General features: G+C 43.3%; 1 protein-coding gene across 2 annotated transcripts; it reads right to left on the bottom strand.

Moving 5' to 3' along the window:
- Positions 1-211: 211 nt before the first annotated feature.
- On the bottom strand, positions 212-43,078 carry CCDC83 (coiled-coil domain containing 83). Of its 2 annotated transcripts, XM_084759843.1 has the most exons (11): positions 42,745-43,076; positions 35,695-35,816; positions 30,015-30,099; positions 28,083-28,245; positions 23,721-23,888; positions 19,706-19,797; positions 16,878-16,946; positions 6,531-6,652; positions 4,893-4,972; positions 3,266-3,438; positions 215-621 (listed from the first exon to the last, which is right to left on the bottom strand). In XM_084759843.1, exons 2-11 carry the CDS (start codon positions 35,787-35,789, stop codon positions 460-462), a joined length of 1,209 nt encoding a protein of 402 aa, XP_084615969.1. In that variant the 5' UTR covers positions 35,790-35,816; positions 42,745-43,076; the 3' UTR covers positions 215-459. The 2 variants fall into 2 exon arrangements, with proteins under 2 accessions (XP_084615970.1, XP_084615969.1); XM_084759844.1 differs by lacking the exon at positions 16,878-16,946 and having other exon boundaries at positions 212-621; positions 42,745-43,078.
- Positions 43,079-72,089: the final 29,011 nt, after the last annotated feature.

Here is a 72,089-nt window from a genome sequence, read left to right on the forward strand (position 1 = left end):
TGCCAAACCTCTCCTCTTGAAAATCACTTTTGTCAGGGTATTTTATCTCAACAACAGATAAAGTAATTCACATTATAAATAGGATTAAAGAATAGCTTTAAATTACAGTCATCAATTCAGCACCTAGAGGCAGAAGTAGACAGTAATATATACACTCTAACATTTTCTTAAAAGCATTTCTAGCAACTACTCTATGTTGGGACCATCAATGAATGCATGAATTTTCAAATGAGAAGGATTTGAAACTATGATCTTCTAAAGCAGTACATTTTCTGTCACTTATACCAGGCAAGTAAATCAATAGCTCAATACCCGGATCAGGATTTTAAAGGTGTTTACAACCATTAGAAACACCAGCATTGATAATGGACTGCTGTGTGAGCAATGTGAGCAACTTGAACACTTTAATTGACAAAGAATTTATCAAGAAAGTTGGTTTTCACATCGCGGCTCCCAGGGCTAGAGAAACGTCTTCATCATCTTATGTGTGATATGGTTTTCAGGATTCTGGATGTCTTCATAAAACTTGACTGGACTTTCCTTCTCTTGAAAATGAATGGGCATTTTCTTGCCCTCCACACTCATGAGCTTCAATGCCAGTGGCCCCAAGTCTACGTAATCCTGTGGTGAAGACATAAGAGGATGGGTAGTTGGCAAGTGGGCTTGAAAGATGAGGCACTCCTTCCCTGGACTGACCTTCACCTGCCCGAGCTCCTTGCACTGCTGATTGTGTGAATACTGTATTTGCATGGAATATGGAAGCCACTGCAAAAATTTCACAATGTACTTTTAAAGTTTATATTCCCTGTGGACTGGAGTAGGAAAGATGTCCCAGTGAACAGGAGGGAAAGCTGGTGGTCTCAAAGAGAGTCAGTTGGCTAGGGCACTGGCTAGTGGAAATGTGTCCCCTGTGGACTGCTTTGTTGGAGAAGGACATTGGATGCGTATACGCCTTCACTCACCAGGTCAAAGCTACAGCAGACTTCTCTGTATTATTGAAAACTAGCAGTGGACTAGATAATGTAATACTTGAGCCACTTGTCCAGGACTTTGATTCTTTTCACAGGCTCTTTGGCTGGTGATTAGTGAAAACTTAGCCCATGGTGCCAAAGGATAGTCAGTCAACAAAAGGAACAGGGTAGTTACTGTCTATAAAATCATCTAGCCAGCCCCAAATGCTCAGGCCCTTTCTGGGAAGACTCTTAAGCCATAATTCACGTGTTCTGTTCCTTCAACACACACTTCAGCAAGTCTTTCTGGAATATTCCCTGTGCCAATGGAGGGCTGGGTGCAATGATACACACAAGGGCTGGTGAGGGACATCATAAATAGGGTAGTTCCTCTTTATGTGGTAATTGTTGATGGATGTGTATCTGAACTCCCATCTTTGAGACTTTAACTGCCCCCCCCCCATTCTCTTGAAATTCCCAACCATAACAGGCACCTGGCATGTTGCTAGGTGCTCTCAGTGTTTACGTGAAGTTAAAAGAGTGAAAAGAGGAGGCATGCCTTGTCTTTCAAAACACTTGCCATTGTCTGCAGTTTTCAAGCTAAAACGAAGTTGATGGACATCTACACGTTCTATGCCATGGCCACTACAGCTCCTCCATCAAAGCTTACAAGAATACCTCTCAAAAACTCAGTGCCATTCAGCTTGCAGTCTGTTGTCCACAGTTGCCAAGTAACAGCATGACGTACTAGGAGCCAGGATTCCAGAATACAAGTGGTGGTGTTTGGGCATTTAAATGGCAAAAACACTAGAACGTCCATCTTTTATTTTTCCAATGCTGGAAACCAAGCCAAACCTTCTACACACTTAGCAAGCATATTACCTCTGGGCCATATTGCTATCCCCCAAATTTTAGTCTTTAATATAGTCAAGAGATATAGATCAGTGGGTGTCTAGTATGTGAGAGGCCTTGGGTCCAGTCCCCAATACTGTAAAAAAGGATGGATACAACTGGAGTTGTTCTTAACCCATATTTGATGGACTCTTTTTCTGCCCCCTTTGGTTTTTTGAGATGGGTTTCTCTGTGTAATAGCCCTAGCTGTCCTGGACTCACTTTGGAGACCAGGTTGGCCTTGAACTCACAGTGATCCTCCTGCCTCTGCCTCCCAAGTACTGGGACTAAACGCATGCGCCACCATGCCTGGCTCTTGATGACTCTTAAACCTACCAGAATTAGAAATTCAGTGAAGCTTAAAAAAAGAAATTCTGGAACTTCCTGGCACTCAGAAGGCAGAGGCAGGTAGATAGCTATGAAGCTGAGGCCAGCTTGGCAGGAATCTCTCAAATTTGAGGCTAGCCTGGGCTACATAGGGCAACTCTATTTTAGTAAAGAAATATGAGTTTAATGGTAATTAAAGCAAGTTATTAGTTAACATGGTGACTTATTCTACTTCTTCTACCTTTTTTACACCTTTCATTCTCCTACCAGACTTTTAGAACCTTTAAGGCTTGGGCAGTGCCAGAAAAGGAAAGAGTAGAAATGTACAAAACAGAGTTTTAAAAATTATAGGTTTGATACTCTGGGCATCCACTGGCAGTATATATTTTACAAAGATGGTCTGACATATATCTGCCCCCACAGATTGGAGTCTTTTGTTTTTGCTTTTATATATTCTTCCATCAAGATGGAGGAGCTATATTCTTCCCTCTTTGTTAGCTCAACCAATAGAGTATGGTGGATGTGACAGCACATGGACTCCAAGCATTAGAGCTGTTGTCCTTTGTCACTGAGGTTGCTTGCCCTGAAAGAAGTTGGACACTGTTCTTTACAGGGACACTCGAGGCACCCTCTGAAGAGGCTCACATGAAGAGAAACTGAGGCCCAGGCATAGTCATCATCATCTTGCTTGACACAGGAGTATCCCCCACTTTGAGTTGGGCCATTTGCCCCAATCCAGGCATCAGATGAGGGTGGTCCTAGCTAGCATATGGTTGTGACTGCCCAAGTGAGAACCTGGTGAAGCCATTGCTCAAATCCCAGCTAATGGAGGCCTATAAGCAAATAAAAAGTATTATTTTAAACCACTAGGCTTAGGGGGTAGTTTATTATGTAGCATAAGGTAACTTGGCCTTTCTTTTGGTAAATGACCCTTGTAGGTAACTAAATGAGAGTGGGAGTAAAAAAATAGTATTCCTGGAGAGACCAATTTTACCAGGAATTACAAATCAAAATATCAGTATTTGCATTTTAGGTCTCTTTCTGCCAGCATTGTAGTAACTGACATTCTAGTCAGACTGTGTTCTTGTGACTCTCACCTTGAAATCCTGCTCATCCTCATGCAGTAAGTAGTGGATGACAGAGCTCTCCTTCTCTGCAGCAGCACTGCCTTCTCTTTCTATCTTTGTGAGCTGGGAATCTGGGCTGCTCCCCAGCAAGAGGTTCAATATGTCTCCACTCTCTGTTTCACAGGGCAATTTCAAATTCTCCTCTGGAATTAAAGCAAAGAAATAATTTCTTGAGAGACAGTTTTGTGCACTGTGTAGTCAGAAGCTGATTTATGGACCAGAGATCTGGTTGTATTCTGGACGTGGCCATTGTCATTACAATTGAAGATTCTCTTGTCTCAGTAGAGTGTAAAAATTGTTCCCCATCATCTCTGATTGGCTAATAACTGAACAGCCAATAGCTGAGCAGGAGAGGAGAGGAGTGTTGAGGTGGGGCTTTTAATCCCAGTTAGGGTGTACCAGGTGAAGGGAGAGGAAAGAAGAAGGAAATGTCAGGAAGACACTGAATGCAGCAGGAACAGCCAGGGAGAGACTAGATGGCAGGTAACATGGCACATGGCTGGGAAGTAGGCCAAGTCAGCATAGCTGGGTTAGAAGAGATGAGAATCTGCCCATCTATAGTACTTAAAGCTTATTAATAAATTTAATAGGTCTTGGTGTCATTATTGGAGAGCTAGAGCAGGTGTAGAAAAACCTTATTTTTACAATAATTAATGTTGTGAGCAGAATGACAAAATGCAATGCCATCATTAGTCACTTTTTTTTTTTTAAATTTGAAAGAACTCTGAACTTAGAAATGTAAAAGTTTGGGCTAAAGGAATGACTTAGTCAATACCATGATGGTGAAGCCTCTCTGGAGCCCTTGGTTCAGTCCGTAGTGCTGCCACCACCAAACCCAAAATGTTTTTAGAGAAAAGAGTAAGGAATTTATGGAAAAAAATAATAAAAAAATAATAATTAAAAAGGCAGAGGCAGGTGGATCTCTGTGAGTTTAAGGCCCTCCTGGTCTACAGAGTAAGCTCCAGGACATCCAGAGAAACCTTGTTTCAAACAACAAAAAGAAAAGAAAGAAAGGAGGAGGAGGAGGAGAAGGAAGAGGAGGAGAAGAAGAAATATAAATATATAAAAGTAAGAGGTGGGTCAATTTTAGGAAACTGTTCTATGTCCTTCTTATAGCTAAGACACTAATGAGACACTAGGGGAACTAAGGGGTACACTGGCATTTGGGCTGGCTAAGCGGTTCCCATATTATCCTTCTCCACAAACATCTACTTAATTCATTATGAAACATGATGAATTTGATAGTAAATGGGATTAAAACTTAGGCACAGCACTGTGTGTCTGCAATGGCAGTACTCGGCAGGCTGAAGCAGGAGGAACATGATTGCAAGGCTAGCCTGTGTTATCTGGAGAAACCTTAGAAAGGAGAAAGAGTCTGAGAGAAAACGGAAGGACAAAGGGAGGAAAAGAACAGAGAAATGAAAGGGATGAGTTGACAGACAGGGAACTAGAGCAGGACAAGTGTGGGAGGAGGGATGGAGAAGAGCCGAGCTGGATCAACTCCTTGCAGAGCTCCTGCAGGTGCGGTGCCCGCCTGTAGAAGATGCTCAGGCTACTGTGTTTTAAGGTGAGGAAATGCCATGCGAGGAAATCGCACCTGTGTCTAACTCTGGCAACTTGAAAAGGGTGTCTTCGGGCACCAATTGCTGCCCAGTGGCTTGAGTAAGGAACAGTTTCCTAGAAGAACAAATAACAGCCTGTCAGCCAATAAATACCATGCCACGTGCTCACCATCACCAGCACCTATTCCTTCCCAGACTATGGAGACAGAAGGGAAAGGGAGACCTGCTTTCCATGCTCCAGGAGCATAAAGCTTGTTAAAATGATAAACCACTATAGTATTCTAAAGTGATAACTCCTAATGAGACGATCAGTGTGAGAATTCTAGGAGTCAGAAAGAAGCACCCCTTGAGTGAGCCTTGGGGACAAGGAAGGTTTCCTGAGAAGATGAAATCTGAATGGAGTCTTGTATCCAGAAGTTCACTGGGGAAGAGTACAGGGGGCAGGGAAAGTCCCAGAAAGAAGAGTGAGAATGAGACCAGTTAGGTCACTGTGGATTTTCAGTAAGAAAATCAGTAAGAAATGTTGAGGATATTATGTGAAATGTTCAGTGTTAGAGCTCTTGCCTGGCATGTATAAAGCCCTGGGTTCACTGTGAGGAGGAGGATGGTGGGGAAGGGGAAGAGGAAGAGAAATAATACACATAAACTATTTAAAACACATGCACAAAACCGGGCGTGGTGGCACACGCCTTTAATCCCAGCGCTTGGGAGGCAGAGGCAGGTGGATCACTGTGAGTTTGAGGCCGGCCTGTCTATAAAGTGAGTCCAGGACAGCCAAGGCTACACAGAGAAACCCTGTCTCGAAAAACCGGGGGAAAACAAAAAAACAAAAAGCAAAAAGCAAAAAACAAAACAAAAGCAAGCAAGCAAACAAACAAACAAACACATGCACACAGTGTTTCTATACATTTCGAGTTGGCTCATATGCTACTGTTTGTTAATGTTTTTGAATTATTTATTTTTATTTTACATGTAAGAGTGTTTTGCCTGCATGTATGTGCACCATGTGTGTGCAATACCTTAAAAGGCCAGAAGAGGGCACTGGATCCTCTGGCACTGGAGTTACATATGGTAACCACGTGGATGATGGTACGTGAACCTAGGTCCTTTGGGAAAGCAGCCAGTGCTCTTAATCATTGGGCCATCTCTCTAGCCATGGGGTTCCCTTCTTTTTGATGGGAACTTTCACTGCCATCTAGTGAAAGCATTGAAGAATGAAATCTTTCTTTACTCTGTTACTTTGTAGCCCAGGCTGCTTAGTACTATGTAGCCTATGCAGGATGGCAATCTTTTCTTGTGTTAGCCTCCTGAGTACTGGAATTACAAGTGACACCTACCCAAAGCATTGTTTTAAAAAATCAAACAAAAAAGCCACCACCTTTCATAGGTATAATGTCTACAAAACACTTTCTGGAAATGAAATGACTTTAACCAGGGTGCTTTTTTATTTGTTTGTTTGTTTGTTTGAGACTGGGTTTCTCTGTGTAGCCTTGGTTGGTCTGGACTCTCTTTGTGGACCAAGCTGGCCTCAAACTCACAGAGATCAGCCTACCTCTGCCTCCAGAGTGCTGGGATTACAGGCGTGTGCCACCACACCTGACTGTCCTTGCCCTCAGACCAGGGTTATTCTTAAAGCAACAAATGCCAACTGTCATGGCCAGAGAGTGTCTCACCTGGGTATTTTGAGATCCACAAGTCTACAGTTAAAGAGCTGGTCAATCAGCACCAAATTTTCCTCTTCTAGTTGATGAATAGACTTTTCCAGTTCTTCGACTTCATTCCTGTGAATTGCAATCTGTTTGCAGAGGAGGGGTGTCAGTATGGACTGGCTTCATTCAGTCATGTCTTCTACGGTAAACTCAATTCCTGAAGGGACATTTGCCTGAGGGGAGATCTATCGTGTATTATTTATTCCTGGCTTTGCCATGGTTACGAAGGAATAGTGGGGCTGTTTTCTAGGTCACTGACAGGCATGAGAGACAGTTACTACAGAGTAGACGTTGTCCTTTTCTACCTCCCAAAGAAGCGTGAACTTAGATATGAGCTAGAGCAGAGACAGGAATGCAAAATTCATTTGGCAATATGGCACACTGGCCAGCGAGTGGAGATCTCTCTCTAAAGGCGACAATAAATAAGACAATGAAAACACAATGGAATAAATGGTATATACGGTGGTACTTTTTTTTTTTAATGCCTAAAATCCCTTTCTACTTGCCTCTATCTTAAGCTTATGTTCTTTTGAGCCTGGTGTCAGTTCTGAGAAATACCATCTTATGAGATGTTTGCTAACTCATTTATTCTGTTGTACCAGACCCTTACTACGTGCCAGAAAATATGTTATAAATGATCAAGATTACAAAATTAGCTTAGCAGTAGGATCTCTTAGCTTCCTGGGCAATGATGCTGACAGCAGAAGACGAGGTGCTAAAAACCCCAGAACGGAAGCTGGATGGGGCCACCTATTGTACAATGAGGAAGACACAGATGTCAGGATAATGAGAAACTGACAGGAGAGAGGACAGCTAGCCCAGATCTTGAGAGCGGAGTGGGGATTTTTAATGCAGATACAGGTAGTGTCTCCTGGGCAAAAGGAACCAAGTGTGGAAAGGCACAATTATTAAAGGGAGTGGAGGAGTGGGGGACCAACTGGATAACTAAGGAAGAGGCAAGTACTGCCCAAGAACCTGGCTTTTGTCCTCAAGGTGATGGCAAGTAACTGCCAGACTGGGGCATACTTAAAGTTTAATCTTTAGAAATTGAGTCAAATATGAACAGAATTTGCCAGTTTGGTTAATGGAGTTCCCGTCAGTCTTTAAAAGTGTGTTTGGGATCTTTTGTCTAAAGAAAGTTGTCAGCCATGAACATGCTTGGCCCTTAGAGCAGGCTTCCCTTTGGCACCCTCTACTGTGGCGGAAGGATCTGGCCCAACGCTGGTGAGATCAATGAAATCACCAATAACACTACCATTTGGGAGAGCCAGAAGCTGGCGAAAGATGGGCTGATCATCTGTAAGCCTCTCAATTGTCCTTTTCTGGGCTTGGTGGCCGAAGAGCACCAGGACATATGGGGTGGGCAGGCAAGCTGGCATAGGTAAGCCGACTTGCTGCTTAGGAGGTACTGTGGCTTTAAGAAGACTGACCCTTCCTGTGTCACAGCCTGACCTGAAGACGTAGAGGAATATGTTCAAAATCAGGAGCACTCTGCTGGAACACATCCATAAACCAAAGGCAGGCCAGGGCCACAGCAAGTTCCTGCAGACCGAGCAGCAGGTCTGAGACTGAGGAATTGCTTTCAGGCCAAGAAGAGGGGTCACTAAGACCCTCCCAGGAGCAAAAGACCAAGCCCTGAAGGCCTTCTCTCCTGTCGGCACAGTGCCTTGGGGCTGCCTGCAGGTTGCCCAAGTCGTTAACATAAAACAACCCTTCATCATTAAAGAGAAAAATAGGAGAAAAGGCGGCTCATCAGAGGAAAGAACACGAGGAAGTTTCCTTGTTGAGCACCCATGTGACTTCCCTGCCACCCACAGTTACATTGTACAGGTGTCAACAGCAGCAGATATCCATGGAAGCAACAGAGACACTAGAATTAGAACTAAGTATGTATAAAATCCAGAGTGGCAGGCTGGTGAGAAAAACGGAAAAATGGGGAGGAAGTAGGAGAGCTTTTCAGGGAGTGAGAACAAACAAAAATCCACTCCTCTGGCCCGGAGAAGAAGCTAATGGCTTCTGCTTTGCTCCTTGAGAGTTGGTGATAGTTGGGAATCTTGAAGCATCCATATTAGTCATTTATTAAATATGTGGCAAGCTCCTGAGCTAGATATATGTCCTGGCTGGTTTTATGTCAACTTGACACAAGCTAGAGTCATTAGAGAGGAGGGAGCTTTAACTGAGAAAACGCCTCTGTAAGATCAGGCAGCAGGCAAGCCTGTATGGCATTTTCTTAATTACTGATTGATGCGGGAGGGTCCAGCCCATTGTGGGTGGTCCCCATCCCTGCGGTGGTGGTCCTGCATCCTATAAGAAAGCAAGTTGGGCAAGCCATGGGGAGCAAGCCAGTAAGCAGCACCCTTCCATGGTCTCTGCATCAGCTCCTGCCTCCAAGTTTCTGGCCTGTTTGAGTTCCTGTCCTGGCTTCCTTCAGTGATGGACAGTGATATGGAAGTGCTGGTCGAATAAGCCCTCTCCTCCCCAACTTACTTTGGCCATGGTGTTTCACCAAGGCAATGCTAGCCCTAACCAGGATTTTGATACTAGAGTATTGTTGTGACAGACACGTTTTGGGGAAGATTGTGGAAGAGCTTTGGAACTTGGAGCTAAAAAAAAAAAACCAGTGAGTGGTCATAGCTTGGTGATCTGTTCTATGGGAGCTTGGAAGGTAAGAATGATAGCAGTGTGGAGGACGAGGCCTGGCTGGTGAAATTCCAGAGGGAAGTTTGGGAGCCACGTCAAGACTCCATCACAGCTGTTGCTTATTTTGGGTTAATACTCTGTGCTCTGGGTGGAGCGTCAGGCGAGAGGCCACATGGTAGCTCGCAGCTGCAGTGGGCTCCAGTTCCAGGGGATCTGACACCCTCACACCCTCACACACACACACACACACACACACACACACACACACGTACATGCAGGCAATGTATATAAAATAAGGATAAAACTCTAATTAAAAAAAGATTCTGTGTTCTCGTTAGCTGGGGTTGAAGAATCAGCTGTGACTAACAAGACCAGAAGCACAGAAGTGAAACCTTTGCTTTGCTGGGACAACTGATGCTGGTCAGCTGGGGCTGAGAAATTAGCAGGGATTAAGAAGAGAAGCGGCACAAAATAGGACACACAGGTGAGCAATACTCAGCCCCTCCCCCCAAAACCTCATCTAAGCCCATTGACAAAGCCACAGGTAATTAGAGACCTTTGTGGTGTCATGGCTCAGAATGCCAGTGGCGGCTTAGAGCTGGGAAGAAAGACAAATGGTACTTACCTGTCTCAAACATTTAGGTCTATAATAAGCCAGATGCTGGCATTTAGGCTCTTAGATCTTCAGAGACGATTATGTTGATTACAAGTTTGAATGCCTTAAGGAAAGGTTTGCTTTTCAAAGCATGAGAAAGACATCATAGAGGCTGTGCCCAGAGAACAATATTTGGAAGATGTCTGGCTGTGGGCTGGGGCATATGGGGGGGGGGGCAGCTCATAGTTTTCTAGCGCTTTCCAAAGTTAGCACCACGATACCTTTACAACATCAACTCCCTCTTCAGAGTGGCTTTGGACACAGTAGGGAGATAAAACTAGTTCGTTTTCATGGTCATGTAGATACTCTTAGACCTCTGGAGTAAGGAACATGAGAGGGAGGAAAAGTGGAAATCCAGGTCTTTCTAAATACCCAAGAAGCCTAGAGATCAGGACAGACAATGCTAACTATCCCAGCCAGGGACCTAGGGGCCTGACTGAAAGTACGCACTTGACCTCATCTGCAAGTCCCCTTGAGCCCTGTGCCTCTTGGAGATTATGGGTCTCCCCGTGTCTTGTAGCTCTGTATTAAAGTAGTGAAAGTCATTTGGAAATATCAGTTGTCTTCATTTTCCTAATAAATGTGCTGAGTGAAAACATACAACAAAACAACGCACCATGATGTCCCGCACCCTTCACGGGTATCTAAGCTCTGGGTTTTTGCTGAGGGAGAAAGAATGGAGAATTGTCAGAGGTGCCGTCCTTACCGACGCTTTTCAAGCCATTGTATGCCTTCCTCAAAGAAATGAATCTACTTAATTCTGTTTCTGAGCAACATTTGAATGTAGTGGTAGAACTTATAATAACAAGTAGATTTCATTAATTTTTGAGTAAATTTAATTATGCCAAAATGAATATTTAGTGTAATAGGGAAATTAAACCCAGTGAATTTCCTTAAAATGCTTTGCCCTTTATTTCTGAGCTCTGTGATTCAATTAAACTTGACATTTTCCCTTTTATTTCCAGTGAATTGTAAGAAATAAAAAAATTTTAAATGAAATGAAACAGAATTTGAGGCTTCAAAAGAAAGAGTCAAAGCACCAAAACAACCTTTCTTATCAGTCAAATATATTTTCCATAAAGTCACTTTTTTTTAAAGATCTGTGACATCTTATACATTAATAATAGTTGAATAGTTATTATAAGATCATACCAGCTGGTCGTGGTAGTGCACACCCTTAATCCCAGCACTAGGGAGACAGAAGTAGGAAGGTCTCTGAGTTCAAGGCCAGCCTGGTCTACAAAACTTGTTCCAGGACAGCAGAGCTATTATACAGAGAAACCCTGTCTCGAAAAACAAACAACAAACAAACAAACAACAACAACAACAACAAAATCATACCGATGTATTTAATAAAATTATAATAAAGAAATAACCCTAACATTCTATCATCAACCCACCTTGAGTTTTAAATTATTGATAGCTTGATTAATTAATTAATTAGTTTATTTTTGTTTTTTTGAGACAGATTTCTCTGTATAGCCACCCTGACTGTCTTGGAACTCGACTTATAGATCAGGCTATCCTTTAACTTACAGAGATCTGCCTGTCTCTGCTTCCCAATTGCTACCTTGTTTTGTTTTTTAATTTACTTAAAAAAATTTTTTTATAAAGTCTCATGAAGACTAAGCCTACCTTGAACTTACTATATTATAGCCAAGGATGACCTTTACCTTCTGATCCTTCTACCTCTATCTCAAAGTCTTGTTTAAAATAGGAAATTCATTCTGATTATTTGGGAGTAATAGTATGAACTCTTATTAATATGACTTGATAACTGTCATCAGGCTGGCCCTGGTGGCTCGGGCAAGGCTGAGACAGGGTTGAGGTGAGTGTGGACTATAGAGCAAGTTCAAGGGTAGCCTGGACAATGTAGGGAAGCCTCATCTCCAAACATAAAAAGGGCTGGGCCTACAGTGCAGCAGTAGTGCTTGCCTAGTGTGCACAAGGCTCTGGGCTCAATCTTAATACTGGGGAAAAACAAAATCTAGTTTTAGGAAAAGGGCTGAGGTGCAGCTAAGTGGTCAAAGCCTTGCAAAGTGCGTGCATGGCCTGTAGCTCAATCCCTTAGTGCCCCTCTCACAAACAATAAAGCTAGTTGACAATATCACAGAAATGGTATACAATTTGTCACCTAGTTTTCTAGACACATTCTACTTAGTCACATAGGGAACAGGGAAGAGAAGGGAGAAGCTAAACAGTAACTTGTCTATTAGTGTTTCCTGAACAGACAGTGAGGAACAAGGAGAGAAATGAATGAGGAATTTAGCATCCCACAGTAGCCATGCTGACCTTTAGGATATCCATGAACACAACCCAAAATGGAGGCCTAGATAGAACTAAGGACCCACGTGAGGTGATGCAGAAGATGTGTGCTAGAGCAGTTCAGTGACTACCGTGCTAGCGAGGCCTTCACAGGGCTTGAAGCCTCTTAAGTAGCAGTGAGTTTGGGAGGGGCAGGAGAGAGAGATGGCTTAGCAGTTAAGAGCAGTTGCTCTTCCTGAGGGCCCGAGCTCAGTTCCCAGCACCTATACGGAGGCATATAACCCCTTGTAACTCCAATCCCAGGGGTCTGCTGCCTTCTGGCTTCTCTATAAACATTAGGCACACACACACTGACATATATACATGCAGGTAAAACACTTACATAAAAAAGTGAAAATGATACATCCCTTTTGTGAAAATAGTGAGCTTTGTTTCATATATAGCATTTAAACACAGGATGAATGGCTATTTGTCTTAATAAAAGGGATTTTTTTTTAAAAGAATGGGAGTGATTGAACTAGAGACGCTTAAACTATTACTCAGAACTCAGAAACACCCAGGAGTGTTAATAAGATGTTCAGTGCTGTTTTAAAACAAAATCCCAATCATTTGATTTTTACGATTGAAGACATAGGAGCCAGATGCTGGGGTGAAAACTAGCTAGCTCAGAGAGGCAGAGAAAGCACCCAGCTGATCTTGCTACTCAGCTGCTACACCAGGAGGAAAAAGCCCTTTCTCCTTCTCCACAGTGTTTAAAATATCCTTCAACTCAATGTCCCTCCTTTCTACTTCCTGTGCATCTCTCTGTCCATCCTCCAGACTTCCTATCACTCTCTGTTGCTTGCTCCATCCCTTGACTTAGGGTTAATTTAATTTAACCCTGTTTACAGAAAGCTCTTGAAGGTGTGTGCTAGGGTTGAGCCTCACCGCAACCATCTGTTTACAACAAACAAAAAGTTCTTGGATAAAAGGTGTGTGCTAGGCCTGAGCCCGTACCACAGCTAGAAACAAGGTTTTCCCCAGTTCATAATCTTGGGGTTCACAATGGGATCAAATACCCTGCAAGAGGTTAGTGACTCTAGTGCCACTAGGTAGAGCCCATGTGGTTGCTGTGGTGCTGTTGCTGCGAGACCTGACAAAAGCAACTCAAAAAAGGGAGGGGCTATTTTGGCTCATGGTTTGAAGATACGGTGGCTGGAAGGGATCATGGCCAGGAAGGCGTGCTAGCAGGTGCATGAAGCAGCTGGTCGCACTGTATCTATAGTCAGAAAGGAGAGAGCAATGGATACTGCTGTGATTGGCTTGCTTACTCTTTTTTATTCGGTCTAGGACCCCAGGCCATGAAATGGTGCCCGCATTTAGGGTGGGTCTTCCCACCTCATTTAACCCAATCTAGAAATTACCTCACAGATGCCTAGGGTTATGCCTCCTAGATGACTCTACGTCCTGTCTAGGTGACAGTATTAACCATGACAACTCTAAACCTGTCAACATGGTACATGATACGTGTCCAGCCTATGAAGACCATCATTTATGTCCCTGTACACGTCTGAACTCACTGCAGAATACTACTGTCTGGTTTACATTTTAGAGTGGTGTCTCTGAGTCGGTGTGAAGGAGAAAGGGAAGAATCTGGCTTACAGGAAGTAGAACCAGGTTAAGGCATTACTTACAGATAGGACACAGGACGTGGTTAATGAGGGTCTGGAGTAGGGCAGTGGCAGAGTAGCAAAGAAGTGGTTGAAGACAGGATTTCTGGTACTTAGAGAGGACTTCTGGATTTGGATACTGGAAAAAAAAACATTTGTTTGGGACCTCCAAAGTCCCAAGTTGGGTGACTACATAACTGTGGAGTCCTTAAATGGGACAGACACAGCCTGGGACCAGAAGCAGTTTCAGGGGAAGAGGCAGATGTTGTCAATTCAGGGGTCTGAGATGCCTGTGGTGAGCTTACCCAGGCTTGCAGCTGGCTGATGTGTGCGTGGGTTTGGAGCCTGGAAATGACATCATTTCTAATCTGGATGCCTTTTAAGCCTGCAACACAATTATCCTGGAGCATTTCCTCCCTGGAGTTTTGGGGGAAGCCAGCACTTCCTGTTTCTCTCTTTCTCAGTATACTAGCTTGTGTTGTTAAGTAATTCCTGAGGATGATTGAGAAGTAAATATCACAGCCCTTGAAATTCTAGGAATAGTTTTGTTGTTTTGTTGTTTTCCTTTAATCTAGTTGAGAGGAGTATAGAATTCCAAGGTCAAAAACGTTCTCCGCCTGAACTTCATTACTGACACCAGAGCTGGCTTGCTGCTCATACGTTCTGCCTTCTTTTGTTTGCCGGGTCATAAACCAGGGGGCTTTTCTTCCACTGCTTCGCTGATAATTTTTTCTTCTTTATCTTTTCAGAATTAGTCTTTCCCAGATATTGTGCCTCTCGCATTGGTGATGTGTCTCTCCCTGTCCCGGGAAGAGTGCACTCTGCATCCTATTTTATATTTGGTTATTTTGGTCTTGGAGGATCCTGATTTTTAAATCATCTGGCTCTCATAGTTTTTATATATTATTATAAGTCCTTTTTCAATTTTCTGAATTTTCCTTCAGCATCATTTGGGGCAGAATTTATTAGTGCTTGCTTCTACTCTCTTTAGTTCACCTAGCTTTTCTCTTCAATTTGTCAAATTGTTCTTAGGAATCCGTTATCTACTCGTATTAGTAAGGCTCTAAGGATGTGGTATTTTTTTCAATCACTGTGTAAATAGAACTGTTTTCATTCCAAGTTTCTCCTTTGAATGAAAGAGTAGACTGAAGTCTGTAAATATGGCATGCCAGGGCAGGAGTGAGAAAGCAGAGGGCAGGATATTTAGATTGGGGCCTCATGAATGCCACAATTGGAAACATGTACTTTTTTGCATATAAATGTCTCACATCTATGTTAGACACTGAATATCAGATGGTTTCAGTGCTCTTGTGGAAGAGCTTACTCCAAGGCGGAGGATAGCTGCTTTGCTCTGTGTTGGAAATGGCACCGAGTCCCAGGGATGCTTACTGGTACAGACAGTGGCAAGTGCTTCTTCTCTGCTCCTCTTCCATTCCTACCACCTACAGCTCGCACAGACTCGGAGCTGAGCCTCCCTGAGGCTTCCCAAACAGACTGAGTTTCTGCACTTCCCACGGAACACACAACGTCTGGACCAAATGTTATCTGCTAGTTTCACTCAACAGCTTGCTTTCACACCTGTTTATTTTGTCTGTCAGAAAATAATTGAAACCTCACCTGCTAATCTACTACATCTGTTATCTTTGTAGATGGGCTCTTTGTTGTATTTCTATAATTTTGTTTTAGAGGCCTCTTAGGAGAAACAAGATGCAGTCTGCCATCTTGAGCTACAATATAATTCACAGTTTAATATAACTGTTTCTAAACCACAATATGTGTGTGTGTGTATGTGTGTGTGTGTGTGTGTGTGTGTGTGTGTGAGAGAGAGAGAGAGAGAGAGAGAGAGAGAGAGAGAGAGAGAGAGAGACAGAGACAGAGACAGAGACAGAGACAGAGAGTGACTCATCACCTCAATGAGAAAGCATATCAATATTCATAGATATTCCTTAACATTCATTCATTTAATAGCTCCTTTTGATAAGCAGGTACTATAGATATATAATTAAAAGAATATATCCTGTTGTGGGTATTAAGGATACAGATTACGAACAGTTTCTGTGTATTTTAGCAAGAATGCAGCAATGTGAGAAAACATTGGGAAAGGAGTAGTCAGGACGCCCTGGGAGGGTTATGAGATGATCCACAAGGAAACTGGTCATCAAAATTTGCACCTAAAGGCAGAGTTAGGGTTTTCCAGGCTGAGTCGGGATGGAGTAGACATCAAGACAGTGACTTGTGTGTACAATGTGATGAAGGCAGGACAGTTGCAAATAACAAACATTATTCAGATCAAGACAATGGTAGTGTTGTGGATAAAAGGTCATACTGTAGACCTGTAGCAGTCCTTACGTGACCATACCCAGCAAGCTCCATCTGGCCCTGGCTCAGGGAGCAGGTCCTGGCTTGGCAGCTCCTGTGAGGTCTTGTATAGATGTGAGAGATCAGGGTGGAGAGAGGCACAGATGTTGCAAGGCCATCTTGATCACAGGCCAATGGCTGTGGGTTTGTTGTGGCCCACAGCACAATACCATGCAGATTAGATCAGGAGTCACCAGTGTAAGGAGAAGAGCAGAGAGCCTCCTCCAGAGCTGGAGGGTGGAGGGAGCCAGGATCCAGAGGGAACCCCATGGGGTCTAAGTACACACTGGCCATGTGCTTGCATAAGGTAATGCAAACCGTTCTGTCCTGTACATCAGGGCAGGGGGGAGGGAAAGACGTCTAAAGGGCTGAACATGTTTCCACAGGATGATGTATTTCCCCCAGTGAGTAGTTTAAATTAGGAGTTGAAATGGTCCTTTAGCTTTGCCAAGCACCCAGCAGGAGGCAGGCGCTAGCTTGGTTTTAGGATACAAAGAAACTTGGCACATTTGACTATACAGCGTGTCTTAAGCCCCCAAGTTATTTATGGCTATTATTGAGATTATTTATGGCATTTGTTGAATAACAATAGTAAGATTAGGTCTTTACTTGGATATTTCTTTTATGTCAGTTAAAAATTCCATGCTTGTCCTATGACTCCAGTGGAACAATTAAAGATCATTGCCAGTTCAAAAAAATAAGAATAAAAAAATAAGGAGAATGATTTTGATACATTCTACTTACTTCTTTTTTGAGCCAGTCGTTTTCCCATATCTCCCGATAGTTGGTGCTGTCAATGAACCTTACAGCATTCTGAAAGAAAAGTTCCACGTGAAGGAAGAACTGTCGCAAAGTGACACACAATGATAGCACTGACAGGACAGAACTTATCGACACCTTCCTTTTAGTTCTACTTTGAACTGTATCCTCGTCCATCCTGGTATTTACAGTCTTACCCACAAGACTTTTATGGTGGATCACACAGTGTTTCTTAGTGAGATGATTTCATATGAATATCATGTTTCAAATCCAATATTCCCAAACCTAATATTACTAAAAGGCAAAATTCTCTTTTTAAAATAAATTTTTAAGATTTTTAAGTTCGATCCCAGCGCTCAAGTGAAAAAGCCAGACACCTGTGTGCGATGGCCTGGTGGATAAAAGCTGGACGTAGTAGTGTGCTGCCATCCCAGTGCTGTGAGACAGAGACAAGGGAAGGATCCTGGGGAATCACTGGCCACACAGGCCAACTTAATCCGTGAGCTTCGGGCCAGTGAGAGCTTAGCGGATAACTCCTGAGGAGCAATACCCGAGATTGGGCTCTGACTTCCACCTGTGTATGTGCACACACATCTGTGCACACACAAGAACTTGTACATACATAAATAAGCAAAAATATTCTACATTGTAAACATGGACAGAAATAATTTAAAAGTATGTTAAAGATAAATTGTTTTACAATTAGCCAGGTGCTGTAGTGCACACCTGTAATCCCAGCACTCAGGAAGGCCCAGGCGGGCATGTTCACTGTGAGTTTGAGGCCAGCCTTGTCTACAAAGTGAATCTAGGACACCCGAGGCTACATAGAGAGACCCTGTCTTGGGGAAAAAATGATTTAAGATTTAAGACTTAAATTGATTTAAGTCTTTTAAAGTAGATTTTTCAACGAAAAAATTTTAGATCATGTTTCTTAAAGAGAAGACATGCCTTTCCTAGAAAAGTTTATATTCCATCTTTAAGCAATAACTAGCATTTCCACCACCATAAAATATCAATAATTTTTATATTATTTATTTTATGTGCATGTTTTGTCTACATGTATGTATGTGCACCACATGTGTGTCTGGTGCCTAAGGAGGGTTGGAAATGGGCATGGAATCCCCTGAAATTGGAGTTATGAATGATTTTGAATTACCATGTAGGTGCTGGGAATCATAAGAGCAACAAGTGCTTTTAGCAGCTTAACCATCTCTCTAGCCCCTGCTGTTATTTTCCTTCATAAAATATCATCTGAACAAAATCCGAACAAAACAACTGAGATTAGCTGGCTTGTTGCTTAATTCACTAACACTAGGGCAGTAATCTACTTTAGTTAAATATCAGAACCTAATGAAAAGTGGAAAATCCATGAGCCAGGACACTATCCCAGACGCCAGTTCCACTAGCGTCTCTGTGGGTGGAACCCAGGCACCACGGGAGTGATACACGAGCTGTGTGTGGAGTTTAGGTTGCAGAGCACAGAACCCAGGAAGCCACAAAAGCCAGCTAATAGGCTCCTTGCGGGGTGGGCTTTATGGAGTGATACTGAGCCACCTTTGAACGAGGTCTGAACCGAATCTGGAGAGAGCTTTGAATAGTCCTGGGGATGCGAACACAACGTGATAAGTTAAGTTTGCTTTGTTTTACTTTGCCATGGGATTTCCACGTAAACATTTTAGGTCATTTAAACTGTGGTCAGATCACTTCATGATGGATGTCACCAGGTAGTCAGACTTGGTCACCAAGTGACCCAACAGCACGAACAGAGAAACCAGTGATCGGTTTCCATATAACCCGTGTCTTTGTCCACCTGCGGATGTCAGGCAGATATAAGAGTGACACTGAAAAGCAATGGAACCAATGGGGATCTAATGAGCATTGAAGCTGAGCCACTGACAGGACTTTTGAAAATATCAGAAGCTTAAGGTTCTGAAGAAAGAGTGTGCTTTAAGTAGGAACTCCCTTTACTGAATTAGGAAATAGTTGGAATACAAGAGAAGCAATGTGTGTGTGTGTATGTGTGTGTGTATTTCAGTTAGACATTCTGTGTAAAACAAGGTAATGAGAAAACTGAGTGACTGGGAATTTTATCTTGAAACATGATCTATATCCCCCACTCCTTTTTTTTTTCTTTTATGAGACATGATTATGTCTTTGTAGCCTTAGTTGTCTTGGAACTTAATATGTAGACCAGGCTGGCCTTGAGCTCACAGAAATTCATCTGCTTTTGCCTCTCAAGTGCTAGAATGTGACCACCATATCTGGCTTTATGGTCCAAAATTTAAAAACACAGAGATGTAGAGTGTATTCTTGAAGGTTTAGATATGTAAGAAATATCTTTTAGACAAATTATATTTTACTCAAAACACTCATTCTTAATATTTCATTATAGCCATAGGATACTTTTAAAATAGCCAAATAGGAATTTACCTTGTTCCTTGTGAGATATTACTTAAATAATATCATTTAATTTTTACACTATATTTTTAAGGGAAATATAAATGGCCTCTGCTATTTACAGGAGAAAACAGAAGTGCAGAAAAATGAAGTAATGATTCTAGTTGGTGGTGTTGATGGTGTTTTCTGTTTGCAGTGCTACGAATCAATCCCAGGCTGTGCATCCACTAGCTAAGTGCCTATGGCCCAGCTCACCCTGACCTCCCTGTTTTCTTCCTGAGACAAGCCCTGGCTATTCAGATCATAATCCTCCTGCCTCAGCCTTCGGAGTGCTAGGCACATACCGCCATGCCCGCCAGGGATAAACTACATGAACGAAGAAGGGAAAGTTTTGCTTTCAGAAAATCGCCACCTACCTGCGTGGCCCATTCCTTCCTTTGGTCCAGTTGTGCCAAAGTTTCTTTGAATAGTCTCTTCCTAGATTCTTCCAGCATCTCTTTATATTGTTCTTTAAGAAGAAATGACAGCCTTAGTGGGGCTGATCTGAGGTAAAACTATGGTGCTTATAATTTTTTCTTCTTATGACTCTCTTTCCCCCTTTCTACATACTCCTCCCCCGCCCTCGAATTCTCAAGAACATATTCTTCTGAAACACCCAGTTCCTCTAATCAGAAGAAGTGCGCCAGTAATTTGCTAACCCCTTAGTCTGAGTTAGCCTAAGGCCTCCGAGAATGTCTGTGTTTTCAGAGGTTTCTCTCTCCAGAGGAAGAGTTTGAAACGATGCTTGTAGAGCATCTTTTGCATCACCCAGGTTATGATTTCACAGCATCATTGTGTACACCTGTCGCCACCTAAGTAGATTGCTAATGTTCCTGGCATGTGGGTCCCTGTGCAAGGAAGACAGAGTGAGGGGAGGGAGAAGTGGTTGGAGGCACCGACAAGGCAGAGGGACGAGTGTACATCAGAACGTATTCTTCCTGGATTTTCTTTGCTTTAAGAAAAGATTTTTTTTTTTTTTAGACTAAGTATATATGTCAAAGCACATGCGTGGAGCTCAGTAACTCTCAGAGGTGTCGGTATCCTTCCATTTTGTGTTGGAAGCAGCTCTCTTGTTTCTGCCACTATACGCATAGAAGGCAATCCTCCTGTCTCAGCTTCTCTTCCAGTAAGAATGCAAGGATTACAAATGCACGGCCACAGCACCAGGTTTTTAGTGAGTTTCGGGGATCAAACTCAGGTCCCAGGTTTGTGTGGCAAGTACTTTTACCCACTGGGCCATTTCTCCAGTCCCCTTTTCACGCTTTCTTATGCCTATAGATATCATTAGTGAAAGAGCAAAGATGAAACATTTTAAGCATCAAAAGGTGCTTAAAGGATCATGTAACCAATGCTCCTTTGAAAGGAAAGAGGAAGCATAAGTCTGCTTCTGAGAGTGAAGAGAAACAAAGCTGTGAAAGGAGGCGGGTTTGCTCCACGCTCTCAACTGTTAGCAAGCTCTTTAATGAAGATGCCGTGGAAGACACTGAGAATGTTGCCGATTAAACCCGAAAGCGATGTCTGCCCTTAGCCCCACGCATTCTCCGAAGAAAGCCAGACGTCAATTAAGAAAATTATTTCAGGTAGTGATATCCATGATAAAGTCAAACCCTCTCTTTCAGATAAGAGGAAATGTTTGAGCAGAGTCTAGCTGGGGTGATACAGTCAGCAATGAGGGGCCTGCACTTCTCCAAAGTTTAATGTGACAATAGTCAAAGTTAGATGTTAATCATAGCATCTGTGACATATACCCCTGTCAGCTGTGTTTTCAATATGTCATATACAAGATCATCATTTGAAAGTCAAGGTGTAGGGGCTGGAGAGATGGCTCAGTGGTTAAGAGCACTGACTACTCTTCCAGAAGTCCTGAGTTCAATTCCCAGCAACCACACGGTGCCTCACAACCATCTATAATGTGACCTGATGCATGCTGTATATATAATAAATAAATCTTTGGGAAAAAAGTCAAGGTGTATTTTCTCATACAGACAACGTTGAAAGTCATGTTTGCTAGATGTTTGGAAAGGTCCATAGGGCCTTATTTAACGTATTCTATAACTAATCAAAAATACCACACTAAGACTGCTCTAGACCCTAACTGCCATTCAGGGCTCCATTTCACAGGAGGAATTATATATATATATATATTTGGCATATGAAGTATTTATCTCTGGAAAAAAGTTTTCCAGCAAAATATAACAAACCTGAATCTTTGAAACCTAGACAATCTTTTTACCCTCATACACTTTAAAAAAAAATGTTTTTAATGTTTTAACTTGAAAAAGATTACATCACTTCCCCCTTCCCTTTTCTTCCACAAGCCCCTCCCACTCCTCCTCAAAGCCTCTCATACCCTGACTCTCAAGTCGATAGCCTTTTTCTCCTTGGTTGTATTTGTTTTACACACACACACACACACACACACACACACACACACACACACACAAATATATATATATATATAAATAGAAACTGCTGAGTACATTTTTGTTGGTGGCGTGTATATGGTTTCAAGGCTGACCACCCTGCACTGAGCAACCAGTAAAGGGTTTCGTCCCTGAGATTTCCTAATTCTGCTTCTCCCAGCAGCAATAGTTGCCTAAAGTTCTTTGTCTCGGGGTGGGACCCTGTAAAATTGGGGAAATTTTCTTCACAGACCAAGGCAGCTACAGCAGAACTCTGGGATCTTAGTCTGAGAGGAAGGAAATGGTGGGTCTACTCCTCCAGCAGCCAAACCCAGGCAGCTAGGGAGCTAAGCGAGTTACTCCACCTGCATCTGTACCTTGTATTTGTTTGTTTGTTTGTTTTGTTTTGTACCTTGTATTTGTACAGCACTTTTCCCTATTGGAGGAAGAGAGCTGAAAGTGAAAAGGCACTTAGGTATTTTTGTGTTACTGTTTCCCTGAACACAATACAGTTTGAAAAAAAAATATTTTGCAGACAACTGAATGTGGCAAACTGCTAGTCATTGGTGGGCAGTGTCTGAAGCTTCAGAACCTGGGTTAGGGCAGTAAATAATGGCTCTTCATGGCAACTAAGGTAGAGAGGGGAGTGGAAGCTGTAAGAGGGGAGCACTCGGCCCAGGGGTGGACAGGCTCAGGAAAGATGGGGCTGAGTAAGATTTTGTGAGGCATACTGAAGAGAGTTATGCAGGTTGGAACTAGTCTAGCTTGACATCTGGAAAGTGAGACACAGGTCTGTGTTGTCCTAGACAACATATGCTTATCCACACAGCCTGGCCTTTTCTCACTTTCGTACGGAGGATCGTGAGTAGTCAACCCTCCAGTCCAGCTGATGAAGGTTCCTTCTTTGATTCAGGCCCTGGCCCCAAAGGTTAATGCTAATTATATAATCTTTAAATACGGTCATCAACAAAGTTGCTGTGAGTCAGAACTTCAGCTGCAATCCATTTTCCATTCTTAGCATCTGGAAAAGATCATAAAACCTGGAGTTGGATGACATGGTAATTTTTTTGGCTATAAATTACCCCAAGTGGATGACAGATCATATCTTGAAGGTCCAGCTCCATTGCTGTGTTAATACTGAAAAAGCGATATTAACCTTTTACTTTGTTGTAAACTCCATATGGCATCCTATGGATTCCTTTTTCTTTAAACACACACACACACACACACACACACACACACACACACACACACACACAGTGCACAGCACAAGGGCTATTGTAAAAATTTCATGGCCACCCTTTGTAATTCAGTCAGTGCTTTCAGTAGCCACGGGCACTCACTAATCATTTGTGTGTTGAAGGCAACCGAGGAAAGTAGGGGTGTGCAGAAATCTCATCGGAGAATTTTGAGGCGCTACAAGGAGGTGCTTGGGAGGTTCTAAGTTTGTTCTGTCAAGCTGTTCAATCTATGGTGGTCGCTTCAGAGACGTTAACCTCGCACACCAATGCTTGTGGGCACCATTTTATCTTCAGGTTGTTTATGGCTCTGCTTTGGTTTTCTCACCCACTGCCTATGGGAGTCCGTGCTTTGGTCCTTTACTCATTTGACTGATCCTGTCTCAAGCTCACGGCCAAGGCCTCCTCCTCATTAGCATTCAAGGCTGACTCTCCTGTCATGGGAGTGTCTGTATACATTCTTTAGAGGATTCCTTCCCCATTTCCTGTGGCACTGCATCTGCAGGGCTTTGAGTCAGGGAACACACTGCCCATTGAGAGATAACAACTTTTCCTTTGGCCCTTGGTCCTCAATGCCCTCCCTCCCCGCTTCCGCACCCAGCTCAAGCACAGTCTCTAGTTTCTGAGGGATCACAGCTGGCTGTCTTGTTTAGCTAACAAGTGATTCGAGGAGCACCCTGGCTTTTCATCTACTAAATTCAAAACTTGCTGCTCGTCCTTTTGTTGAATTTGAGCTACCTGTGGCAACTGACCTGACATTTTCTCTGAGTTATCCTTAACGGAATCGATCTCTTCTTGTAAGGAGGCAATAAGCTGAGCATGCTGTGCGCTCCCTACATTCTTGTACTCTTCCCAATATTCCTTTTCACTGAGTTTTTCAAGAAATAGCTTCTCGGCGTCACTTATTTGTATGCGCATCTCTGTTGGAAAGAAAAACAAGACATGTGTCATTTCCGCCATCCTTGGAACCCTAATGTAGTCCAGGCCAGTTTTCCCAGAGTTGAGGTCTGGTGCTAAAATGCAAGGAACTCATAAGTACTGTATGGGAAAATTGGGGAAATCTAAACTATAAAAATTATTAAATATCCGTCATGATAAATTTAAGTACAAAATTAAGCTTTCAACCCTAAAGTAGATACATGAGTTAGGACTATGTAATTGAAAGATTATATACGTTTAGGATCCTACAAACTTAAACCTAGGATTGTTTCATAAGGGCTCCTATTTGCTCAAATCTTTATATCTTATGATGTCCTTGTAAAAATTACTTTATTTTAATTTTGTGTACAGGTATACACACCATATATGCCTTAGTTAGGGTTTTATTTTTGCTGTGTAAGATACCGTGACCACTGCACCTCTTATAAAGGCAAACATTTAATTGGGTCTGGCTCACAGCTTCAGAGGTTTAGTCTATTATTGTCATGGTGGGAAGCATGGCGGCGTGCAGGAAGACGTGGTGCTAGGGGAGCCTAGAGTTCTACATCTTGATCTGCAGGCAGCCAGGAGGAGACTGGAATTCCACACTGGGCAGAGCTTAAGCACAGGAGACCCCAAAGCCCCCCTCCACAGTGACACACTTCTTCCATCAAGGCTACACCTCCTAGTAGTGCCACTCCCTATGGCCAAGCACTGAGGCACATGAATCTATTGGGGCCAAAGCTGTTCAAATCACTACAACATGTATACCTGGTACCCAAGGAAGCCAGAAGATGGCATCAGATCCTCTGGGACTGGATTTACGGATGGTTGTAAGCCACCATGTGGGCACTGAGAACTAAGTCTGCATCCTCTGGGGGAAAAAATAACTCAAAAAGACAGGCAGTGCCCTTAACTGCTGAGCCAACTCTCCACCGCACTCTGATTTCTTATGTAGAGTGGTTTTTTTCCCCCAGTCATTACACCTCTGGGCAAAAGTGATTTCAACCTATGTTCCTTTTCAAGTCCTTTGCAGAGGATGACCTTGAACTTCTAATTCTCCCTGCTTCCCTTCTAAGTGCTGGGATTACAGACTTGCCATCATGCTTAACTGTGGGGGATGGTCATTTTAAGACCCCCGAGCTCATAGTAAGAGCTACTCTTTTCTGGCTATAAACTAGCTTTTCCAGTAAGACTACTGGTAAAATCAGATAAAGGCCAGCTGCCTGCAAACAGCAGTTCCAGGAACTTTTTCCTGAGTAACTAGATCTTTTTCAACTTCCCTCTCTCTGGAATTTCTCCCCCTTCTGTGGTTATAGCAGCCATAAAGGTAGACACCTGCTGGAGCATTTCATAGTTAGGTATCCATAGCAACCCTTGCTTACGCAAATAACCATGCCCCCCCCCCCATGCCTATAAAAACCCTTTGGCTGGAGGGATGGCTCAGTGGTTAAGAGCGCCGCCTGCTCTTCAAGAGGTCCTGAGTTCAATTCCCAGCAACCACATGGTGGCTCACAACGGTCTATAATGAGATCTGCTGCCCTCTTCTGTAAAGCACTCAAATGCAATAAATAAAATAAAATAAATTACAAAAAATAAGTGAAAAAGAAACTTTTCAATAAACGAGGTTTGATCAGAATCCAGACCTGCTTCCTGTTTCTTGTATCTCCTGTCCTGTCTCACTCCCGCACCCTTTCCCAGGTTCCCGTTTGAAAACCTCGCAGGCTGGGGCACTTAACTCTGATAATTATGCTTACTAGCCAATTGTTTGGTTCAGTCATCAAAATTCCATTTTTGACTTTTCTTTTGAAATGATAACATATGACAGAAGCACGTCTTCTACTCTTCCACATTGTAAGACCGCACAGTGAAAGATGAGTTCTCCAGCTAAATACGCACAAAATAGCGAGGTATTTCCAACATACAACCTTTTGGCCTGCCCTGGTGCATTTGTTAAGTGTGATGCTTTATTTGGTTCAGAGGCCTAAGTATAATTTTGCTGAATGTCTTTAAACATCATGGCTCAGAGCCACAAACAGTGAGCCTCACAGTAGGCTGGCTTACTCCTCACACCCCCTAGCCTGAGAGTCCCCTGAAGGCAACTTTATGCTAATCTCCTCTGCATATCCAGCCTTCTTAGACCCAGCAATTGGCTGGTTGGCTTAGTAAATGTTTACTGGAGTGATGCCCTTCAGTCCAGAGGTCTAAAGGAGCCTCGGCATAGTTTCCCCAGCGCCCCAAAGATATATCCATATGACCATACAATCCTCTACATGGACGCTTGGTAATATTGTTAAACAGTTATGAAAACTAGATGGGCAACTGTCCTCTCATTTGGCATACTGCTACTGTTTGAGCCCTTGAGGGGGATTGCTAGGTGTCCTGAGGTTTTAGAGAGAAAGAGAGAGAGAGAGAGAGAGAGAGAGAGAGAGAGAGAGAGAGAGAGAGAGAGAGAGAGATGGACATACTGGCTGGCTTACTTTGACTTTCTTCTAGTAACTTGACTTTCTAGTAACAGACACACATATGTACACAAGCATATACCCAGATTTTTTAAAAATGAAAATATAAGACCTGATAGATGACAGGCAGGTCTTGGACACAGGCAGGCAGTGTTTTGTCCTCTCTGTGGGTTGTAACTATGAAAGATACCCAGCTTGAGTTGGATTTTTATCCACTTGAATGTGTTCTAGCTAAAAGCTGAGAGGCCAAGGCTCCAGCAATGCTTCTCAGATCTTCTTGTGCACCAGCAAGCCCGCAGAATTTGTAAAAAAAAAAAAAAAAAAGCCAGTTCTGATTTACACACACACACACACACACACACACACACACACACACACACACACACGCACGCACCATCACACACACATCATGAGCTGGAGTCTGTTCCACCTCAAAACTAATTGCAAGGGACTGCCTGGCTTGCATGTAACCATCTTAGAAGTTCTTTCCTGATGCATCTGCTCTTCCTCTCTCTTCCTTAGTATAAGTGGCATTCCCTTTTCTTTGGAAGCTTTACATGTCTTGCCCTACCTTCTATTAAGTCACCCAGCTCCGTTCCCATTTAGTATGTATCCTGGTTGGGTTTTTTTTTGTGTGTGTGTCAACTTGACACAATGTAGAGTCATTTTGAAAGCAGGAACCTCAATTGAAAAAAACGTCGCCACCAGACTGACCTGTGGGGAAGCCTGTGGTACATTTTCTTGGTGATGGATGTGGGAGGGCCCAGCCCACTGTGGCTGGTATCACCATTGGGCTAGTGGTCCTGAGTGGTGTGAGAAAGCAGGGTGAGTAAGCCACGAGGGACAAGTTGGTGAGCAGTGTTCCTCCATGACTTCTGCTGTAGTTCCTGCCTTAAGTTCCTGCCCTGACTTCCTCCTGTGATAGACTGTGACCTGGGAGTTGTGAGATGGGATAAACACTTTTCTCCTCGAGTTGCTTTTGGTCATTGTGTTTTTATCACAGCACTAGAAACCCTAAGATAGCATGGTGTCCCTGTCCTTAGTCCCCTGATGCTAACAGGGCACCTCTGCTGGAGCCACTGCCAGAACGCAGTTCAGCCAGAGTACTTGGGCATCCTTTGTGATGTCACTCCCACCTCGAGGGACATTGTAAAACACGTGTCTTTTTGGAGATGCTAGCCAGAACTGTAAGCTGAAAGAACAGGAATAAAAATGCACATATCACAACTGCACACGCCTGTGCATCCTAGAGGAAGAGTATGCCATCTCTCTAACCATTTACCCAATTCTCCTTTCCCAATTCTAATCTCTCTTTCTCCAATCCAACAAGGGAGCTTGGTTCCATCAGATTGGGTGGAGGGGCATCCATGATTATATTTACTTTATCATGCCCAAATCTAAAGCAAAGCTAAGGTCAACAAAGCCCTTCAACAACAGAATTTAAAAAAAAAAAAAACCGCCCTTGTGAGGAGCTTAGAGTGTGTTTAACAGGACACCCCCGGGGCTGAGAGGCAGTGGAATTCATCTTTTATTCAGTGCCCTACCCCCCTGCTCACTTGGCTCCAGTGCCTCTGCCCACTTCATTCTTCCCTGCTCCTGCTTTTATACCTCTGTGGACCGTGGTAGACACGGTATAATCTGAAACATAGTCACAACATTTTGAACACATTGGGACCCAAAGGCATTAGCTCACAAGTACAACGTTTATGACAGTTTTCTAAGTTCCTAACTCACCTTTCAAGTTTTCCTCCTGGTCTCTTTCAAACTTCCATTTTTCCTTCATTGCTTCTTCGACATCCTCTCTCGTCACAGCTGGCAATCCTTCTTTCTTCTCCTCACTCAGTTCTTTTAGGAGATTCCTTATGTGCCAGTTCTGTTCCTCCTTCAAGCGTCTATTCTGCCATAGAAATCAGCAGCAGTTAAAAAAAAAAAACATCTGCTCAACTGCTTACACTGCTAGCCCAGCACGCGGGCACACGGCGAGGCTTGCAAAGTGAGAAAGATGCGTTCTTAACTGGCTTCAAGCTTATTCTGGCCTTTGTTGTCTACCTGTGTGCATCAAGGAATCAAAACTGACAGAACGAGTCACACGCCAACTCACCCTTCAGTAATTACCAATGAAGTCAGTGGTCCCGTTCATGAGAAAACACGAGAGCAGTGATACAAGCAAGGGCATAGGTAAATCTGAAACTTATGTACTTAGATTTTTTGGTAACTATTTTCTTTAAAAAAAAAACTATGTACATCAATGAATATAGACCTAAATTTCATTACCAACCATGTACTTAGATTTTTTGGTAACTATTTTATTAAAAAAAACTATCTACATCAATGAATATAGACCTAAATTTCATTACCAACCAGTCGATGACAGTTATAAAATGAGGAGGGCAGGCATAGCATAACATTTTTGTATGCTAGTGAGATTGAGTTGGCATCTCAAGTTATTAATTACTAATTGATTGAGTATTAATTAAGTTAATCTTAGTTACATTACCATAAAATTAAGATGTTAATCAGGATAAACAAGAAAGTCACTAAGAAAGTAACTAAAATGTAATGAAATAATAGTTAAAATAGTACACTAGACAATGTGTAACACAAAAGACAATAATGAAGGAGTGAGCGGCCTTCAAAGGGGCTACTGCGCATGCTCCACAGGTCAGCACTGAAGCCTAGCAATGTCAAGATTGAGATATCACCTTCCTGCCTTCTCCTTCCAAGCGCTAGGATTACAGGGGGGTACTGCCACACCCACCCTTTGCTCTTTGTTTTTGATGCCTCGTGTTTTTACTTTTATTCTTCCATTATTGTCTTTTGTGTTACACATTTTCCAGTGTAACCCTGTAACTACTGTGGAAGTTTCCAGACTCTGAGACGTAAATCAGTGAAAGGAGGTCTGTCTTACTGTCTCTCTCTGGATGTGATGCCTGAGGGCAGAACTTGGATCCACTATCGTTTACCGCTTACAGATGTTGTTTCTGTTGCGATGGGCATAGGCAATGTTACCTTGATATTCATATCACTCTTCTTGTTAAACATTTTAATTGCCTCGGATGTGTGTATGCGGATGGCCACATGCCACAGATCTCCACATGTGGAGATCAGAGGACCATTTGAGGGAGCTGGTCTCTCCTTCCACCGCGTGGGTTCTGTGGCTCACACTAGTGTTGCCGAGCTCGGTAGCAGGTGCTTTTACGTACAGAGCTTGTGGCCCTTTAACTGGTTTTTTACAAAATCATCCTCTCATGTCCCATTAGTTGTTTTAACAATTGAGATTATGCTGCTCTGCATGCGTTTACATATGCACGCTCTTGGAAAAGCTGAAACAAAGATTCACAGATGGAAGAGAGAGAGGCGGTGTTTTACGGTTTGGTTAAACAAGAAGTCAAAGGGTAAAGGTGACTTCCGGGGTATCCGTCCTCGTGATCTAACATGACTGAACTGACTTCCACTGACATCCTCGATACCGTGGCGACAGTAGTGGCTGCTCACCTCACATGTGTGAAGAAACCTACTAAGTTGTAAGTCAGCCGACGCCAAGCCTCCTAGGGTACATTCCTCACGATTGGCCATAGTTGGGTCACGCATGCTCAGTGCCTACCTATCACCCATAGTTGGGTCACGCATGCTCAGTGCCTACCTATCGCTCAACTTCGTACTCACCCTGTCTTGGTACTTTTGGTTCTTGTCCCTCAGCCTCTTGATGTGAAACATGACCCGCTCCACTGCGTTCTCCTTTATTTCACGCCTGAGAAGAAACAGATGTGTGAGGTTAGGTACCTCAGGGAAAGGTGATGAGGCTACATTTTAATTTTAGACTGACGTCCCAAAAGTCAGTTTCGGCATGAGCATCTCCTTCTTCTATGTGATTTTTGCTGGGCTTTTGGTTGTTTTGGAGATGGTGTCTCACTATGTAGCCCTGGATGGCCTTGAATTCTTTGTCTAGACCAGGTTGGCCTTGAACTCAAGATATCCTACCTCTGGTTCCCAAGTGCTGGGATCAAAGAAGAGCTAGTGTTTTTCACCTATTTAGTTCATTATAATATATATTGGGAGAATATTTCAAGCTTTAAAAAATTGAGGAAGTGACGGGAGGTGGTGGCGCACGCCTTTAGTCCGAGCACTTGGGAGGCAGAGGCAGGTGGATCTCCATGAGTTCGAGGCCAGGCTGGACTACAGAGCGAGTTCCAGGACAGACAGAACTGTTACACAGAGAAATCCTGTCTTGGAAAAAAAAATTGAAGGCATGTTATAGAAATAGCATCCCACAAACTCCCTGGTTTAAAAACTAAAGTATGCAACAATAGCCGAAACACTAAGAATGTAACATTTATAAATTTCCGATCGTTTCATGGTTCCTCTTGCTGTATGTAGGATATATGTGTAATAATATAAATGTATATGTAAAAAATAATTAATAATAATAATATTAAAAAGGAAAAGCCATATTGAAGCATGCTACTTTCAAAGCTTCAAAACAAAATTTAAATCAAGGCAATTAGTGACTAGGAAACAATTTCCCAGCTACAAAACAAAAAAAACAAAAACAAAACAAAACAAAACAAAAAAACCCACACACAAAAAAAACCAAAAACAAAACAACAAAAATAAAAGCCCTTGCTTTTTTTTTTTTTTTTTTTTTTTTACCATTTTTTTGCCTCTAGGTTGCAGGCAGATCAAATCTCAGGACCCGGAATTTCAAGCTGTTAGATAGAGAAACCTTCAGCCCGCTCTGTGTGTTATTATGTGGCATAAAATAAGAGATCACCCAGGAAGGGCGCACTCAGAGTGCTCACAAGTTCTGGTTGGATCTCCCGTGCTATCAGCACTCTCTCCAAAGCCTCACTTATATTTACGACCTTGGGTACTCAGGGGAGAGAAACTTAGGGCCCCCTCCTTCCAGAGGATGAGAAAACATGGAATAAAGTTAGCAAATCACACAATGGCATACTCAAAACGAAGTCACCTTGAATACCAAGACCGCTGGCTTAGTCCTGCCTGCCCGCTGACTACACGGGACACACAACTGCTTTTTCCCTTGCCTTATTCTTCTATATAAAAAAGATTAGGAGTGGGCAAGATGCCTGGCTGATGTGCTCCAGGTAAGACTGACACCCTGAATTTGAGCCCAAGACTGTGTATGTGTGTGTGTGTGTGTGTGTGTGCGTTAGCACCTGAACCCAGGACCTCATTTTCATACTACACAAATGTTCTGTCATTGCGCTATACCTCAAGACTTCTAGGTCTCATTTTTAAGGGTGAAAATTGAAAATATTACAAATAAAAAGTGACCTCAACTGTGCAGGCCACTCCCATAATTTCTGTAATATTTGAACAGTTAAATCTCAAGTTCTCAAGTATGCTGTCTCCACGTGTTGAGACTGAGCCTCTGATGGACTTAACAAGAGTAACTCACTCCCTGGCGGCAGCTGAGAACCTTCCCTGGTGAGGACCGCTCAGTGAGCAAACCGGGTCTCACCTGAGATGCGCGTACGCTAAAAATCTTTGTTCGTCTGGAACCCTAATTTAGCTGTTCAGTTTGTGTTTCTATATATCTGAAAACGTCGACAGGCTCTAATCTGGGAGCATTTAGGAGCAAATGGCTGAGGGCTTGGCCTCATGCTCTTCCTGCAGTGAACCAGGTTCAGGAATGACCTAACCACTCTCTGCAGTTCTTGGAGACGCCCAGACTGTTTTCGACTTCCTTCGCCCCCTTGTGGAAGTAGTGACAATTGCAGGTTTAACTTTGACTTTCCTTGGCTTCCTGAAGGGGTCGATTTACCAGGAAGCACTGGACTTACTTTCAGAACTGCACACACTCGCCTGTGTGTGGAATTATCTCCACTGTTTCCTCTTCTATATCCCTTCCACCAGCGCCTTAGTATCTTATATGTCATGCTGAGGGCGGAAGCAGGGGGAATAATAAACCTACACATATTACAGTCTTTTTGTTGTTGTTTGTTTGTTTGTTTTTCAAAAGAGGGCTACACAGAGAAACCTTTTCTCAAAAAACAAAAACAAAAAATCCCCCCCAAAAACCAAAGCAAAAACAAAAACAAAAAACAAAACAACAACAACAAGACAAAAAGCGCCCAGTGCTATTACAAAGCATAATGGTGCCAAGTGCTATCTTGCCACTTCCGTACCATACTTTCAAAATGTCCTGATATACATATTTCCCCTCACTGGGGAATTATCTCACTGGAAATTAAAGGATGGGAACAACTTTTTAAATTTTAAGATTTTTTAATTTACTTTTATTTTATGGGTATAGGTGTTTTGTGTACATGCATGTCTGTGCAGCACTTGTGAGCCTGGTGCCCATGGAGGTCAGAGAGGAGGGCAGATGCCCTGGAACTGGAGTTACCAATGGTTGTGAATCACATTATGGGTGCTAGGAATCCAGCCTGGGTTCTCTGAAAGAACAGCAAGTGTTCTTAACCCCAGAGCCATCTTTCCAGCCCTAAAAAAGATAACTTTAAAAAAACACAAATATTTTATTGTATGTTTTATCCAAGGTATATTTAAAAATTAGTACATAGAACAAATCAGAACAAATCAGAAGGTAAATTTGAATTTCAGAACATTCCATACTTTTCTATGTTTTTAAAAAACCCACAATACCCAAACCTATATCCAGCTATTTACACCATAGAAAGCCAAAGAAAAAGTGTAAAAGGGAAAATAAAAGCCATCACTGGAAACATTTGCTCTATGGCATCTCCAGTATCAGCTCGTTATAAAGCCATGTTCCAGGGAAGCTCCCAGCCTTATTTGCTTGCAGCAGAGTCCATGTCTGCATGGAACTGCCCGATCTGACTGCAGCGCTGTAGTAGCAGCTGCTGTCAGCGCAGAAAGCACGTGATTCATGGCGGGCATCTCAACTCTCACTTGAGTGATTTAAGTTACTATTTCCTATATCAATAAGTAAAGTAGTATCTTAGCTTTAACTCCATGAGTGTGGTTTTGCACCCAGATAGGACTCAACAGTGATTATTACACAAGTGAGTGACTCTGTTTTTACAGTATGTACGACCGTGGAGACAGTCTCATAAAATTCAGTGTTCAGGGTTTGTTAAGGAAGAACCAAGCAAAATCACCATGTGGTGCTCTCCTTCATCTCAGGCCCAGGGTTTTAACTACCTGTTCCATAGAAAAGCAAACCTACAAACTACCCATTCTACTAACTTTTGGCTTAAACATATTTATTTATTTGTATTTTCTAATTTTTAAATCTACAACTACACACACACACACACACACACACACACACACACACACACACACACATTTCTCTGTCTATATCTATTCTCAATGCAGGAAAGCTAGGAATAAAGGAGAAAATGGGAATCATTACTGAGACATGACAGCTACGTAGATTTAACATAGGTAGAAAGAACCATTTCTACCCACACAACCAAAACCCCTCCTAGTCTCATTTTCTTTGGATAATATTTTTGAAGTTCAGCTGCTCAGAGCCCAGGAACCACTCTCTACTGTGTGCTCCCTGCTTTATTACAACATGGGACAGGATGAGAAATACACGATGCTGCCAGGGCAGCCCTTTCTTGGATGGGGAGAGAGTGGACATGGCCGCTTTCCATGTGACAACAGTTCTGTTATAGGGAACACCCAGAATGAGCAAACGGTCGCCAGCAGAGCATGGGCCAGCAAGCCTTTGGATGTTGTAGTCCCCAGGATTGTTTAGCTCATTTTTTACAAATGACAGAGAACACAGGCTTGAGAATAGTCATTTGATGCCGATCACCAGCTCTTGAGAGGCTTCTAGTGTTCGCCTGCTTGCAAACCTCTGTTGAAGAGGGAAAAGACTGTCAACCCCAGGGAGAGACCATGGAGCAAGGGAGAGACCAGGCTGTGTTCACAGAGCCTGGCCTTTCTACACCGCTAAGGAGAGGCGGGGGATTCCAGGGACACCCGGAAATGCAGGAGGAGGGTGCCTGCCATGCCAGTACTTACAGGCACCTCACGTAACAGCTCTTCCCAGCCGCTGTTTCTCTGCTAGAATTCTGAGCCCTTACTCTCTGCCTTCTAAACAAGATGTGAACACAAGTGAGAGTTTCTATAGGAGGAGAGGAGTTTCTCTGACTGTTGAAAAGACAACTTTCTTATTGTAGATGCAGTCAATAGCATCACAGGGCCCCACTTTCAACCTCGCATCCATCCAGTGAATGGTTTCCCGTTCCTAATCCTAGTGTTCCACTTGCTCTGGTCCTTACACCCTGGGGTCTGCCCTCTAGCCTTCATTGTCATGTCGGCCACCTCCTGAGTACGCTTTTCCATATCCTTGTGTCTTTTCCAGAAGTCTTATTCTTCCACTAGCTTCCCTTACTGCCTTCTTCTAGAGATCAATTCACACAGCTTCCTCCACCTCGCTCTTCCAAACCCTCTGACTAGGTCACGTCCTTTTCTGTGTTTCTGCGTGTCTGGCTTCCACAGTTCATCACAGCAGGGACCAGGTGGTCCTGTGCTCCGCTGCATTCTGGGCCCAACACTTGGTCTTGTACATGGCAAATGTGCAAATATTTGTTGAATGAAAACATGAATGATTTCATTCTTAGCTGAAAATTTACTAACGCTTCTCCATAAATTCCCTAAGAAATTTCACATTACAACGCCTACCCGGTGCCAAAAGTTGACACTCACAAGCTCTCAAGAGGACATTTGTTAAAATAAGACATCTCTAGCCCCTAAGAGCGAGGTATTATGAAACATTCGCATTGTTAAAAATAATTTTTAAGCCAGGAGTTGCGGTGCATGCCAGAACTTAAAAGACTGAGGCAGTAAGATTGTCAAGAGTTCAAGGCCAAAGATTGCCTTTAAAAAAAGTACAAAACAGACAAACAAACAAAACCCAAAAACCAAGGTAGACAATACCCGAGGAATGACAGCCGAGGTTGTCATCTGGCACACAGGCACTCTCTCTCTCTCTCTCTCTCTCTCTCTCTCTCTCTCTCTCTTTCTCTCTCTCTCTCTAAATTGCCTGGATTTGATATGTAATTATTTAGGAATAATACAAGCTGGACTGTCTTACAAATGTAAAAAAAAAAAAAAAGAAACAGAAAGGTAAATAAAGGGAAATGCCCTCTCCCATTCTCAATTTACACTATTCCACAAAGTATTTTAGGAGGCAGGCCAGCAAGCTGCTATCTGCATAGACAAGACCACAACGCAGTGGAGGGGTACTGTTTCCCGTATGCTGCTTGGCCTATGCGCAAGGCACCAGGGTACGATGGCTCTAATCCATCTCGATTTTCTTGGCAGTCTTGGGTCTTGATACCTCCATTTGCATGGGGGCAGCTTTAGATTCAGACTACAGACTCACTGATAGTCCAGAAAGGCCTCGCTGACAGGCAGCTTCGCTTCTTTTGGTGGTCCATCCTGCAGTTCCTTTTTGTTGCCTTTCCCCGAGCTGTCCATGGTTCTGGTTGGCCACTAGGAGTCTACCTGAAGAGCAAACAGACACAGCGAGTCAGCTCCATCTTAGCGCCTCTACTTGGGCTGACTCTGGAAAATCACCCCTGGAGCTTAAGACTGGCTATTCTATCCGGCTGCCTTTTGTCCCCAGATCTAGAGTCATCTACAGGGGTGGAGCACCATCAAGCAGTTGGATTGTTTAGTCTGGTGAGTTCTGTGCTTAGGCCCAGATATCACATCCCTTACACACTCCACTCCATCTGGAACTTGTGAGCCACACTATTAGGTTATCCATGTATACGAATTGCCCATCATTCCTCTCAATGACCCAAAGCCCAAGTTTCTTAAGGTGTTTATTTCTCCACAGTGTTTGGCGGATGTGTACTGAGTACAGCAGCAACTCAGTAAAAGTCTGTTTTTAAAAAATCCCATTGAGGGGGTGGAAAGATGGTAAGAGCCGGAGGTCAGGGAGGACTGGGGAAAGATAGTGTCTTCTGGACATGACAGGCCCACTGCAGGAACCAGAGTGGTGTGGTTGCCTAGTCAGCAGGCTAGTCAACAGGCTATCATGGATGGTGGAGGCTCACCCCAGCTAAGGAGCTACTGACAGTTGAGGGCTGCAATGGGAGGAAGAGTCTCTTGTGCCAGTGGATGGCTCTGTACTCGTGTGTGTATATGGGCAGCACAAATTGAACGCAGTTAGGTTATAAGAAGAAAAAAGAAATGACATTGAAGTCAGGGGTGAGGAGTGGAGGGCAGGGTGGACCAGAGACAGTTGAGCAAAATATGATCAAAACACATTGTATGCAAAGAATGAAAAGATTATATTTTTAAAAGTTTTGTTCTTTTTTAAGAACCAAGATGCAAGGGCCTGAAAGAATTGCATTTGGCCGGATTTGTTGTTATACAAATCACAAAAAGGAGACCACTTGGAAGTATTTTTTAAATACCTAAGAGATTTACAAACAACTAACTATAAGGCTGCTGCTTCCTTAACTTTTCATAAGCTATAAATCACCTTTATATAAGATAATTGTCAATATTTTTTTAAAAGTGAAAATCAAGACCCACTCCTGACTGATGTTCGTATGAAATCGGAATACCTCATGAGTTTGACGTAGACACGGAAACACACTTTTCAGAGTTTAGCTTTCCTAGAAGATTCTTTTTTTAAAAAAATATTATATTAATTTATTCATATTACATCCTAGAAGATACTTTTTTTTTTTTTTTTTTTGGTTTTTCAAGACAGGGTTTCTCTGTGTAGCCTTGGCTGTCCTGGACCTGCTTTGTAGACCAGGCTGGCCTCGAACTCACAGCGATTCACCTGCCTCTGCCTCCCGAGTGCTGGGATTACAGGCGTGCGCCACCACGCCTGGCTCCTAGAAGATTCTTACCTGATTCCCACTGCCCATCCTGTTACCGATGTATCTGTAGTTTGGTATGGTGGGAAACACCTTGGGAATCATTTAAGTGGTTGGAAACCCTTTACAGTAAGTGTGTGATCGTTCTTGGGCAGTGCACAATTTCTTTGTGTCCTTGCAGCAGACACAAGTCTTGTTGAGTAAATAGTTGGGTAGGTGGACCAATCAGGCAGACAATGTGTCTTAATCCTAGACCCCATCACCACATTTTGTGTGTAGATTCATAGTCACCGTATTCAAAGGGTGGTGGAGAGCTTAGGTAAAGGACTATGTAAAGTATTTGCGTAGTGTATCACATATATAAACCACGTATCTTTTCCACTCTTCAGTTACAGGTATACATTATCTTTAAATGGCAGGCACTATACAGTGGAAGTCAGCTTGCTGTAGACTTCAGTCCATAGGGCTCACTATGGTCCGGCTTCACCAATGATGTGCATAACCCAGTTTTCAGTCTATGTGGACTATAAGGGTCATCTAGATCCACAGTGGGAAAACTTTCTGAAGTGGAAACATGTTTTTCTTTACAGACTTGCTGCTAATGCACCGAGAAAGCCAGAGATGCTTTCTTTGTGTCTCAGAGTTTTCCAGACAAGTACACACCCATCTAAAAAGATTGGTGTCTAACATGGTGTCCTGTTTTGTTTTTTTTTCTTTTTGTTTTTGTTTTTTTGTTTTTCTTGTGAGACAAGTTCTCACTCTGTAACCCTGCCCGGTCTGGAACCCGTGGTAATTCTCCTGCCTCAGTCTCTTGGGTGCTGAGTTACAAGCAGGAACAACCTATCAAAATGGTCTTCTTAAACATGAGAGTTATTTACAATTCAGTAGGCTCCACCCCAAAATGTATCATTATACCCACATAGTTTATAAAAATTATTAACTAAGATAAAAATTATTAACTAAGATAAAAAATCGGTTCATCTTGTTTCTGATGCCATACTGAGTTTTTATATTATGTTTTACTTAACAAGAACTTTCATCTTTACAAAAAAGCATGCCAATGTTCATTTTAAGACAATAACTTGCTATTAACATATTTTACTCTACTATATTCTATTTAAAAGTGAAAACAAATGTCAAGACTAATCTCTTTCTGAGTCATACGGGAATGATCAAGTGCTGTGGCCCCCTCCAGCATTCCCCATTTGGTGCTGGAGTAAACATGACCTCGGCTAGTTCAATTACCTCAGTTACACGGCTGTTGTGTTTTTAACTCTCTGAACACATAATTGGTTACTTAGCTGCAGCTTACCACAAAGGATTTTAATAAAATATGAGGGAAAATGTCAAGCCATTAAGCATGAATAATGCATGCATAAACAGTACTGTGTGTTGCCATTGTTTTGGAGGCTTTCAAGAAAATTAGCAAGACACCTGGACTGCACATGACAGTACCTCAACAGGTACTTTTGCATTTGAGGATGTCCTGCAGACAGTGGGGACATTCATAAACACAGCTGCCGAGCTTTTGAGGATCTCTACCTCAGCAAAGGGCAAAAGATGATTCACAAAATGCATGCTATCTCCAGGAGGGCTTGCTTCATCCAGTATAATTCCCAACAAATGAGTGTCTAATCTGTCTGCAGTAACTGCAGACATGTATTTAGTGCATGCTTTGTGGGTAGGATGTTTCCTGGTCATTAACTGTACAGCAGAGAAGAAACAAGATGGAAACAGAGAGCCACAGGGAGAGACACTCTACAGCAGACCTTACACAAACCAACAAGCAACCCAGAGAGGAGAGAGGAGGGAGAGAGAGAGAGAGAGAGAGAGAGAGAGAGAGAGAGAGAGAGAGAGAGAGAGAGGGGTTAGTGGAATTATTCAAGTGCTGCTCTCTCTGATGGTATCCAAAATGTGACACCTCTTGTGCATTTGTGTGCCTGTGCTCTTACTTGCCTGGTGGACGATGGATGCTTATGACTTACAAAGTGTGTGAGCAGAGAACAGCCTGGCTCATAAAGACTCCGGGCTTCAGGCTCTCCTGAAACTGGGATTCTCTCTGCCACAATTGTTGTCCCTGACAAAAAGTATTTCAAAACAATATTCTCCCAAGTGCTTCTCAGTGAAAAATGACGTTGATGTAGTAAAAGTGGAAGTACGATTCTCTTCTGAAGGACCGCTGTCCCGCAACGCTTTGGCTTTGTAGAATCACTGATGGACATGGAGCGTGTTCCCATCTACACAGTGTCAGTCTGTGTAGTCAGTGTAGTCAGTACACACTGAGCACCTAGAGAGTGTCTCACACCTCCTTTCATCATCTCATTTCTGCCCCAGCACCTCTCTGGGCATATGAAATGGCTCCTGATGCTGCATGATTAGTTCCCATCAACAGAGATGAAATGACAGAGACTGACCTAATTCTCAGCAATGACAGCAGTTCTGAACGCGAGTCCATCAGGAGAGAAAACTTGTAACCAAAAGATGTTGGTTGAATATGGCAATTGTCCTAATGTTTAATTGGCAAGAAAAATGGCAGATAAGCAGAAGTAACTTTTGTTCTTGCTGCTGCTGTAATTTACCCACATGGTTTCTTCTCCTATTTCCACAGCTAAATCTTACTGGTCCCCTCCTCTGGCTTTTTCCCTTTCAACAGTGAATTCACCAACTAGAATGCCCTTATAGAAAGAATGTTTAATCATGGCACACACCCCTTCAAATCTCCTTCATTAAAAGGGTTGGGGGGCTGTTTTAGAGAAAGTTCTGGCTCGGCTAGCAGTTTGCTCAAAAACAGTGGTAATAACATAGCAACAACGCAATACTTCCAGGAACCTTGCTAAATAAAGAGCAATTTAAAAGGCACAGAAGTCATTATAATGTTGGTTACGAGGCAACACACACATTTAAAAATATTCATAGTATTCACCTTCAGTAAACTATAGTTATTTAATGCTGAAAAGTAATTTCAGTAAGCCTGTGTCTTTGGAAATTCAAAAGTATAGGCTGGCCCATAACCTGGTTACATCCTGGATGTTCAATAAACACTGCATATTTACTTCTTTCACCCAGTGGCCTTACTTCGTTGCTATAAATGTGTATGCTCTAAATTTGTAAAGCAAGATTGTTTTAAGTATTTTATTTTTTTGGAAGTCATTTTGTATGTGTATGCATGTACGGTATGCATTGTATTTGCATGTGTATAGATGTGTGCGTGGGAGCTGGTGCCTGTGTACATGTGTAAAGGCTAGAAGTTGACCGTGGGTGTTTTCCTCCATTGCTCTCTGCTTTATATATTGACCTACAGCTTGCTAATTTAGCTAGCCCGGCCAGCCAGTATGTTCTGGGCTCTGTCTCTGCCTCCCAGGCACTGGGTGTTGGGGATCTAAATGCTGGCCTTTGTGCTTGCATAGCAGAAGCGGACATTTTATCCACTGGGCCATCTCCCCATCCCAGGAAAATTCTTTGGAATTCAAGGGTTCATTTATGCCAGAAATGCTTTTTGACATTTAGAAAGGTGGTTTCTGTCTCACCAGGATGAACTGTTAAACAGAATCAGAAATGTACCCCAGCAGTAAAACAACAGAAACCAAAACTGATCCTTTTAGAAGTTCTAATAACATATAAAGTTATCCAAACATTTTTTATACCTTTTCATATAGTCTATTTGTACATAGTCCCCAGTAGTGTGAAAATGCACAGTTTATCCAGTACCATTAAACCATTTCTTCAGACCCACATGTTAAGAAGCATCTATGTGAATGACATTATCTTTTATCTTTTGGTGGCTGATGCTGTATGTGGTGTTTTCTCTCTTACAGGGAATCTAATTCAGGGCCTTGCCTGTGCTAAGCAAGCTCCTAGCTCCCTTCCCAGCACGCATTTTCCTTGTCAATGAAAATGTTTAGATACTGGCACATTTTTGAGCCACAGTTCCCAAACTCTTCTAGATTCTAAGCTTCAGCAAGGCCTGTCTTCTGATTGAGAACTGCTAATAACAACCCTGGCAACAGTCTGAAAGAACTACACTATTGTAACTTCTCTCAGTCAGCAGGACTACACGTTCCCCAATACTTCCTGTCCCTTGATTTAGATCTTTCTACAGAAAAAGAATATCAAATGGATAGATAATATTTCATAAGCATGAAACATAACCAGGAAGAGAATTTTATGAGATTAATGGAAACACGCACACAGCTTTTACGGTGTTGAACATAAGGAGCACAAGCCGGGGGCGGGGCTTGGGGCTGTGTAAGAGAAGGCCTGCAAGCAAGCAAGCATCAAGTGCTTGGTGAATGTCCAGGCTTATCTTCTTTGCCTTCACAGAAATACATCTCTCCCTTTCCTCCTCTTCCTCTTCCTCTCCTCCTCCTCCTTTTAGGGTATCCTTCTCTATCTCCTCACCACTTTATCTCCTTCTACATCAGAAAAGGATTATGGGGTAAAGAAAAGAACAAGGAAACAATCAAGGTAGTACTTGCCTTATAGTTAACTGTCACCCTGAAACAGCCTAGAGTTACCTGAGAGGGGAGTCTTGTTGAGGGATTTTACAGGTCATGATGGGGATGTTATCTTGTTCATTGATGTAGGAGGGCCCAGCTCACTATGGGCAGTGCCGTTCTCTTTGCAGGTAGTTCTGGGCTATACAAAAAGCTAGCTAAGCGTAACCCTGTGAGGCGGAAGTGGTGACGTTTCTCTATGGCTCTAGGGTTCCCGCCCCCTTGACAATGAACTGCAACCCTTAAGCCGAAATAAACCTTTTGTTGCCCTAAATTGATTTTGGTCACGGTATCTGCTACCACAGAATCAAACTAGAACTGTTATCATAAAAATCCAGAACATTCACTTGATGAAGAAGTCATGTATTCTCTTTTGAAGGCTGTTGTATCACCAGGGAAACTAACATCTATGGATTGCCTACGAGGTAACATGCAAGCTCGCTGAACACAGGGGATAGTTCTACAGTGCTGGGTCAGGCACCGTCATCAAGAAAGACCCCAAGGGTGTTCGAGGTCCGCACTCAGCGGCATTCTTGACCTTGGGAACCAATGGGAAACACTAGAAAGAGGAAGGAGAAGTGGAACCCCTGTTTCTCCACTAAGTTTTTAACGACAGTTTCCGGTCCATCTTTCTCCATCTTTTTGATCTCGCTTCAGAATTATTACGAACACTCCAACGCTTTGAGGAAATTGTGGAGTGATAAGCTGGCACACAAAAGGGAGGCATGGCCACGATCCACTTATTCTGTGAGGTTAAGATTCCAAGGCATCAAGAGGATGCCCGAGGACCAACCCCTATAGATGCTGGAATCCCCGCCCCCGAACCGACATAAGTATAGCAAAACTTAGTATAAATCAGGCAAAGAAGGGATGAACAATAATACTGGAGCAGAACAATTCTCACATGTGACAAACAATATTTAAAAGTACAAGTTGCTTATTTCTGGCACTTTCCCCTTATTATCCCTCCCCCTGCCCCACTTCGCTCCGTCCCGACACACAAGCATCCTCAGGTACCTGAAACTTCCCCTACTACTGTATCAGAGAGCTAAGCAATTATTGAGTTAGCGACTTCGTGAGGGCACCCTGAAGGTTACAAACCTTTAAGTCTAGGCGGGCCAAAACCCGGCAGGTATCCCTGACTCCAGGGTGGTGAAAGAGGAGTGTGCCTAGGAGAATCCCTCTCAACAGTTCCTAACCGTCCAGGCACAACGCTCCGAGCAGAAAACTAGAGGGCGAGACCCCAAGACCATCTGGCGTCACCGCAAACCAACGGGGATGGGGGTGGGGCGGGGCGGGGGGAGGTGTCAGGTGTAGTGAAGGAGGGTTCCTATAAAGACTTCGGGGACAGAAGTCAAAGGTCAGGTAAGGATGTCAATTTTCTCTCGACATCCTCTCTAGTGTTTTCAGTGTCCCCTCCGCCCTCCCCCTACCCCCACCCCCGAGCTCTGGGCTGATGATTCTCTGGTACAAACAGTCCAAAGTACTGTCCCCATCCCCCTCCTGGTCTCTTCCCGCCGCCCTTGGGTCTTCGGTTTCCATAGCGACCAGCATCCTCACCCACTCTCCCAAACGGGTTACGCACAAGTGGTAGTTCACGCGCGCCCCCTGGCGGGAATACGAGGAAGAGCGCAGGCGAGGTGCTGCCGGTCTAGCCCGGTCTCCTCCGCCGGGAAGACAGTTCCCTGCGTTATTTCCTCGAAGGTGGTGTAAGCCACCAGGACTCCCGCTCTGTGCCCATGCCTCGCCCAGGTCATTGCAAGATGTAAAGTGACGCCTCCGTGTGATTTACAAACAGCTTCTAGGGTATGGGAAGGGACAGTGCTCCAGTGACGGAAGTTCTGTGGGCTCTTCCCTGTGCTTTGTGGTCTGCTTCTGCAAAACTGGGTTTAACTCTAGGTAGAATGGCACCCACCTGGAGCAAATGCTCACAGGGTAACTTGAGGTACTGAAGTCTTTGATTCTATCTTCCTTTAGCCTTCAATAAAATAATATAGATCTAGCCATAAAACAGTTTTCAAAGTGGGAACCAAACCAAACACCCTCAGCACAGCATTTTAAGTCGTGCAGGTCAGTCTCTTCCATCTTGAAGGCAGTTTCTATACCTCTTTACACTCCAGTAATTATCTTTTTGGCCTGGAAAGTTAAAAGCCAGGCTCCTTTAAGCCTCCCACTCTCTTCCAAGTGACCTAGTTGGCTTTAAAATAGAATAAAACATAGGTTATAATTTTTTAAAAATTAATGCTATGTTACATCAGGGACCCACTGAAGGAAGGGAACTGAGGGAATTAGTAAGAAATAGCTGTTGGTTAAGTGGATTGTTCCTCATCATTAAAAATAAAATCATTCAAGCCAGGTGTTGGGGGGCACATTATCGGTGATCCCATCACTCTGAAAGGCTGAAACAGGAGGATGTGGAGTTTAAGGTCAGCCGGGGATGCAGAGAAAGACCCTGTTGCCAAAACAAAGCCAGTCAGAAGAACAGGTGAGTGACCCATCTGCCGAGGAGCTCCTACACTCCCTAGATCCTAGATTCTTTTCCCAAAGACCCACTCCACAGCTCCCCCCTCCTGCCCACCCCACCACTGTTCCCTCCTGCTCTTGTTCCCACCACCACCACCACCACCACAAACAGTAGGAAGACTTCTGTTACCCAAGAGTAGGCCATACCAGTCAGAAGAACAGGTGAGTGACCTTTTGGCCAACAGAACTGCCCCACTCCCTAGATTTGGTTCCACTGTCCTCCCCTCCATTCCCTCCCCGCCAACAGTCCCTTCCTGCTGCTGTGTCTCAGGGTCCAACTCAAGGAGACTTCCACTGCCTATGAGCAGGCCAGGACACCCAGAAGAACAGATGCAGGCCAAGCAAGCCAGAAAAACAGTTAGGCAAACTCAGAACTCAGGCAGAGACTTCCGGGTGGTCCAGATATTACACCTGATATCAGATAACAGAGATAGGCAGCGCACCAATGGATGACCTCCACTCCCTAAGTCCCCACAATCCTCAATTCCTTCCACATTACCTTATCCTACCCTCCCACCTCCAGCTCTGGCAAGGACTCCCTGTTGCACCAAAGGCCAAGGTAGCTGCCAAAAATTCAGCTTCCAACTTAGACAGAAATTCTCCACTGGATCAGAGGTCATGTTGGCTGCCAGAAATCCAGGGAACAAAGACCAGAAGATGAAAGAAGGAACAGAAAACCAAGGAACAAGACACCCATCCAACAAAGACAAACTCAGAAATCAGCCCCTAGACCTCTAACCATCTCAAACTCAGATGCCTAAACAGTAGTGTAAGAACACAATTAACAACAGCCAGGGCAATATGGCACCACCAGAAGCCCAGCTAGCCTGAGACAGCAAAACCAGAATGTTTCAACAAAGCGGAAGCACAAGAAAGCGACCCTAAACTAACGTTATGGTGATGATAGAGGTTCTTAAAGAGGGAATGAAAAAAAAAATCTCTTAAAGAAGTCCAGGAAAAGACAAACAAAAACTTGGAGGAAATCAATAAATCCCTTAAATAATGCCAAGAAATCCAAGAGAAGACAAACAAACAGGTGAAGAAACTGTTCAAGACTTAAAAATGGAAATAGAAGCAATAAGGAAAGCACAAACTGAGGGGATTCTGGAAATGGAAACTCTAAGTAATCAAACAGGAACTACAGATGCAAGCATCATCAATAGACTATAAGAGATGGAAGAGAGAATATCAGGTGCTGAAGATATTATAGAAGAAATAGATTCACTGGTCAAAGAAAATGTTAAATCTAAAACCCAGAAAATCTGTATCATTATGAAAAAAAAACCCTAAAAATAATAGGAATACAACAACAAGAAGAAACCCAGCTTAAAAAGCTAGAAAATATATTTAACCAAATCATAGAAGAAAAATCTCCTAACGTAAAGAAGGGAAATGCCTATAAAGGTACAAGAACACCAAATAGATTGTACCAGAAAAGAAAGTCCCCACACCACATAAAGAACAAAGGGGAAAAGGCCAAGTAACATATAAGGGTAGACTTATTAGAATTACACCTGAATTTTCAATAGAGAATCTAAAAGCCAGAAGAGCCTGGACAGACATCTTGCAGACTCTAAGAGAATATGCCAGCACAGACTACTATACCCAGAAAAACTTTTGATCTTTGTAGATGGAAAAATAAGATATTTCATGATGAAGTCAAATGTAAACAAATACACAAATTCAGCCTGATACTAGGAGGAAAACTCTAATTCAAGGAGGTTAACTACACCAAGAAAACAGGAAATAAATAACTCTATTCCAGCAAAACCAAAAGAAGGGAACACACACACACACACACACACACACACACACACACACACACACACACAACTACCACTAAATCAAAATAACAGGAATTAACAATCATTGGTCCTTTACATCTTTCAAAATCAATGGACTCAATTTCCCAGTAAAAAGACACAGTTTAACAGAATGAATAAACAAACAGGATCCATTCTTCTCCTGTATACAAGAAACATATATCAGTATCAAAGACAGACATTGCCTCAGAGTAAAGGGTTGGAAAAAGATTTTCTAAGCAAATGGACCCAAGAAGCAAGCTTGTGTAGCTATTCTAATATCTAGCAAACTAGACTTCTAACCAAAATTGATCAAAAGAAATGGAGGACATTTCATATTCATCAAAGGAAAACTCCATCAAGATGACGTTTCGACTTCTAATACCTACCCTTCACACACGAGTCCACTCACATTTGTAAAAGAAACATTACTAAAGCTTAAATCACACATTGAACCACACACATTAATACTGGGAGACTTTAACACCCCACTCTACCAATAGACAGGATATCGAGACAAAAACTAAACAGAGAAATAATGGAGCTAACAGATGTTAAGAATCAAATGGACCTAATAGATAGTTGCAGAACATTTCACCAAATACAAAAGAATGTACCTTCTTCTCAGCACTTCTTGGAACCTACTCCAAAATTGACCACATACTCAGTCACAATGCAGGTATCAACAGATATGAGAAAATTAAAATAGCCTCTGTATCCATAGATTAAACCTGGATTTCAACAACAGAAATAACAGAAAATCTACAAACTCATGAAAACTGAACACGAGTTCCCACTGAATGACTACTGGTTCAAGGAAGAAATAAAAAATTGAAGACTTCCTAAAATTTTATGAAAATGAATGTAAAAACCACCCAAACTTATGGGACAAAATGAAGGCAGTTCTAAGAGGAAAGTTCATAGCACCAAGAGCCTTCATAAAATGGCCAGTGATATCTCATATTAGCACACTGTAGCAGCATCTCATAACAGCACACCTGAAAGCTCTAGAACAAAAAGAAGCAAACACACCCAACAGGAGTAGATGCCAGGAAATAGTCAAACTGAGGGCTGAAATAAACAGAATAGAAAAAAGAGACCAATACAAATAATCATTGAAACTAAGAGCTGGTTCTTTGAGGAAATCAATAAGATTGACAAAACCCTTATTCAAACTAACTAAAAGGCACAAAGAGAATATCCAAATTAACAAAAACCAGAATTGAAAAGGGGGACAAAACAACAGACACAGAGGAAATCTAAAGAATCATTGGCTCATACCTCAAAAACCTATACTTCACAAAACTGGAAAACATAACAGAAAGGGAAGAATTTCTCAATAGATACTACTTACCAAAAATTAAATTATGATCAGATAAACAGTTTAAATAGATCTATAACTTCTAAGGAAATAGAAGCAGTCATCAAAAGTCTCCTCCCCCACACACACTTCCCCCCTCCAAAAAAGTTGAGGGCCAGATGGTTTTAGTGCAGAATTCTACCAAACTTTCAAAGAAGGGTTAATACCAACACTACTCAAACAAGTCCACAAAACAGAAACAGAAGAAATACTGCCAAACACAGTCACCCTGATACCTAAATCACACAAAGACTCAATAAAGAAAAAGAATTTCAGACCAATTTCCTTCATGAACATTGATGCAAAAATACTCAATAAAATACCCCCAAACTGAACCCAAGAACACATCAAATATATCACCACCATGATCAAGTAGGTTTTATCTCCAAGATTCAGGGATGGTTCAACATATGAAAATCTGTTAATGTAATCCACCACATAAACAAACTGAAAAAAAAAACCCACATGATCATCTCATTAGACACTGAAAAAGCCTTTGACAAAATCCAATACCCCTTCATGATAAAAGTCTTAGAGAGATTAGGGATATAAGGAACATACCTAAACATAATAAAGGCAATTTACAGCAAGCTTATAGCCAACATCAAATTAAATAGAAACTCAAAGTAATTCCATTAAAAACAGGGACAAGACAAGGCTGCTCAGTCTTTTCATATCTATTCAATACAGGCAGATTGCTGTGAGTTTGAGACCAGCATGGCCTAGAGACTGAGTCTAGGACAGCCAAGGCTACCCTGTCTCAAAAAATCAAAACCAAACCAACCAACCAATCATCCAAACAAAAAACAATATAGTACTTGAGGTTCTAGCTAGAGAAGACAACTAAAGGAGATCAAGGGGATATAAATTGGAAAGGAAGAAGTCAAAGTATCACTATTTGCAGATGATATATTATTATACATAATTGATCCTAAAATTTTTACCAGGAAACTCCTCCAGCTGATAAAAACCTTCAGTAAAGTGGCTGGATACAAGATTAATAAAAAACAAACAAACCAACCAAATCAAACCAAAAATCAGTAGCTCTCCTATATACAAATGACAAACAGGCTGCGAAAGAAATTAGGGAAACAACACCATTCACAATAGCCACAGATAACATAAAATATCTTGAGGTAACTCTAGCCAAGCAAGTGGAACATGATGATAAAAACGTCATGTCTTTGGAGAAATCTATCAGATGGAAAGATCTTCCATGCTTATGGATTGGTAGGATTAACATAGTAAAAATGAACATCTTACCAAAAGCAACTTACAGAGTCAACAGAATCCCCATCAAAATTCCAACACAATTCTTTACAGAACTCAAGGAATAATACTCAATTTCATATGGAAAAACAAAAAATGTGGAGAGCTAAAACAATCCTATACAGTAAAAAACAAAACAAAACAAGCAAAAAACCAAAAAAATGTGTGGAGGTATCTCCATCCCTGATCTCAAGCTGTACTACAGAACCATGGTAATAAAAACCACATGGTATTGTCGCAAAATCAGACTTGTTGATCAACCGAATTGAATTGAAAACCCAGACATAAATCCACACACCTATGGATATCTGATTTTTGATTTAAAAAAAAGCCAGAAATATAAAATAGAAAAAAGAAAGCATTTTCAGCAAATGGTGCTGGTCTAACTGCATGTTGGTATGTAGAAGAATGCAAATAGATCCATATCTGTAATCCTGCATAAAACTCAAGTCCAGTGTCAGATGTGGTGGTGCACGCCTTTAATCCCAGCACTTGGGAGGCAGAGGCAGGCGCATCACTATGAGTTTGAAGCCAGCCTGGTCTATAAAGCGAGTTCTGGACAGTCAAGGCTACACAGAGAGACCCTGTCTCAAAAACAAAACAAAACAAAACAACAACAACAACAACAAAAAACTAACAAAACAAAACAAAGAAAAACCTCCAGTCCAAGTGGATCAAATACCTCAATACAAAACCAGAAACATTTAATCTGGTAGAAGAGAAAGTGAGAAGGACCCTTTAACACATTGGCAGTTTTCTGAACAGAACACCAGTAGCTCAGGCTTTAAGACCAACAGTTAATAAATGGGACCAAGTGAAACTGAAAAAGCTTCTGTAAGGCAAAGAACATTGTCAACAGAACAAAACAGCAGCCTGGAGACTGGGAGATTTTCACCAACTCCACATATGATGAAGGACTAATATCCAAAATATATACAGATCTCAAGAAACTAGTCATCAACAAACTGAATAATCCAATTAAAAAATGGGATACAGATCTAAACAGAGAATTCTCAACAGAGGAATCTCTAATGGCCAAGAAGCACTTAAAGAACTGTTCAGTGTCCTTAACAATCAGGGAAATGCAAATCAAAATGACTCTGAGATTCCATATTACACCGGTCAGAATGGTTAAGATAAAAAAAAAACCTCAGGTGACAGCACATGCTGTGGAGGATGTGGAACAAGAAGAACACTCCTTCATTGCTCGTGGGAGTGCAAACTTGTACAACCATTGTGGAAATCAATCTGGAGTTTCTTCAAAAAATTGGAAATTGACCTACCTCAAGACCTTAGCTATACCATTCCCGGGCATACACACCAAGGTCTCTCCATTCTACCACAATGACATTTGCTCAACTATGTTCATAGCAGCTTTAGTCACAAAAGCCAGAAACTGGGAACAATCTAGATGTCTCTCAACCTAAGAATGGATAAAGAAAATATGGTACCTTTACACAATTGAGTACTACTCAGCTGTTAAAAGCAATGACATCAGCTGGGTGTGGTGGTGTATTCCTATAATCCTAGCAGTCAGGGAGGCAGAGGCAGGCAGACCTCTGTGAGCTCAAGGCCAGCCAGGTCTATAAAGCAAGTCCAGGACAGCCAAAGCTGTACAGAGAAACCCTCTATCCAAAAACCAAAAATCAACCCCCACCAAAAAACCAAAACCAAACCAAACCAAACCAAAACAACCCCCCTCCCAAAACCAAAAATAAAAAACAAAACAAAAATCCCAAACAAACAAACAAACAAACAAAAAACAATGACATCATGAAATTCACAAGTAAATGGATAAAACTAGAAAAAAAAAATCATCCTGAGTAAGGTAACTCAGAAAGACAAACATGGTATGTACTCATTTATAGGTGGATAGTAGGTATAAAGTAAAGGATAACCAGGCTACAATCCACAGACCCAGAGAGACTAAGTACCAAGGATACTCAAGTATCTCCCTGGGAAGGGGAAATAGAATGGATTTCACTGGTGGACTGGGTGTGGGGTGAAGCTAGGAACAGGAGACATCAGGTTGTGGGGAGGAGTGGGGAGGAAGAAAGTACTGGGAGAAAAGACTGGAATTGGGGGTCATTTTAGGGGCAAGGTAGAAACCTATTGCAATAGAAAGTCCATGGACACTATGAGAGGACCCTAGCAAAGACTCCTAGTAACGGGAGACCAAGAGTCTGAGCTGACCATCCCCTGTAGCCAGGCAAGCACTCAAGTGGAGAGACTGGGACACCAACCCAGCCACAAAACCTTCCGCCTACAGTTGTGCTGCCTGCAGAGTGTTCTGGGGCCAAGGCCTAGCATAATTGTCATCAGAGATCAGAGAGACTTTATCCAGCAACTGATGGGAGCAGAGGCAGAGTCCCACAACCTAATATTAGGTACAGCTGGGGCAGTCCTGTGGAGGAGGGGAGGGGGAAGGACTGGAAGAACCAGAGGGGTCAGGGACACGAGCGGGGGGAGGGGGGGGAGAACACGGCTCACAGAGACCAGGAAGCCTGTGGGGGTCTGACCCAGGTCTTCTGCGCATATGTTATGGTTGAGTAGCTTGGTGTTCTCGTGGGAATCCTAACAGTGGGACCAGGGGCTGTCTCTGTCTGTTTTGCTGCTTGTGGGACCCTTCTCCTCCTACTGGGTTGCCTTGTCCAGCCTTGAGGTGATGGGATGTGCCTGGCCTTATTGTAGCTTGTCAATCCTGATGTCCCCAGGATGCCTGCTCTTTTCTGAGGGGAGGTAAGGGGTTGGTGATGAGAGAGGAGGCCAGAGAGAGACTGGGGGCAGGAGAGGGAGAGGAAACCACAGCCAGAATGTTATACATTAAAGAATAAAACAAAACAAAACAAAACAAAAACCCAAAACACCAAAAAGTCACTCCAAAAGTCATCCCAAAATCAGTTTGAAGACATTGAAACTTCCTTTTTTTCCCACCAATGTTACACATTTTCTGACATTTGCATATCCGATGAAGGTATTTTATTTATGTATCCATTTATTTTTTAGAGCCAGGGTCTCACTGTACAGCTCTGCCCGGCCTGGCACTTACTATGCAGGCCAGCCTGGCCTGGCACTCACAGCGAGCTGCCTGACTCTCTGCATCTGGAATGCTGGGGTTAAAGGCCAGCACCGGCCACACCAGGGTGATAAGTATTTCAGTTAGCCGTTCTTTTTCAGGCTAACAACGACAGGTGCAGTTATGGGCTGCAGTAGGGCGCAGATGAAGCTGACAAGGAGCTGCCACGCACAAGGTTTCAAGCGTGGAGCCCTTTCAGTGAGCTGGGAACTGTGTGTGCTTCCGCAGTGCTTAGACGCCGCTCCCTCGGCATTTCCTGTAAATCTTAGGCCTGGTTTCTGTATGCGAGTCTGGGCCCATGGTCAAAAATGTGCTTTACTCTATCATTTATCCTTTGCTCAGTTTTCCTAACAGTGTTCGCCAGTTGGTGGTCAAACAGAGAAGCCAGATAAAAACCATTTGCCCAGTTTCCTCATTTGACCTTGATTTTTTTATTTTTTTATTTTTTTGCTAGACTTGCCATGTTGAAGGATGTACAAGTTGAAGCAAGAACAGGATCTGTGGGAGGAAAAAGCCAGACATGCTGTTTTTGGTAAGACCACAGAAAACCTGTTCTTTACGAACAATTGTTAGGCATCTTAATACATTTTCAAAAAGAAATCACACAGTCTTTTGACAACAAACATTTTAAGAGCCATGGGCATATATTCCCTCCCTCCTACCCCCTCATATTTTATGGGTAAGGGTGTTTTGCCTACCTGCATGGCTGTGCCCACATTGTCCAGAAGGAAGCATTGCATTTCCTAGAACTGGGGTCACAGACTGTTGTGAGCTTCCATGTGGGTGCTGGAGATTGAACTCAGATCCTCTGCACGAGCAGCCAGAGCTCTTAATCACGAACTACCTATCCGGCCCTACTGGCTATCTCTTTTAACACACTTTCTGGAACTTTGCCGGGACTCTGGATGCATTTGGGGCGTGGCTTACTTCCTTTGGTACCCGCTGCTTGCCTGCTTTTCCCTCTGCGCGGCCCAGGCACCCTGTTATTACTTCTGTGTGTTCTGAGGTTCTTCCTCTGTTTCTTTGTTTGGAACAGAGTCCGCCTTTTCTCATTATGAGTCTTTTACTTCACTTCATCATGCGGAGTTAGCTTGTAACCTGCTGTTTTACCAATAAGTGTCCAACTACAACCATTTTGGGTGGAATTTGGTAGTCCCTTATAGTGACAAATATAGTGTAGGGAGCAGTGATATCACCTCTGCATATTTACTCAGGAAAAATAAAAATAAGCATTCTTAGTGGCTTCTAATAACCTAAATCTGGAAACAAAAGCGATATTCATTTGCAGGTAACTATAAAACAAACCGTGCACATCCACACAATAGAATACCACATAAACTACACTGTCAATACTTGCACTAACACGAACAATCCTTAAAAAGCATTTATCAAAGTGAAGAAGCCGAGGAGAAGGGTAAAGTATCATGTGGAATTCTAGAAAAGCCTGAAAGCCAACCAGTGGTTGCCTAGCACCAAGGGGTGGGTTTACTAGTCACTGTTGCTGTGATAAAACACACCATGACCACGGCAGCTTGCAGAAGAACGAGCTTATTTAGAGTTTAGGTTCCAGAGAGTCTGTGATGATGGGCTGCAGGCATGGCATGGCAGCAGGAACAGCAAGCTGAGGACTCACATCTTGAACTACAGGAAGGAAGGAGAGAGAGAGAGAGAGAGAGAGAGAGAGAGAGAGAGAGAGAGAGAGAGAGACCAAACTTGAAATGGTGAGTCTCACCTCCTGTGACATGCATCCTCTAACGAGGCCACACCTCCTAAACTTCCCAAACAGCAAGATCAACTAAGGACCAGGAACTCAAATACCCAAGACTACGAGGGTCACTTCTCATTCTAACTCTCACAGTGGGTAAGGGGGCTGAGTATGGCAGGGGGAAGGTGAGAACTCTTTAGAGTTGAAAACCATTCTCGGTAGTTTGATTGTGATGGTGGCTACAAGGCAGTATGCTTTTGTTAAAGCCAGTGTGTGTGTGTGTGTGTGTGTGTGTGTGTGTGTGTGTGTGTTTCTTATTGTATGTAAGCTGTACCTCAGCAAGGTCAATTTTTACAAAGTAGCTTCAAATTCTTTGGCCTATCCGATCAGGAAATGGATCTGTGTTCCTTCCGGCTGATTCTGGTTGGCTGACGGTTGCTACCACCGCGAGTGTACAGCCGAATGGCTCTCTTGTGACTTCTCACCCCAGGTTATAGGAGATGATGTAGATTGTTCTGATACTCTTGGGGTACTTGCTCTGGAGGAATATACTTTCATGCAGTCCCATCTCCTAGGGGACAAACTTGCTGCAGAGTCCAAGAAGATAATCATTCAGTGATCATTCTGTGGGCTAGAAGTCACCCCCAGACCACAGAATGCCAGACACGTGAGTGAAGCCACATTGGATGACCCCCACCCCCCGCCCCGTGCGCCCCATCCAGCCTATTCATCAGCTGGGTATTGCTGAAGTGATCTCAATCTGTGCATAAGGATGAAGAGCTCACCAGTTAGGAACCGTGAGACCAAGGAGATGCAATAACTCATTGTTTTAAACCACTTAGTTTTAATAGTGTATTAGTTGCTTATTAGTGTAGAAAACCACTCTAAACATAGTGATTCATTTATTACCTCACAGTTTCTGTGAGCGAGGCATCTGGGAGAACAGTTTGAGCTCAGGGCAGCTCAGGAGGTCAGATGTCGGGCAGATTCTGTATTTGCCCCGGGGGAGTCTTTGGGTCTAGGTGGGAAACACAAGAGCAAAGTTTTTGGCCCAGAAGAGAGTGAAGCAAGGAGACTGCTGTGGAAAACCTGTCTCAAGGGCTGGAAGCAAGCCTAGAGGCAACTACTTGTTCAGTCTGGGGTGTGGGGTGGAGGGTCTCGGGCAGAGAGTGTGGCAGATATAAAGACCCAGAGGTGAGAGTGCTGTTTCCGGTAAAGCTAAAGGCATTCACAACGCTGAGATAACAAGATCCCAGAGACGAGAGAGGAATGAGATGGGTGGTAGAGAAGCAAGCAGGACACACCATACCAGCTCCTGTAAGTGATGCAGAGAGCTTGCTGTGCTGACAAAACACTGGCTGGTACAGAGGATGGTGGGAATGGTCAGGGTGAGGCTGGATTCCAGGGTGAACTTCACTGACCACAGTTCCAATCTTTATTTTGCCAAAGGGCACCTCATTTTCTTTGGATCCTGTTTCTGGTCTAAAGGAGTATTGTCTCAGGCTCTGCTCCTTGCGAGGCTGCTGCGCCTGGAAAAACCGTGACATCATCTCTCTGGCTCCACCTGCGGGCACTTGCCTAATTGCTTAAGGCCTCCTCCATGAGTCAGGTGAGGTGCCCACTCCCACACGGGGAAACAGGCTATGAAACTCTGCTCTCATCACAACATCAGCACACACTTAAGAGAATTAGGACATGTTCATAGCTCTACCTTACTTCTGGGGAGCGAGACAATGGCAGCTGTAACTCATCTTTGCATTCGTTTGCAGACAGGAACATGATATGGTGTTTTTGGGACTGTCTTTCCATATTAGCAAACCTACTGTTGTGCACAACATTTTGAAATAAGGAGAAAGAGGAGGTTGTGGGTTATTCCTTCCACGTCATGTGGATTTGAATACATATTTTACCTTTTAACCCAACTTTCTAGCTGAGAAGACCTCTGCCAAAGAGCCATATTATATGTTATTCCTTTGAAATAAGATGCCCAGGAAGAGCGATTCTATGTAGACTCAGCTGTGAGGACTCCAGCAGGGCATCCACACGCAGAGAGAGGGCATCCAGGCTAACCCAGCACCCAAGAGCTGCTGGGTGGTAGAGCAGAGAAAGTGCTTGTGGGTCCTGAGGTTGGAAGGTCCATCTTGGGCTCAGTTCGTCAAACGGTGGGGATGGCCTTTGTTGTCAAGCAGCTATATTGAAGAGATGGCCCCTGTATCAGCACAGTCAACAGTTCAAACACTAGTTCATCTGCACCCAGGATGAGTTCATTAGGGGTTACAGAGTGGTGGATGGCTACCGGCGCTCCTGTTTTATATGTCTCCAAGCCACAGAAGGTGTCATGTAAACCTACCTGAGCCTGGGTTGCTACCTAGTGTTAAAACAGTATTGGTGGCTACAGAAATGGAGTAAGCCACAGGCAACACCAGGCTCTAGGGAAGCCACAAACACTTCGTCCTTTCCCTGAGCTAGGATTCTACTGGTCTTGCCACTGGTCTTGCCAAACCCGAGGCATGGGTTATTGTATTGCCTGTGCTGAGGAACAGCTAGATGGTGGCTTGCTGCAGCCTGGGCTTACTCTGCCTTGGATCTGGGGCATGGGCTGTACTAGCTGGCGTTGTCTTCATTGCTTACCCCACCCCCCCCACCCCCTGACAGCTCCCAGTCTTCTGACTTGACTCCCTGAAGATCTGACTTCATTTCTCATCTAGTTTTCTAGACTCCAGAAAGAACATGGGGACAAAAGTCACCCTAGTTGAGAAGCTTTGATTTAAGCCTTCAGAGGTCTTACCCCACATTTACTGAAGCATGCCAACTTCTAACAACCATTTGGAGAAAAAAAATTCAGCGTTTCCCCTCAAATGGAGAAAGTGGGACAGAATTTGGGAAGAAAGGTGAACCTAGAGTGCTAGAAAAAAGGTGATGGGGAGATAAGTGTGCCCGTCTGCTGTGCTGTACACAACTATTTCTTTTTGAAAGATATGTGATAAAGTTTTCTTCACACATACAATAATCATGACTTTTGACACATGTAAAAATCATGGGATCTAACACCACAATATGGGATATTTCTGGGCTAGCTAGTTCTTTCTCCACTTGTGCCAGAGACTCCATCCTTTGTTTATGGTCTTCTGTGGCTTCCGACGGAGCTAGGAGCAGTGGAGTGGTCCTGATGTGACTGGTAAGGCTCTCCAGGGCATCATGCTTTGCCAGGACCGTGGAAAACTGCCTTGGCCCATGCTGCAGTTACTGATGGGCTTCCCCTAGAAATGTGTCCCCGAGTTGAGGTTGTTGTGTGAGTAGTTGTTCTTGGAAGGCATTCTCCAAAACTGAGAAGGATGGGGAGATAAGAAAGGTAGAGACGTCAAAGTTTGTTGATGAATGAATTATCTAGAGCTGGGAAAAAGGGGGTTGGTTTCAATGGGACTCTGGGACACAACTCAATAGCCTGGGTAGTTAGTTCTCATTTGTCATCAGCTGGAGGCTGGAGGCTGCTCCTGAGGGCATTGGCCGTGCAACCCTTAGAGCTTGCAGGGGCCAACTCTGTCTTTGTACCCTGTGGGCAATGGAGGTCTGAACCAAGTCCTGTCACAAGAGTTTGCTAGAAGAAGCCCTTGGCTTGCATGGTGAGTGCTGAGAAAATATGTGCTGGGCATGAGGGAGCCCACCTCACCACAGCTCCCAGAGTGTACTTCTTCTCCCCTTTGTAGCTTTCCTTGTCTCAAAACTGACATTTATGTGTAAAGCTATTCATATTTTATTTAGCATAGTACAATAGTGGGTTTCATTATGACATTTTGTACGTACGTGCGCGCACGCGCACACACACACACACACATACAATGTATATACATACACAGTGCAACTTCCTCATATTGGCACCCCTCACTGTTTATCTCCTCCCCAGTTCTTACAGGTTCCCCTCATCCCTTCTCATATGATATCTTGTTCTTGAAACACGGTCTTAAGTAACACAGGCTGTCCTCAAACTTATTATGAAGCTGGGGGTAACTTTGATCTTTTTGTTTTTTAAGTGTGTGTGTGTGTGTGTGTGTGTGTGTGTTTGAGACAGGCTTTTTGTGTTTTTGTTTTTGTTTTTGTTTTTTTAAATGTAGCCTGGCTGTCCTGGAACTATCTTTGTAGACTAGGCTAGCCTCAAACTCACAGAGATATGCTGCCTCTGCCTCCAGATTGAGCTAAATTTGAACTCTTAATTCTTTCTGTATGTCCCAGGTGCCGAGATTACAGGAGAACAAGAGTGTGCCACCATGACCAGCACGGACTGCCAGTCCAACCATGTCTGGTGCCACTGTTAACCCAAATGCAGCCAGGAGTAGACTGGCAAAGAGCACTCACACCTGAATGACTTCAAACATACCCAAGTGCCCAGTTGCTGAGCAGCCCACTGCATCCTGGGTAGCAGTGGGCAACCCAGCTGGCATACTATGTCCTGAAATGAACCCTGAGTCATCCTAGCAGCCACCACTGAGCTGTGGAAGAGATCAGAGTGGCCTGCCTGGTGGCTGAGAGTGGCCAGGGCAGGAAGATAGTGGACTTACAGGGGCCAACACAACAGAGGAGATCTTACAAAAGGCTATAAGGAGCCAGAGAAGGGAACATGAAAAATCCTCGAGGCCCGTCAACTCTTCTAGGCACAAGCTCTCAGACCCTGGCCACTGCCAAGGGCTAAGGATCCTGATAACTGAGGCTCTCACCGAGAGTAACATTAGAGGGCGCCACTTCCTAGTACTCCCCCAAGCCTGCTGCGGCCACCCACTGTCGTATCCCGGGGAAACAAAGGCTTCAGGAGACAAGCATTTGAGGTCTCCTGCCTACAGGTGCTTTCCACTAACTAGAAATAGACAAACAAAACAAAACAAAAACCCTCCCAGCTAGCCTGTTGCCTGTGCTCCTGAAAGGAGGTAAGAAAAGCCACACAAGGCTTAAATTCTTTAGGTCTAATGTACAATAACAGAGGAGACTGCCCAGAAAGAAAGCTGAATGAATGAGCCCTAGCAGCCTGTTTAATACCATTTATTTATTTATTTATTTATTCATTCATTCATTTATTTATTTGTTTGTCTTCTAGCCCAAGAACAAGCACCATGTTGCGATTGAGTTAGAGAAAATGTAATCTGTACCGGCCAGCAGGCACGGCTAGGCGCCAGCAGAGATGGCTTTCAGCTGTCTAGCTGTGTAATCGCGAACAGGTGGAGCCGATGAGGTCGGTGTCAGGGAGATAAGATAGTAAGCCTGTGAGCACCAGTGCTTTCCCAGCATGCTCAAAGCCAAGACCAAGAAAGATCAATGAAGCAAGAATGGGCTGGGAGTGGGGACTAAAGGCTGGCAGACAAGATGGGAGGAAAGAGTCCAGAGACAAAGTGGGTAACAAACTTCGGGCCGGAGTGTGGTAGTTTGATATGGGGGTCACTAGACTGGTCAGGAACAGGACACACCTTAGTAAGTGAATTATAAAATGTTTATTTTTGTGGGGTTTTTTGCTTTTGGCTTTTTTTGGGGGTGGGGAGGTGTTGTTTGGGCTTTTGTTTGTTTGTTTTGAGACAGGCCTCAGTGTAGCCTTGCCTGTCCTGGACTTGCTTTGTAAACCAGGCTGGCCTCGAACTCACTGATATCTGCCTACCTCTGCCTCTCCAGGTGCTGGGATTACAGGCCTGTGCCACTGAGCCTGCTGTTTGTTTTGTTCTTTTGTGACGGGGGTTGCTCTGTGTGGCCCTGGCTGTCCTGAAACTCCCTATGTAGACCAGGCACTCTTCAACTCATGGAGATCCACCTGCCTCTGCCTCTGGAGTGCAGTTGCCAAAGCTGTGCGTCACCACCCTCATCACCGCCCTACCAACTTACTACGTTATTCACTTCATGTTAACGAGAGAATACCTGAAGGGCTCTGTGTATGTTACAAGGCCTTATTTGAAGTTAGCAAAAGTTGTGCTTTCTTTAAAATTTACATTAAAACACATAATTGCAAATGTTTTTTTTTCCCCCCGAGACAGGGTTTCTCTGTGTAGCCTTGGGTGTCCTGGACTCACTTTGTAGACCAGGCTGGCCTCGAACTCACAGTGATCCGCCTGCCTCTGCCTCCCAAGTGCTGGGATTAAAGGTGTGTGCCACCACGCCTGGCTAAATGTTCTATCTTTTAAAATCATATTTTTAATTAGTGTATGTGTGTGTAGGTCAGAGGACACCTTTTGGTTGTTGGTGGGTTCTGGGGATCAAATTCAGGCCACTAAGCTTAGAGGTAAATGCCTTTACCTGCTGAACCATCTCTCTAGCCCACAAATATTCTAGGTCTTTATTACGGTGTTAGATTTCATGGTTTTTACATGTGTCAAGACTCATGATTACCGTATATGTGTGAAGAAAACTTTTTTTATATATCTTCCAAAAATAATTGTGTACACCACAGCAGATGGGCACACTTCTCTCCCCAAATGCCTTTCTCCTTAGCACTCTAGGTCTGTCCTTTCCCACAAATTCTGTCCTACTTTGTGCATCTGAGGGGAAACACTCAATCACTTTTCATCGTCATTTTTTTTTTCTTTTCGCCCCCACTGGTTATTGGAAGTTGACAAGCTTAAGTAAATGTGGGATATGACCTCTAAAGGCTTAAACCAATGCTTCTCAACTAGGGTGACTTTTGTCCCCTTGTGCCCATGTGGCAATATCTTCAGACACTGAAAACATTGATGACTGAGCAGGATAACAGTGGTGTGTACTGTATGGAAACCAGGCATCCTCTTAAATATCCCACAATGCACAGGGACGTTTCCCACAGCTGCTGCTTTAGACTCAGAGTGCGCTGAGGTGAAGGCCCTGCTTTAGAACAAACCAGTTACACAAACAGATTGTGATGAGCTAGCAAAGAACAAAGAAGAAAATGCTCAGTGCCATCTGTCTGTTCCTCACCTGATCCTGCCAATCACCAGAGGGTTTGTTCTGAGGGGGGAGCGGGGTTAGCCACTGGAATGTTCCATCAATGTGGAACTTGAGCTTGGAACCATTTTAGTAGTCAGAGGGCCTTGGCCTCACCGGAGTTTAATGGAATTGCCAGCAGTGTCAGGAAATATATGATTTACCTGCTCCACCATCTTTTTTTTTTTTTAAGGTTGTCCTAAGGAGAATGGGAGAAGCATAGTAGTGTGTTAGTATTACCCCCAACGAAACACCACAGATGGGCAGTTCCAATAGAGTGGTGGTATTCTCACAGTATTGGAGGCTGGAGTCCTAGGTCTGGGTGCACTCAGGCTCCTGCTCGCCGAGGACTCACTTCCTGGCTCGTGGATGATTGACACCACCTTATGTCCTCACTCAGCCTCCCTTCTATGCAAGCAGGCAGAGAGAAGGCCTACCTACAGGTCACATATGGCCAGGGGTGGGGCCACACAGGAGTATTGCAAATAATCATGGGACATACGGCTGAGTAACTTTGGTGCCCGTTTCTATACATGGAAAGATAGAAAAATTATGTTAGTTGAGCACTTGGGAAGACCATTTCAAATTTATTCTCTCAGTTATTTTTGTTGATAATTGCAGCAAGGAACAAACAGGAAGAACAAGAGTATAAACCATTTTTATAACAGTGGATCTATGGAATGGGTAGAGAGCAGTCAGCTCTGGGAGTTAAAGTGCAGGAACAATGTGTGTTTATGTGTCTGTGTACTTATGTCTGTCATTAAGAATATATCACACACATGCTTCCAAAGGGGCCTAAAGTCACCCTACCACACTGGAGGCAAAAAAAGAAAAGGGCAAAACTATGTTTGCCTTATATCTAATATGTATCACATTTATTAACTGGAAATGTTTTCTTTTATAAAGATTTATTATTATTATTATTATTATTATTATTATTATTATTATTATTATTATTATTATTTTGAGACAAGGTTTCTTTGTGTAGCCTTGGCTGTCCTGGACTCACCTTGTAGACCAGATTGGCCTCGAACTCACAGATATCCTCCTGCCTCTGCCTCCCGAGTGCTGGGATTAATGGCGTGTGCCACTGTGCTGGGCTGATTTGTTTTTATTTTATGTGTTTTTCTTGCATATATGTATGCGCTTGTATGAAGTGCCGTTGGACATTAGAAGAGGGAGTGTGATGCTCTAGAAATGGGGTTATAGACAGCTGTGAGCTGCTTTATGGCTGCAGGGAATCAAAGCTGGTACCCTGCAAGAGCAGCCAGTGCTTGAATCTTTAAACCGTCTCTCCCTCTTTTCCTTTTATCTTTTAAAGTGCTAATGTATATATCTACTGCTCACATAGCCCATGCATTTTTAGAGCATACTCTAAAAGGTCATGGTGCATGTGTACCCTGAGAAACAGTGTGTTAGACTTATTTGGGTCTTTTTTGTTATTTAAAAATATAGTATTTTTTTTATTAATTCTTTGAGAACATATATGCATTCAGTATATTTTGATCATATTCCCCCAGTCTTCCTATTTATTTATTTATTTATTTATTTATTTATTTATTTATTTATTTTATACAATAGTCTGTCTGCATGTGTGCCCGTGCCTAAAAGAGGGCATCAGATCACATTATAGACGGTTGTAAGCCACCATGTGGTTGCTGGGAATTGAACTCACGACCTCTGGAAGAGCAGTGGGTGCTCTTAACCTCTGAGCCACCTCTCTGGCTGCAGTCCTCCCTTTTAACTCCTCCTAGAACCACCTTAAAAGCTTACTAGTAAAGGGCCTGGGATGAAATGGTGGACAAGGACATTACGTATGTCAGAACTCAGGCTAACAGTTGATTACCATTATTCCTAACACATCCTGATCCTCATCGCAATTCATACATCTCATAATTCCATAAATTAATTATACATGCAAATACAGAATATATATGAGAGTCCCAGGCTGAGGTAAGGAGAACCTCTGCTCTCAACTCCAGGACACTGATGTTCTCTGAGAATGCCAGAAAAGGTAGGTTTTGAGGGCAGAGGAGAATAGGACAAAGCTGGCCCATTAAGTTGAAATTAAATATTAAGTAAGGACAGTGCAACAGGGTAGGATGAGGATCTGGGCTGGAGTGTGGAGTCTGTATGTCGTCCCTTACCTGGGCATGGTGAAGTAATTTGTTTCTGTGCATTCTTGCAGGAACAACGTTGTCCTACTTCTGTGTAGTCCCTTGCAGGGTCGGTCCCCATTAAGTGTGGTCCCTCATCAGGATGGCTGCATAGCCCAGCCTATCTTTGTGGTTATTTGCAGTGACATGAGTTCTGGGCTTGCACCTGTGCCTGCCCTTGCATAGGTGGCTGGGTACCAGGCTTGGCTCTGTGATGTCTACTCCAGAGGATGTTTCAGAGCGGGCTTCTACTTCACAGAACACTGTGCAGTTCTGACTCAAAGCTTCGTGTCTTTTTGGAGGTATTCTGTAGGTCAGGTCTTAGAGTAGTCTGGTGACACCTGCTCTGGGTTCCCTCAGTAAGATAGGCAGAGAGAGACGTTTGTTTCCAGAGCCACCTAGCTGCTGACTCAGCAGGGGTGTTTCAAAACTAGTTTCTTGCCTTTTGCAAGAAGAGATGCTATCCCTTCCCTCCTCTCACCCCATCAATCTTGCAGAGTAGCTGCCCACGAGAGTTTCTCTCTCTCTCTCTCCCCCCCATCTCTCTTTCTTTCTACTTTAAATTATCTGTTGCAGTGCTTATTTCTGCAGTGGGGCCTGAGTCCTCAGAGCAGAGTATCAACTCTATCCGGCTTTCCAAAAATTCTTTTCTTTGTAACTGAAACCAGTGTTTTTCTGCTAATACAAGTTTCTGAGAATGGCTACTGTCCAGCTGTCCTGTTTATTCCCAGGAGATCCTGGCAGTTTGTGCCTGGCTGTCACCTGCCACCTTCTTCCTCCTGCTTTTTGTTTGTTTGTTTTGTTTTTATAATGTCTTTGGAAAAAATTAAGCCGCCAAAAATTATCAAGTGTGATACATGGATTGATTTTTTTTGTTTTGTTTTTTGTTTGTTTGTATTTTGTTTTTGTTTTTTTAAAAATAAGATTGGACTGTTTTTAAAATAAAAATACCAAAAGTATCTGCTTCCTTAACTGACTTCATTTTGAGGACTTGTTTCTTAGTCCTTTTCCTTATTTCTTAGAGTTTTGCACCGCAGTGTGACAAATGTGTGACAAGTGTTGATGGCGTTGTCCCTGAAAACTCCACTCCTCAAATCCAAATATTTGCAGAGCTTATCTGTGTTTCAAAACTGACAGGTGCTTTCTACAGCACTGCCCTGAAATATATACATATTGGGAGGTATTTTTTTTTTAAGCTGACAGTCCCTCATAGGTCTCACATTGGTGAACTTAGGCCTCTTTCTTGAGTGACGGCTTAAGCACATGGTGAGTGAATCGTGCATTCACGCATGACTCACCAGCCTGTAGCTCTGCTGTTGTGAAGGCACCAACAGTCTGTCTTACTTACTGACTTGGGAATGCTTATCACCAGTACCTGTCTTGAATCAATCAACCCGAGACCCGTGAATGAGCTCCAAGTTGCCCCCTCCCCCCACAACTGAATTCAAGAGCCAGTGCTGTGTCCCCGAGTTTGGGGAAGAGCTCTAAGGCAGACCATCTTAGTCTTATTTGTCATCTAAGACTTCGTATAAAGGTAGCTTCTACTGGATGTAATCCCAGGAAGTGCAAGTGAGAAAGTGAACAGGAAAAGGTGTGCTGGTGAGTGGGTCCTGCTGCAGAAAACTAAATTCCACCTGGTTTCTGACATTCTTAGGGGTTGTTTAGACAAGCTTCAGGATTGTCTCATTGTGGGATAGGGCAGTTAGAGGATCCTCAGATGACTGTCCTCATAGTTTGAAAGACGCCTCTGAAAATTTGTGGTCTGAAGAAGTCTCTCTCAGAGACACAAAGAAGTGTCAGAGACTGAGAAGTGTACACAAGAGTACGCACTGTATCCAAAAGACAACTCAAAAGTTGGACAAGGTGATGTGTCCAGGACATCAACATCACCTACCAATAGAGACTGAAGGATCTTTAACCGATGGGATATCACAGCTGGATACTGATGATGAAGGATCTTTGATGTAATGGGATATCACAGCTGGGCACCGATGATGTAGTGATATGGCAAAGCAATGGGTTACAAATTCTGAAGGGCACATGTCCCTTTATTATTAACTTCAAGTGAAATAAATTAGTGAAGTATAGAACTCTCTGGCTGATTCATTTTAATCGTTTGATATTCCACAGGCAACTAGTGTTCAGAGTGTAGTCTTGAACTATCATAATCAGGATCACGGGAAACTAGTTAGGGCATCAAATTCTTGATCTCCCACCTAGTCACCACTCTGAGGGTAGGACTCAGAAGCCAATGCAAACCCTTCGCATATCGTCCTATGCATTCAACTTTGAGCACTGTAGATATAAATAGCATATTGTACCAAAACCCCCCATAACTTTTATGCCAATTTGGGGCCAGGAACAGATTGGACATGGGGAGCACTTTCAGGTTTCTGTCCTAGTTGGGCATGAACATTTAATTTTTAATATGTAAAAAGAGAAGTTTGGACTAACAGTATAGTAATATTTAAAGCTGGAAAAAAAAGAAGAAAGAAAAGAAAAATAAAAGCAATGAAATGCTTTTAAAAAATATGTGCTGGACACCCAGTATGTTAAAAGACATACACTCAATGTAGTAATAAATGCACACCCAGCAAATGAAAACATCGAGTCTTAGGTGGAGATAGTAGCCAAGCACCCTGTCTTTTTACTTTGTCTACTGTGGTTTCCCACATACCACTGTGAGTCTTCATAGTTTCAAACTGTTTGGGTTGAGAAATACTGTTGTAGAGGACCAGGATCCCTCTGTGATATGATCTGAGACATTAGACAGACTCAATTATGACTTACCTAATGATGATGACCCTGTGGCTGACCTGAGGGTCACAGATCTCATCAAATGTCCACAGCCTCTGCATCTTCTCCATTCATTAACTAACATTAGCTCTACTTCTTTTTCTTTCTTTTTTTAAACAGTGAGGTGTTTTAAAAAAAAGAGATTTATTTTAATTTTGTGAGGGTTTGTCTGTATACCATATACATGCCTGGTGCCCATGGAGGCCAGAAGAAGGCTTTGGGCATTGGACCCATTAGAACCTGAGGTACAGACAGTTGTGAGCTGCCTTGTGGGTAATGGGAATTGAACCCAGGTTCTCTGGAACAGCAGCTAGTGCTCTTAATCACTGAGCCATAAATCCAGACCCAACGCTAATTCCTGCCATACCCATTTTCAAGGGTTATTGAAAGGGCCAAATGAAAGGTCAAATGTGAGAATACTTTATAAATTGCTAAGTCCTGTTCAACTGAAAGGGATTATTGTGTAAAAAGCCATCCTTCCAGGTAGATTCCCTTTGTACATGGTGCCAGAGATGAGCAGAGATAGAAAGTGTAGATAGTTAAATGCTGTGTGGTTTCTCCCTTCTTTTAGAGGGATGAGGATGTAAATTTCCTTCTTAATTAAAAGCCTGTTTACCAAGATGAGTCACTTTAAATAAAATAATGTTTAAGCAGAATAGAGTTAGCTGGTTGAGTCATTTGAAACAGCCTGTAAAAAAAAAAAAAGTGCCTGGGTAGTTCTCTTTAAAGGGATAATTAGTTTCTCTTAACAATTTACTGCCAACAAAATAATAATGAGAACCAGTTTGAGAATATGTTGATTTAGCATTTCTAGCCGATTACATATTCAAAAATTTGTAGTGTAACATTAACTCATGTTTATGTGGCTTTTCCCCATCTCAGATGAGGCTTCTGGGAGAGATTAATCTACCACAAAGTTGCCAGAGAAGTACCCACCAGAATGTTCCATGGCTACAGTTTGCTATCATGGAAGTGGTGAATGACTCCATGTGGAGTGTTTGAAAGACTATCTATCTGCTGGGAATGTCAAATCTGGTTAGTGGGTTAGGCAGCAGTCACATTTAAGCCTTATTGATTCCCATCTCCTTCAGACTGGACGAAGGTCAGATGATGTCTTAAAACTGTCATCCTCAGAATAGATGGTTGCAGATCAGTCTCATCGGAGGTAGCAACAGCAGCCACCAACAATCTTGCCATTATCTGGCTCTTCAACTGGGCAGGGGTAAGGTCCCATCAGAACTCTCTCTCGAAGGAGTGACCAACAGAGACCTGACAAGGATTTGCTCATGACTCATATCTGTGAGAAAGGACACCAACATTTCTGGATCCTGGGGCTTGCTGAGGCAGCTGTAGAACAAGCTCCTGTATGCGTGGTCATTCAGTCATGTGGGCACCACTGGACACACACAGCTTACTCCTTACTTATCACTGTCAGCAGCATAGTGACCAAAGCAGGACTCTGCTGAGACCCATGGGGCTGTGGATGAGTCAGGAAAGCAGGAATGGATGTGAAAAGGCAAGGAGGGCAGCAGAGTGTTTTACATAGAGAGAACCACACTTATAATGGCTTGTTGTGAAGACTGAAGAAGCCTGCATTAGCTGTAGAGTAAGAGTCACGCTGGGGTGGGGGTGGGACAAGCTGGTGGTGGACTTGAAGATCTTGTTAGCCTGGGCCACCTTTTCCCCATTTGTATAAAGATAGGACCAATGTAAACCGTACTTTTCAAATGGCTTCATGGAATCCCAGCTGGGGTAGTGGTGGTGGGTTCCAAAGGCTTTGGGGAGTAGGAGGTGAAAGGGCAAACTTCTGGGCTCCAAGTTCTACCCCAGTAAGAGCAGCTTTGCCTGTATCTAGTTTATCTGCTGAGGGTATAAGTAAAACAGCATTAAAAGATGGGGCTTTGTGCTTAAGAAACGATTGAAAACTACCAAGGGTGTCGGGCAGGTGGGTCCCACCTGTCAACCATGTGAATGATAATGCCATCTGAAAAATATTCACACTGGAGAACTGGACAACTGAATTGCAACAAGTAATCACACACACACACACACACACACACACACACACACACACACACACAATGTTTTATGCTGAGCCTTATAGCTAGCCTTGGCTGTGTGTGGCCCCTCGGGGCTCTGGGCATGACACTCTTCTAAGGTAAGCAGAAGAAGCTTAGGGAGATTCCTAGGGGTCCTCGGAGGATGGCTACAGATGGTGGCTGTGCTGCCCTGTCCCTTCTTCCACTTGCCCTCCACTCAGGGCCTGCTTCCAAGGAAGCGGAGAGTTCACCTCCCATTGTGTCCTTTACTGTTAGGAATTTCTCCAGGGGATGAGAATAAGGCCACCTGTCTGTTGCTTTGTCATAAGCAGAAAGAATTAGAAATAGCAAAAAGAAAAAAAATGCTACTGAGAGTTCTCACCAACCACCACAGGGTTGGGGTTGTTACCCAGTGCAGACTTTGGCAATCCAAGCCTACTAATTGTGTGTCAGGAAAGTTCTGTAACCCTTCCCCATACTCAGGGGGACACATTTCCAATGTCATCATCTCTCAAAAGATGATCAGAAACTAGACTTCAGGCAGTCTTTTGTAGACCATGTGTGACTTTCAGCAATACCATCTTTTTAAAGTATACCTCTCCCCACAGCTCCCCTCCCTTCCTGTCCTTTCAGATGCCCGATCTATAGTGCTGCCTGTCCAGCCCCAGCTCCTGTTTGACACACATTCAGACCCAGAATGCTGGGGTGTCTCATCCCACTCATACCATGTCCACCTGCACTAACGAGGCCCCAGAATGTTCTCTTCGGAGGCCACTGGAGCAATGACACTATTAGTTTTTTTTTTTTTTTAGCTATATTACGAGTGACATGAGTGTCAGCTCTCAAGTCCCTGAGACTCCGTTGGCACTCATCCTCATGAAGACAAATTGCAAATGTGTTCTCCGTTAGCAGCATGATAGCATGTGGTTTCCTTTAGCTCAAAGTCAGAGCCCTGCTCAGGGTTCCCCGAGGTTCCTTTGCAAGTCCCAGAACTGTGTGTTTACTCTGAATGTGGCCAATGGAGAGTCAACCTGATTGACCACAGTGTCCAGCAGCCAACATGTAGATCGGTTGGAGATTATGTCGAACTTAATATGCTTTGAAACCTTCCGAGTGTTACTTGAGTCAGTGCCCTAAGAGGCAACCAGAACAAAAGCTCAGTCTTTTGCATCCGTGTTTTCTTTTGGGGACTTCAAAGTCTAAGCTATAAAACTCTTATCACTGTAACCTAAGACAACTCCACAAATGTCAGCAGCTTCCAGACATTAGTTGTTGTTGCAAATTATTTTTGCCCTAGTGACAAATGTTTAGTGGTCCTGATAATAGTGCCCACAAGAAAATTAGGGAAACTAAAACAAGAACAACAACAACAACAACAACAACAACAACAACAACAACAAAGAGTAAAATAGGAGTGGGTGGGGGGAGTAAGTATAATTTGTAGTTTTAAAGACCAAAGTGCATTTTTATCTCATCTCAAGTCTACATACTATGTCTTATCTTGGGAAATTTCTGATGTTCTTAATGTGGAGGTTCTTAGAAGTCAGTTCCTTGACTTAGACTCATCTTATTGTTGAATACTGTTGTGTAGCCTCCTTGAAGATCCCCTAGGACTCAACAAACCTCCCAGACTTTAAACTTACTGTACTTCCCATTCACTAATTATTCATCCCGTCTACTAACGTAATTGTTTATTCATTCAGCTAATTATATATACTTAGTATATAATGCTTAATTACATAGGCTATACCATTAGTAGGATAAATACCTGTCAGAAATTTTTGTCGAAGGTAAGCCTTCAGTATGATGAGGTAAACAGTCCTTTGGCCTCTATGGGGCTTATCCCCTAGTTTTAATGTTTGCAATTGAATGAGTGGAGGCGTCCAGAGAGTGGCAAGCTGGGGTGGGTCAGGTGGTTGTAAGAGCGATTAAATTCCAAGATAAAGCCGCAGGAGGCCAGGCCAGTTCAGCAGCCTCACCTAGCCCCTCTACACTCCTGTGATCTGGTACAATCTCTTCATCTGGTGCTGGGGAAGTCACTGCTGCCTTGCCTCCACCTCCCCGTTTGCACTCACTTGCTTCTTAATACTCTTCTCTCCCTCCCCCCCTCACCACCGCCCCCCACCCCCCGTGGTGAGGCCTTCTTTTTGCCAGATGGTTTGGGCCATCTTTGGCAATCTTTATTCCTTCATCCCTAGACACTCTCTCTAAGATCCCTACCCCCATTTCTGCTATTGGCTAGCTCTCTCTTTCTCTCTCAGCTGAACCACCTCTAGTGTCTGGATTGGTGCTTTGGTGTGGAAATCACCTGTGAGGGAAGCTGTAGCAGTTTCTAGACACTCAGATCAGGGAGTCTGGAGCAGGACCGCAGTAAAGAGGGCGGCAGGAGAAGGTCGAGGGTTCACGGTTTCAGCTTAGGCTCTTCGTGCTGAGAAACTAAAGGGGAAAAAAAAATTATGTAAGGCCCAGTATTATAGAAATGTAAGCCTAGCAGGGGTTGGAAAAGGTGTACACACATGTGAGCTCTAAACCAAGGCTTAGCTAGCAATATTCTTTCCACATCTAATTGATCTAGCTGTCTTCTTAGCTCCGAGTGAGATTCACATACAAGACTACTTGAAAGTTGGGACTGTGGCTAGGAAAGTAGGCCAGTGGCAGAATACTTACCATGTATAAGAGCTTGTGTTTGGGCCCTTGCATCATAAGAAAAAAAATACGGACTTTGGGAAGAAACAGATCAAAGTTTAAATCCCCATTTCTGCTACTTGCTACTTCTGTGACCTCTTTGGATCTGTGCCTCCTCATCTATCAGTGGGTCAAGGAATTTGCTATCACTGTGAGACCTCTTCAAATATGGCAGAGAAACAGATCCTTGAACATCCAGGACTCTTGTCAGCTTCCGGCCAGTGTGTGGTGAGTGACCTAGCTCAGCACTGACATATTAGACCTGATGCCAACAGTGGTGTCTGGAGCAGGCATTTGGGTACTCTAACCAGGGCCGAGGAAAAAGGAAGAATCTGTCAAAATTTATCCACACTTAGCAATTAATTAGTTAATTACTCTTCAGCTACCCCTGTATTCCTCAGTGTCAACTGTGTTCCCGAGTTCAACGGCTCTCAAATTCCAGTATGTCCTAGAATCACCTGAAGGCTGTAGAAACTCAGACAGCATGGCTTCATCTTTGACCTGGGCTCTGGAATACCCGTGCTAGAGCCTGTACTTATCTTTTCTAATCAAGTCCCACTGCTGCTCCAGTGTGGTCAGAAAGGGACTTAGCTTTGGTAGCAACTGTCCCTTAAGCTGGGTGTCCACACAAAGCCAAAATTTTCTTACCTTTGCTATGGACAGTATGGGCAGTTTGGTGAAACCTCCCTGACTCATTAGTGCACCCTAGATTTTATATAGACACACGAAGTTATGTGTGGATAAATAGTAAGACGGAAGCAGAAGCAAAGCTACATGTGGGACCAAAGGAGACTAAGGGCAGGAGGGAGGCGGTGGGTACGCAGGTGGGGGAGGGAACACACTCAACCTCTATCATACACTTGTGTGAAAGTACACTTAAGTAATGCAGCGCCACAGACAATGAATAGACCCAACAACAATGTAAGAAGTGAACCCACCCCCAAACCAAACATACTTCTCCTCTTTGACAGAGCTTGAAGATGTAAAGGACAAAGTAGTCCAATACCCGAAGCAGTGATTTTTCTGAAAACAAAGAGGCAGTTCCAGGAAGCCTCTGTTTCATATGTGCAAACCCTGTAAGGCCTGAGACAAGAGGATTGCTACACTGCGTATGACTTCAGAGAACTGAAATGCTGATCTTCAGGAAGGGGGTACCTTAAAACCACAAATTCCTTTTCCTCCTCCCTCCTCTTCCCCCAGTCCCCCCTCCCTCCCCTGTGCCCCAGATCCACTCCTCATCCATTTCCCTTCAGAAAAGGGAGATCCTAGGGACCTTAAACAAACACGGCATAACAAGTTACAATAAGGCTAGCCACAAACCCTCATAGCAAGCATAGTAAGCAAGTAACCCAGTAGGAGGAAAGGGTTCCAGAGCAGGCAGAGTCAGAGACAGCCCTCACTCCCGCCCGTAGGAGTCCCACAAGAACACCAGGCTACACAGCCATAACATGAGATTTGGAGAAGAGACATTTTCATTTGACACAAAATCAAGACTAGACCCTTGCATTTTAAATTCTTGGTCCAGGGCTTTTTTTTTTTTATTACTTATCTTGCCTATGATCATTAGTACAGAGAACAGGGAAGCAAATAAATTTCAGCAGGGGCTATGAATTTGGTTTGTGCTTGAAGTCTTCATAATGATAAAACATACACACAAAGTCCCTCAATCAGTCAGTGTTTGTAATATGAAATGGATACATGAGGACAGGTGAGTAACTGAATAAACAAGGGATGGAATGGAATTGTGTTCCATTCTCAGCAGGCGATCCGTTCTGGAAGTGTATGGGTACTCAGAATTTCTTTGTACTTGGGGTTTGGCAAAGCACAGAGAACATCTGGGTAGGAAGGCAGACTAGAAGCTACATCTGGGTGACCTGGTAAAGAAGAGTCAGGGTAAGAAAACAGAGACTCTGTTCCAAAGAGGGAAAGAAGAGGAGGGCACTGAACATTCACGTAAGACGTGACAGGACAGCTGAAAAATGGGAAGAAACAGAGGGTGAGGCACCGAGAAGAAGAAGGACCAAGGACGGGAGATGTGCTTCCTGTTTAAGCATGAGGCCCTGAGTTTGGGTTCCCAGCACCCTTGTCAAAGCTGGATGCTGGAGCCT

This window comes from Acomys minous, assembly GCF_964271855.1.
Source record: "Acomys minous genome assembly, chromosome: 2".
NCBI lineage: Eukaryota > Metazoa > Chordata > Mammalia > Rodentia > Muridae > Acomys > Acomys minous.

Bases quoted from the DNA above. Each gene is read 5' to 3' on its own strand.
- CCDC83 (XM_084759843.1), bottom strand. From the start codon at position 35,789: ATGGACAGCTCGGGGAAAGGCAACAAAAAGGAACTGCAGGATGGACCA. The intron at 28,246-30,014 runs GTGAGTACGAAG...TTTCTATGGCAG, and splicing joins ACCAAAAGTACCAAGACAGG to AATAGACGCTTGAAGGAGGA. The intron at 19,798-23,720 runs GTCAGTTGCCAC...TTCTTCTTAAAG, and splicing joins TAACTCAGAGAAAATGTCAG to AACAATATAAAGAGATGCTG.